The 72,089-nt window shown below is 35.7% G+C and overlaps 6 protein-coding genes and 2 long non-coding RNA genes across 8 annotated transcripts; 3 read left to right on the forward strand and 5 right to left on the reverse strand.

Moving 5' to 3' along the window:
* Window positions 1–9,187: 9,187 nt before the first annotated feature.
* Window positions 9,188–9,783, reverse strand: LOC108208640 (uncharacterized). Its single transcript, XR_001804361.2, has 3 exons — window positions 9,669–9,783; window positions 9,394–9,531; window positions 9,188–9,266 (listed from the first exon to the last, which is right to left on the reverse strand). It is a non-coding gene; the product is annotated as an uncharacterized LOC108208640 (long non-coding RNA).
* A 115-nt stretch (window positions 9,784–9,898) lies between these two features.
* On the reverse strand, window positions 9,899–10,985 carry LOC135150126 (uncharacterized). Its single transcript, XR_010288434.1, has 3 exons — window positions 10,758–10,985; window positions 10,485–10,529; window positions 9,899–9,988 (listed from the first exon to the last, which is right to left on the reverse strand). It is a non-coding gene; the product is annotated as an uncharacterized LOC135150126 (long non-coding RNA).
* Window positions 10,986–20,254: 9,269 nt separating this feature from the next.
* On the forward strand, window positions 20,255–22,296 carry LOC108201386 (uncharacterized). The gene is made up of 4 exons (XM_064086762.1): window positions 20,255–20,574; window positions 20,657–21,043; window positions 21,544–21,630; window positions 21,751–22,296. Exons 1-4 carry the CDS (start codon window positions 20,467–20,469, stop codon window positions 22,294–22,296), a joined length of 1,128 nt encoding a protein of 375 aa, XP_063942832.1. The 5' UTR covers window positions 20,255–20,466.
* Window positions 22,297–36,241: 13,945 nt separating this feature from the next.
* Window positions 36,242–39,273, forward strand: LOC108212538 (uncharacterized). Its single transcript, XM_064086275.1, has 9 exons — window positions 36,242–36,343; window positions 36,437–36,640; window positions 36,727–36,927; window positions 37,096–37,604; window positions 37,677–37,854; window positions 37,951–38,064; window positions 38,152–38,289; window positions 38,383–38,583; window positions 38,863–39,273. The coding sequence occupies exons 1-9, from the start codon at window positions 36,284–36,286 to the stop codon at window positions 39,139–39,141; spliced, it is 1,884 nt and encodes a 627-aa protein (XP_063942345.1). The 5' UTR covers window positions 36,242–36,283; the 3' UTR covers window positions 39,142–39,273.
* A 128-nt stretch (window positions 39,274–39,401) lies between these two features.
* Window positions 39,402–43,063, reverse strand: LOC108207212 (protein FAR1-RELATED SEQUENCE 5-like). Its single transcript, XM_064086976.1, has 4 exons — window positions 41,916–43,063; window positions 41,296–41,572; window positions 40,644–41,207; window positions 39,402–40,289 (listed from the first exon to the last, which is right to left on the reverse strand). Exons 1-4 carry the CDS (start codon window positions 42,926–42,928, stop codon window positions 39,681–39,683), a joined length of 2,463 nt encoding a protein of 820 aa, XP_063943046.1. The 5' UTR covers window positions 42,929–43,063; the 3' UTR covers window positions 39,402–39,680.
* A 14,445-nt stretch (window positions 43,064–57,508) lies between these two features.
* On the reverse strand, window positions 57,509–60,139 carry LOC108208331 (aquaporin NIP1-1). Its single transcript, XM_017378855.2, has 5 exons — window positions 59,949–60,139; window positions 59,639–59,860; window positions 59,072–59,269; window positions 58,768–58,829; window positions 57,509–57,970 (listed from the first exon to the last, which is right to left on the reverse strand). Exons 1-5 carry the CDS (start codon window positions 60,078–60,080, stop codon window positions 57,760–57,762), a joined length of 825 nt encoding a protein of 274 aa, XP_017234344.1. The 5' UTR covers window positions 60,081–60,139; the 3' UTR covers window positions 57,509–57,759.
* A 3,331-nt stretch (window positions 60,140–63,470) lies between these two features.
* LOC108207211 (14 kDa proline-rich protein DC2.15) lies at window positions 63,471–64,519 on the reverse strand. The gene is made up of 3 exons (XM_064086763.1): window positions 64,409–64,519; window positions 64,076–64,094; window positions 63,471–63,790 (listed from the first exon to the last, which is right to left on the reverse strand). The coding sequence occupies exons 1-3, from the start codon at window positions 64,517–64,519 to the stop codon at window positions 63,471–63,473; spliced, it is 450 nt and encodes a 149-aa protein (XP_063942833.1).
* A 1,072-nt stretch (window positions 64,520–65,591) lies between these two features.
* On the forward strand, window positions 65,592–66,573 carry LOC135150456 (uncharacterized). The gene is made up of 4 exons (XM_064086764.1): window positions 65,592–65,710; window positions 65,794–66,079; window positions 66,188–66,258; window positions 66,367–66,573. Exons 1-4 carry the CDS (start codon window positions 65,639–65,641, stop codon window positions 66,571–66,573), a joined length of 636 nt encoding a protein of 211 aa, XP_063942834.1. The 5' UTR covers window positions 65,592–65,638.
* The last annotated feature ends 5,516 nt before the right edge of the window (window positions 66,574–72,089 follow it).

A 72,089-nucleotide genomic window follows, 5' to 3' on the forward strand; every position in this document is an offset into this window, starting at 1 on the left:
CTATATCATCCGATAAAGCACGCAAGTGTTTTTCTCACAAGTCGGACGAATTGATGACTTCACAAAAGACTAATAGAGTGAATAAATAAATCACGAAGTTGTGGTCCGGTTGCATAGGCATTTGCATCCTCAAGAACAATATGTCATTCATTATCCGAATCCAGGAGACCTCTATGAAAACATGCTTCTATATAGGTGCGATGAACAATTCCCCCCACCTTCCTGATGTCATCAAAACTCTTGGGTCCTTGAACAATGTTTAATAACAACCGCATATAGAAACGCTCTCCAAAAGATGGGTTAACATATACCATTCGGCCACGACCTCAATATTTTGCTTTCTTCGAAACCATCGACGTGTGGATGAATCCCAATGGAATTTTGTTGTGAATTTTACAAATGTAAGGTCACGGCCAAGTTCATCATACCGATTTATCAACATCCATTGAATGAACATTGTCCTATCCGGGTCAATTCTCCGAACCACTTCGGGAAAAGTTTCATCATCACGAAATCTAACTTCCTGTTCATTTTCAAGGTGGAAGTATAATCACTGGACAAATGGTTCTCGATGATGTATTGGGAATTCATATAGGCGCCAACATGCCTCTGCTGCTGAAACATACCGGCATGACACATAGGTTTTCACCTCATCGCGCTCAATTGCGGTTGCTCGTGACGTGGAAGGCAATTATACTGGTGTGGGCTGATGGTCCTCTCTCTCTCTCTTGCACTATAGTGGCCATATCCGGACCTTTGCAAATGTACTCGAACAAATATTTGATAGCCAAAGAGCGATTGCACCATTCCACATTTATATGGCCCTGATATTTAACAAGGAGACCACGGTGGTAAGGGACCACATTCCTACCATAATAAACAACCTTCATGTTAGAATTAGATAAGTATATATTGTACTGGGTATATATTGGAATAAAGAAATCCCTTGTCACCTATTATCAAGAAAGACTTTGCCACACTTGACATTTTTTTGGTATCCCTTCTTCTATATTGGGCAGAACCATCCGCATCTATGACAATGTTATTAGTCAAAGATTTTGGGAAGTATTTTGAGCACCGTCCCTTGATCATACATGGGCATTTCGGGTTTGCAGATCCACACGACCCATGCATCATAAATTGTGATACCACTTTATAACCCACAGGGTCAGTCAGTCTATCTGGTATTTCAACCGATATCACTGAATCAATTTCGGCTGGATTTGTTATTTTGTCATCCTCTGCCAACCACAAAACTATACGTGCATGCGGGAGACAACGCTTCTGAAACTAAATTGTGTAGACCACTGGTTTAACCAAATGCAGTTAGAACATAATATAGCATATCATCATAGTATCATTGAGACACCATGGTTGATTGTGCATCGTAGATTTCAGACCATCGAAGTGATGCATTGAATTTAGCAAATCTTGTCATTTGTGTGTTAATATACTAATATCATTGTTATATACTTAAAAAAATTATAAATTTTTGAATTTCTGAATTTTATATGAAACTGATATGTATATATATATTTTTATATTTGAATGAAAGGTAAAATCATTTCATTCGTGCAATCTATATTACATTGTAATTGTAATAAGTTCCAGTGAATATTTCGATACCATTTGTTGAGAATGAATGATAAAGTATATTACAATTATCATATAAAAAATTATAGTTTTTGTGGATGTAAATAACTAACTGGAAAGTTAACTTAATAATAAAAGTTGTACCAGATATTCAATTACGGAAAAATACAACATAAAAATAAAAAATTACTTTTAATTTTCTTGAGCACACGTTCCTTACATAAAGGAATATATATATAAAGGCTTTTTTATTTCATGCGATTTAAGTTGTTTAATACATGCATAGTTTGTAATATAATAGGTTGCATGTCTTTATAATTAAAAATGTATGCACTACACATCACAAGTTTTGGATAGAGGTTAAATAATTACATCACAACTAAAAGATGTATAGCTTTAATATATATTTGTAGTAGTTATGTTTATTTTTAAGAAAATTATATCATAAATAATGCATGTACTATATATACTGGGAATATAGGTATGTGCTTTTTTGGTTCAGTGGACACGTTAATGTGGGTGATAAAACCTGAATGAGGGTACAATATCGTAAACAGTTTTGAATAAGTTATTAGCTTTCATAAAACTCAGGTGATAACAAGTCACTATATGCAATTGACAATTTGTTTCTCAATTATCAAAGGAAATTTTAGTTGAAGGTTAAAGTTACCTGCAAGGACACGTACCATGACATGATGTTTAGTGAAATCAGCCATCATAGCATCAAGTTTCAATTTAAAAATGCGGGTACTAATATCAGGGCACACAGAGGCGTCATGCGATGAAGACAGTTGAACTGCAGCTTCAATTTCATCCCATATAGGATTACATGTGAAAGTGATGAATAGGTCAGGATGACCATATTCTTTGCAAATGGCCAATGAATCCTGAAAGTTCTACTGCATGTATTTGTACCCTCCAATGAAGCTTGAAGGCAATATCACTCTTTTCCCTACATCAGTACCAATTGTGTCGCCACGCCTAAAGTTGTCAACTACATTGTTATAAAGATCTAATGTAATCAAAGATTGATTCCTGTGTACCCACAACAATCTACTTTGTTCCACAGAGCACCAAGCGTCAACCAGAAATTATAGATATAATCTTCCACTAAGTATAAATGCATGTCCCTCATCTGCTCGAAAATGTGTTCTAAAAGCATAATATTCACGCATACTAACAGTGTTGTTCCTCCGGTTATCAGAGCTTTCTACATTACGGTGTTTTATACCAGTTCGATAACCATCTCCACCGAACGAGAATAGAAGAGGATATTGCAAGGACATATAACAAGGATCCAACTCACTTATATGCTGCAATCCAAATGCTTTATTGTGAATAACTATGTCCCTCTTATTTGCAAAGTCGTTATCGACAGCAAGACCAGCGAATTCAAATGCATTTATAGCATGTATATTCTCGATTACATAATCATCCTGAGACTGACTATTATGAAAACGGCCATCTGTTGTGCGCCTCTCAAACAATTTGAAGTGTACAGGAACAACTTCCATACCAGCAAACCGTTGTCTTATTTGGCAGAATATTCCAACCAATGCATTGTTGTGATTGAGCATGTTATCGAGGGCTGCAACAATCAATCTATCAACCTCCTCCTTTTTTCCTGCGTAATTAATCCGATGCTCATTTGCCTCATATCCATCATACATGTATAACTGTGCAGATTTTGGAGTTTGTCTATCTGGTGGAACCAAAGATCCAATGTTGTGACACACTTGTCAAGTCACCCAAAAGACATATGGTCCTATGCCATTATTGACTGATTCATCCACCTTTCCACCAAATTAACAGAATGCAAACATGGTGTTATAGATGCGGCCTTTCTGAAAATATATTTTTGCCTCCATTTCATTTCCCGTGAGTAACTGGGTCAGTTCCAGAGGTGGCACACGTAAGAGGGGGCGTTGCATCTTGCCTTTACCACAACAAATCGAATACGACTTGGGCCCGGCACCTACATGTCTACTAGTGAATTCTTCGGCCCACACCTGGGCCTGGAAGGATCCACATGTTTGAGTTGGCATGCCTATGTTCAACACAACATTGATGTCATCTGTAGCAAACATGGAAAGCACAATAAACCATTCACTACTAGAAATTTATCAATAGACATCGGTACATAGACATCAGGTGTAGTTGCACCCGATGTTAAAGGACCTTTTAATATCGTCCAAAAATTAACTAATGTCTAAAGATTCCAAGACATGAGTATTTTTTGTAACCGATGTCTAATGACCTATCTTAGAAAAATGAAAAACAGGCGGCATTTCCCCCCGCCCCTTATTTCCATAACACAAGTGAAAATTTTCAATTGAAATATCCATCCGTCCCTAGCCAAAATTCCCCCCAATCAAAAAACATTCCCCTTTCTCTTGACAAAAAAATTGAACACCCACTTTATCTAACGAAACAAAATATTTTCTAACATTTTTCATACATAACATATTCCCTCTTCTCTCTCCCAAACATAAACCCTAACATCCAGTTACCCTCAAATTGACCAATTACTCTCAAATACACTCCAATTCAGCCTCAAATATGCGTGAATAGAAGTTGGGTTGCTCGATTTACTTGGTGTTCCGATCGATTTGGTTGTGTGTTTGGTCGATTTGCTCTATTTACATGCTTTCGAACTACCCCTGTTGCTCGGGATTCTATAGCTCAAGTTGTTCATCTCATATTGTTGGCAATCCTTCTACAAGAATGTATGTGTTCTTTGCTCGTATACTCTCTAATATCTGTTCTTTATTAGTGGATCTTATTTGTTGTGTATTTTTTAGTAGTCTATATGTAACACATCATTGTCTGTTTTGACCGAGGTTATTGTCAAGAAGCGTGGCTCAGATACCATGTATGTGGCCACTGTGCTTGCCGTTGGGACCGAGTGCGATACAGGTGAGAATGTTAACATAATTATGCTCAGTTTGTTTTAATATAGTATTTGGTTTATAGTTGCTGCGTTCTCGGGTTTTGGCTTGTTTTCGTATTTGTGTATGTTTCGATTTTGTGTCATTGAAAAGATTTTAGATCTGTGTGTCTGTGTGAACGAGAGGTTTTGTTATAGCCTATATATATGTTGAATAACTTTAGATCTTTATATGTAACACAAGCTAGCATGATTGTAATTGGAATCGATCTTGAGATCTTAATGTGCAAGTTCTTTACTATAATTGTTCTGTTAATCTTTTAGCAGAATGATTGATTATGTTCCGTGGGATATGAATTCTTGTGATTGAAGTTTAAAACAACCAGAGGAACTCAAACAACTTAATATTAACTCGTAAATGAGTGAGTGCAGATCCTAGATAATCGGGATTGAGCTCTGGTGTAAATTTGAATGAATGGGATGGAATGAAAACAATGACTGAAAGATTACATAATGGGGTACCAATTTCAATATTTCTCCTACCTTTCATCTCTTTTTAATATATATGTGTATATTGACAAGTGCTTCCTTCTTCCTCGAGTAAATTGGGTTAAATTTACATATAAATTCGATAGGTTGCATATCATTGATAAATGCTTCTCGCCAAAGACATTTGAGGAGATAATATATGTTCTTGTAAGTTAATTTGGAGCAAATACTATGAAAAGATCATCCAATGTCCCCTACTATTTTAAATGACCTTTGCCTCAATGTATCTGATTGGTTAAACTCTTATCCGTTCCTTTCATTTAATATGTTGTAAGTTGTTGTGTAGGAAAGCAATGGGCCTATGATTGGGTTCTGGTAGTCTTATTCATGGCCTAATTATGACTCTTGTTTTAGTTATACTGTTTTAAATAATATAGAGGAGAAAAAATGAAAAGAATAAAGTATTAAACATAAAGTGTATATATATATATATATATATATTCCGCATCAGAAAGAAACCATAATAGCATATTCAAAATCTCAAGGCATTTATTTGAAGTTCTAGATTATTAATGTGATTGTTGTTCCAGATCAGAGAAGGAAGGCTTGAAGGGTGTTGGTGAATGCCTTATTAGAGAGTATAGAATGGTTTGCTGTGTCATGAAAGGAGAAGTTAGCAGGGATTTCTTTGAGGTACATATCTATTTAAATGATGTAAGATTGTCTTATTGGACTATATATAAACCCACCTTATAATGCAGGGATGCAGGGCTTTACAGTTGGACAAGGATAAAGCTTCTCAAACTCTCTTGTAAGGTATTAAGCTCTCTTGTAAGGTATTAAGCTTTTAAGATGATACCATGCATTTACTAAGATATAAAGTAGTCATTTATAATTACCAAAAGATTAATAATTGTTGCATTGCAGATGAAACAATTTTTTGAGTCGATGCTTTTTTATATACTGTTTTTTCTTTCTTTGATAAGTTCTTTATACAACTTATAGTTGATTGTTTTCGAAGGTAATTAATTTAGAACTCTCAACTGGGGTACTAATGCTGTACATATATAAAAACGAAGAATTTATCAGAAGAGGAAGTCCTGCAGCACCTGTTGAGGCTAGTGTTTTCTCTTATACATGGGTATGATTATACACATGTCTACTAGTCTGAGTTTGTCGTTATTATATAGAATTCATTGTTTATCGACATTATGAGATCATTAGTCTCCTGTTATATTTTTAGGAAAATTGCCAAGTAGAAGCAGCATTGTCTGGGTTATACTACTGGGAAGAACTGGAATGTGCAAGATGGTTGGATGATGAACACATGCATATAGCAGTGCTTTGGACAACATTGCAGGCATAAGAATGTGGACTAGTCAAACTGAACATTGCTTTTTGTGGCTAGGTGGTTTTCCACTTTCAGATCTTATTAAGGTTTGTTTTTTAGCTCTGATAATGCATAATTAATGTAATAACATAAATCAACTCTTGTTATTTTACATTCTGCCGAGCAATTTAGCTTATGTGTACTCCGTCCTTAAAATAATGATATCCTTTTTCAAACCAAAGTTACTAATCAATTCCTTTTCAAGGTCCCGACTTCTCCAAGTAGTGCGCTTGAAGTTCCCGGTTACACGGTGATGCAACTTTTTAGTTGCTAATGTTGCGCTACATTCCAGTTTAGTTTGGAAAAGCAATTGTATGCTCTGTTTTTGGGTTTGTTTGGTGGAGGTTGGATTTTGTATGGATCGGTGAATATTTTGGTTGACAAAATTTGAAATTGTATGGATGCTATTTCGTTTAATGAAATTTAGTTTTGGTACTATCTCTTGGGATGTGTGCAATTTAGCATATTTATGGTCATTATTTTCATTTTTTATTATTAGTATTCACAGACATTACATCCCTTTTTCTTTTAAAAAAGGGATGTATATTTGTCCTCAAAGACAATGGTATAATTTGTAAAAACTGATGTGAGAAAGGGCCAAGAACAACATATTTTCACGTTAAAAGTGATGTCTAGTGACTATATAGCATCAGTTTATTAGTTAAAATCGATGTAATAATGAACATAGACAACGACCAGAAACCGATGTCTATTTACTATAACATAGACATCACCGACACCAACATCGGTTGCAATGATCAATAGACAACAGCCAAAAACCGATGTCTATTGACATATTTCTTGTAGTGATTACATACTCGAGAGGTATTTTCATTAGTTTGGATGCTCCTTTTTTATTGTGCATTCATGATGTCACCTTATAATTGTATGAATATCAGTTCCCATAAGAAAGCAAATCAGACAATTTTTGAAATCTAATATGAGCATTGCTATCTTAACGCCAAATTTTTGTTTCCTAATTTGTATGTTGAAAATGAACAGGCATACGTCTAATGAGATATGCATGACATGCATAAGTGTTTGTTGAAAAGTTAAGCGGAAGCGAAGACTCACTAAATTCTTTCTTCTTCTTGTTAATAGATACGCGCTGCCGCCGTGTTTCCCCTGAACCTGCACAAACGTTATCAAGTGTGGTTACCACATTGCACTACCAGAAAAAAGGCCTACGACATCGGTTTTTAGCCGATGTCTATCTAAAAACCGAGCGATGTCTTCGCATGTGATGTTAAAGGTACTCGTGCAAAGACATCGGTTAAAACCCGATGTCTAAACTGGGATTACACAGCGCTTTTGGGTGTACCTGATGTCTAATATCCCATTTTTGTTATAAAATTAACTACTTCAAGATCAATATTATGTGCATTAGGTGTAGTAAAACATATCATACACAAGTAGTTTACAGGCTTTAACATCGTGAGTTACAAAGAAAACGATGTCTTTCTGGGTTTTTTAAAATCGGTCTTTTTTTAATATGATGTTAAAAACTTAATAACACATCGGTTATCTTTCATTAGACTGTTGTAAATTCAAGGTTTTTAACATCAGTTTTTATGTACAAGCTAGTAATCGATGTCCGTTTTGAATTTAATTAAAAAGATCAGCCCTATTTTTGCATGAAACCCAAATATATACCAAATCAAAATGTACATTTCCAACAGTGATCCCAACAACAACCATATATATATATTTCCACTTCTCCAATTCCAAAAATCCAAACAACTTGATACCTAGCTACCAAATTCTATCATACCCAACCGCAATTACATCCAACCCAACCAAAGCATTTCAAACGCAATTTACAGTAATATTTACCCAACAACCAACTTAATAATTACAGTACTGTTCAATAGCCCAAACTGAGACAATAGAATTGTGTATCACATTTTGTCTTGGATGAAGTTGATGGCGTCCAAGCGAACCTCGTCGAGCTCTTCCTGAGTATAAGACTTGCGAGACTTGGACGCCCACGACAAATTAAAATAGAGAAGGGAAATTAAAAAAAAATCAAAACATGGAACATGGAACAAATAAGTACCAATCGGATGTACCTTAGTGCACGATCTGGAACATGTGTGCTATCTGGATGTGGGTGATGGAACTTACAGGTGACTCCAAATTTGCATTGTCCTGTTTTTAAGCAGTAAGAACACTCTTTCTCACCCCGTTACAACAACAGGAATTATAAGACAACTCAGCTTCCAGAAAGGGATGAGCTATAGATTCTTAAATGAAAAGCAGACCGGAAGCAGGGGATATCCGGAGACACTTATCGACACTGAGCTTGCAGATCGAACTTCGTGTCTAGGATGATGTTACATGCAGGAAGCACCAAACTTGCACATGCCCGTCCTCATATAATACTACAAGGTTAATATGAATATCATAGTCAAATAAAAGGAATTAGTTGAAAAAACTAATATATGAATGATGTGGGATCAAACCACAAAGTAGATATATAATATCATAATGCTTAATATATGTCCAAATATCTTAATTCATGTAGCTTACTTAGAGTACGACATAACTGACTTGAATTTATACATTAAGTATCGACTTATTTTAAAAAAATTAAAAAACAAATATTGCATGTGCTTTCTGACATAATTCTATACACAACTATTACAGCATGAGTAACAATTAAGAAAACACTTAACACTTACTGTGCGGCTTAATTATTTTCTTGATATACCTAAATTGTCAGGATTACCAAAACATATAATCAAGGACAAGATATAATATATTTTAGAAAAATATATTGAAAGTGAATTTTTCATTCAAAGCAATAACATACAGAAGTTCTCAAGTAGACACCTCATCAGGCAGAAGTACCAAACCTTCTGCCTTGCAGAACTCCACTATATCTCGTTGGTTTTCCTCAGCAAGTACCTAATATATATTAAATTAGAAAGTTAATTATAATACATCATCCCAATGCAGGTGGGCAAATACATCACCAAAGCAGGATATTTTTTGTAAAGTCTGTGTATTTCCTTCTAAGATTAGTTAGTCTTACCTGCCCAGTTGGGTTCCCTGGATTAATAACAACCAATGCCTTGATAGTGACTCCCTTAGACTATCCATCTTCTATCTGCCTTTTAAGTTCAGAAATCTCCAATCCCCAACCTGTTGCTTCATCAAGATAATAAGGCACCTAAAATACAGTATGAAGTCGAAGTAATTGGGATCAGATATCTGTTAAGCTTGGGCATGTCACAAGATGCATTTTAGTAGAGCAAACTCCTGTAAGTGTTATAGTGATTAAATTTGAAATAAGGAAAGAAAGCATACAAGAGTGCCACCATGGAGGGCTATTGAAGCATAGTACAAGGGGTATTAGGGAACTGGACAGAGGATTCCATCATTCTTTGATGATATCAATAATTCCATCATCCTATGGACCAGATAAAAAAGAAAGAAGCTATTAGCAATGTTATAGCTAGCATTGTCATCAGTAATTTCTAAAAATTTAAAATGACACGGAGGATATGTCAAACTAAAACTACTGCAGGACTTGCATCACCTGTGAATAAAAGATCATTTGGATGTGCAGGAAAACCGTCACGAGCTTCAATCCCAACAGCAATAGTATCACACAACCCCTTAATACCCTGTAGTATAAAACAAAAAAAAGGTTTAAGAATCAAAATTTGGAAAAAAAGAGAGAATAGTAAAATTAAATATTATATACAAATATAAGAATACCTATTTAATCAGTTTATCGATCTATACAGAATCGAGTGTGGTACCTGGCTTAACTACAAAATTTGTCCTTAATACTAAATTTCATGTCTCATGAGACAATTTATGAATAAAGACGAATCATTACAATCCAACTAGGACAATGGAAAACAAATACAAAAAAAGAAATGAATTAGCAAAACAAATAATGAAAAGCAGGGACTATCGTGTCTCAGTCCCATAAAAAGCCACATTAAAGTGTTTGATATAAAAATATATGGTCAATTTAGCTCCTACCAGCATATCATTCATATTTATCATATAATCTAAAGCAACCCACAAATTATACAAGCACCAGCCTGAGGAACATTCCTCGCCATGACCGTCAACAACCTCTTCAAGCCTGTTTAGAGTTAAAAAACAAACATCTTCAAACTCAGTGAAACCTCTTGAAGCTCCAAACTTCCATATCTGTTCAAAAATGAAAATCCCAGGTTAATAATGTGAACAAAGAAAGAACCCTAATTACAGAAAAAAAAAAAAAACCCAATCGATTGTAATAAACAAAGCCTGGTTGAGAAATTAGGGATTCTCAAAGCTGAAGTTTAATTAATTGAGAATTCATCCAATTTGGGGTTCATTTGGAACCCTAATTGAAATTGACCGAGTTATAGACATAGAGAGATGTGAGAGTGCCACCAGAGAAATGCGACGGTGAGAGACACGAGAGAGATGCGGCGGCGGCAAGAGGCAGAGGAGATGTCGAGGGAGGTGGGATTCACAGGTGAGATGTCGGGAGTGGGAGTGAGGTGAGATGTCGGGAGTAGTGCTTCATCCAATTTGGGGTTCAATTGGAACCCTAATTTGCAGTGAGAGATGTGAGATATGTGAGAGACACCAGAGATGCGGCGGATTGACGGAGTGAGGGAGGAGGGACATTGACTGTGTCGGGAGGGAGGAGGTATTTTGGTTAAGTGTCCGTAGGGAAAAGAGGGGCGGGTTTTGATTTTTGTTAAGTGAGGGAAATAAACTGGGCAAAAGTATATTAGCTGTTGTTTTTTAATTTTTCAAAAATATTATTTAACATCGGTTAGAAATTTAACCGATGTCTACCAAATATCTACATCGGTTATGCCTACGACCGATGTCTACTTCACAATTCTATTTTTTTAAAATAACTATTGACATTGGTTATTTTCTCAACCGATGTCTAAATTTCACAGTAACATCGTTTAAAAAATTACTGATGTGTTTAATGATGTTAACATCGGTCGTCTGATCAACCGATGTCTAAGCACCGATGTCGTAGGCAGTAATTCTAGTAGTGTTGGCATATAAAAGCATTCCGCTACGCTGATAATTAGAGCATGCATTGCATTTAGGATTGCTAGAACTGAAGTCCTTAATGGTTTGAAATGATAAACGAAAATGCCAAATTAAAAAGCATACTTGGATCAGGTTGTCCTCTAGCCGTATGATCAATGTCAGAATCTTGTTCCAAGCCTGAACCTTTAGTTGAGTTGTCCATTTGCAAATCCTGTTCTGGTGAAAGTCACCATTATGTAATACACAGAGCGTTATATTAGGGACAAAGCCTTTTTCATGGGCTTGCTACATGGCCTTTAATGTTAATTCTGTATAACTAGTTTATTAAGAATGCCTGATCTTAATGATAATATATAATTCAATGAGGCGATAATCGTTGGAGTTTGAAGGCCTGTTGTCAGAATATGTATTATAAAGAATGCAAAAATCAACCAACTAAATAACTACGCAGCTGAATTGACTGGATATTCGACACATGAAGAAAAGTTGGAATGACGTGATGAATGACCCAGAAAGATTATTTGCAGTATTTCTTGTCCATCCCCAGTCCCTGACAGATGCCCAGTCTAGTCAACACGGTGTAACTCACGTGTGGATTGGTGACCTCTAGTAATCAAATCTAGTAACCCAGCACCTTAAGGAAATTCTTCCATTAGCTTAATTTAAGAGACATATTTTAGGACTGCACGAAAGAATTCAAACAGATTTGTCTACTCTTTCATGCCAAGAAGTTAATCTACCCAATCTTATAATCTTATACTCATCGGGTACAATTCCCTTTTGTCATGCTATGTTTTTATAAAATCAACATTTGAATTTTTGACACACATATTCAGTTTTGAGCACATCAACCACACAGCTAAAATTTATCGTCTTTAAAATTTTATTCTTAGTGTGAAAATCTAGTAGCTGGCCCATTTCCTGCATGTACTGATTGATGATGAACAACTTTAAAATTAGGATTGTTGAACAGTTAGGTAGTACAATCACTTAAGTTTTTCTTTAGTATCAAACAACGTGAACTATTTGAAAATTGTCAAGGGACTCCGAGTAATTGTTTTACTACCTTAACAGGAGGAGAAAAGTTAAGAAGAGGCAACAACCACCTAATAATCTTTAGGGTCATTGAAGGAAGGTGAAAGGCAAATGTTTAGCCTATTTGTAATTAAAGTGGTATCAACTCAACTATGATAAGAGAGCTAAGTAAATAGCAAGTACTATTGAAGGAATCCGTACGAAGAACATCAAATGATTTATTAAAATCATATGTCTGAAGAATTTCAGGATACTGTTGCACACCACTGAAAGAAGTTCATTAATATGTTCAAGCCTCAGTGTACAAATAATCTTTTGTAGCACGTCCAGAAGTCCAGAAGGTATAAAGTTTTAATACTTTATTTATTCAGAAGATTCCATACTATTTCTACTTATGAAGAAGAAATACGAAGACAAAGACTCGATGGACAAGCCACGTCTCAAATGTTTATTTGATAAAGAATATTTGATTCAGCTAAATACAGATGAACCAGACAGTACATTTGTGTGTCAGCTACTCAGATTAAATATTCTACATCAACTATAGGTGGTCGTTCAATCAAGACAAAGAATCATATCGTTTAAAGGAAGTCAGAAGACCTGCTGCTGAAGAAAATGCACTATATAATTATTCAGTTAATTATTTCACATCTCAAAATAATTATATGAGTTATATAATTTATTTATTAAATTGATTCACACTCGAATTAATTTAATTTATGAATTTATATAATTAATATAATTAAGTGGATAATTATTGAATTAATTATATAAAGAAAATCCATTGTTTTATTGTTTTTAGGCACGACATGACAATCAATTAGATTGTCATACTGCACCCTGATTTACGCATACTGGCAGAAGGCATGACAATCCTTCTGATTGTCATACCGACTGATCTAGGCATGACAATCACATATTGTCATACCGAAATCAGTAGGTATGACAATGTATAAGATTGTCATGCCGCACTAACTTGGTGGCCAAGCACTGGGCATGTCATACCGAATTTGAGATGGTATGACAATCCTTTAGATTGTCATACCTTCCCATTTGTGGCATGACAATGGCTTAGATTGTCATACCTTCCCATGTAATTGTCATAGCACTTCCTAGGATTGTCATAGCTACGTTTGTCATACTAGTTCAAGTGATTTGCCTATAAATAGGCCTTCACCTCTTCATTTGTAAAGTGTTCAAAGCCTTGTAAACTTTCAAGTTGTTAGTAACTTGCTATTCGTTAAATCCACAGTTTTCTGTGCTTTGATCTCTCGGTTGTTTTAATCACTAAGTTAGAATACATCCTGGTCGAATTTATTCTGCGAACTTTAGTGGACATTAAAACTGAACCGTATTAAATATATAACGACTTAAAACATTGTTATATTAATTAATTAAAATCTGATTAACAGATTATATTCAAATCAGATTATTCCGCCGCGATTATTTTGTGACGATTGTATTCAACCCCCCCTTTCTACAATCGTATCCGGGCCTAACAGAAGGATTCAAGCACCGACGATGGCAAAGATATCTCAGAACCTTCCAGAGAGGTAAATCTATCATACCGGAAAACAATACATTTGGGAGGCCAAGATTATGCAAGAGCAATCTTGCAAAATAAATGAAAAGTCACCAGAAGATTGCATATTGTTCTTAGTATAATTTCTGTTCACAAAAGGGTATATAAAATGAATATGTTGACGATCAGTTTTAGTCCCAACAAAAGCTCCAATACAACAAACACATTCAAATGTACTCGTGGTGTAGAAATTAAGCGAAATACTTGATGAAAATATAAACAAAAATGCACTCATACAACTAATTGAAACCTGCAAAATATTAAACACTATGTAGTTGCCTTACAATCAAATTCAGACAAACCAACAGGACAGAATGTGTGATTTCTAACCATCACCCTGCCACATGCACAGGTGTTTTTTAATGAACACCCCGCTTACATTATAAAGTAGACTGCAGACATAACACAGTACCTCACAGTTAACAATCCTATTCATATGTTTAGTAAAAGAAACAAAATAATAATATACCAAAAAACAAACATATTTATCAAGGCACCAACACAAGCTTTTTCGCATCAATTCCGATTACACGGTGCAAAAAGCGAGAATAAAGCTAATGTCTAACCACTCATTCGTAATAAAAAAACAGGAAAAAAATATGAAATGGCAGCAAGACATTAGTGTGAGCAATATAAGCTTAACCCACGAATCAGGGCATTAAGTCACTCGCCTTCAGAATCAGCCATAATACAAGTTAAACAGTGCGACAACAGAGATTAAAAATCATATTTGACCACTCATCTACAATTAAGGAGCACCCAAACATACGAAGCTGCAGCAAGGCATTAGTTTATGAAATATAACCTCATCCCACGAATTAGTAGAGGGCATAAACTCACAAACCTTCATAATCAACCATGTTGATGGAATGAAACAAGGATACACCCGCTCTAGGATCTGAGATAGAGGGAGCGCGCTTGGAGAGTCATCGGACTGGAGTGGGGACCTGGACAAAGGGTAGACGACCAGCCGAATTCAAATCACAAATCGATCACATGAACGCAAATGAAATCTTTAATTGCATCTAGAATTGAAACGATGATCTGAATTGAGGGAATGAGGAGGCTTGGATGCCGGATAGAGCGGAGACACTCCAAAGGAAGCAGTGGTGAAGCCGTGGTTGCATAAGCTTGCCAATAAAATTAAAATGCGTTCGAAGGCCGGTAAGAGACCCTTGATTGTGAATTTGGCTCGGAGTGAGGTAAGGTTACTTAGGATTTGGCCTTTGACTTGGAATGAGGTAAGTTATTTTATGATTTTGCTTCGAAATCAGGTAATTTATTTGCTCAGGAGCGGGGTTTGACACGAACCTGTTAACCTATTATATATATATGGGTCGAGTTCTAGGGAGACTCTTCGTATTGAGAGACCTGAGAGACTCCATCTAGACCATCTGTTAGTTAGTATTTTTATACTATCTTGAATACATCTCACAATGGCAATACGGTAATTATTCGTATTAATGGAGGCAATATTTTATATTTCAAATCTCTCTTAGCTGTGTATTTATGGAAGCTATTAATATGCTTTTATGTAGCGATTTAATGATCTTGTCAGATTCGGAAAGAATATTTTGTGCATTTATGTATAGATTGAATAATCTTCTTATATTTGGAAATGAGATATTGTGCTCTTATTTTTGAGATTGAATTATCTTTTCAGATTTGGAAAGAATATATTTACTCAATATTATAGCTTGGATCACTTTATATAGCAAACATGATAATATTAAAAATTAGTAGAACACTTGCCAGAATAATATTAAAAGCACTCATATAAATTTCTTAAAGAACACTCATATAAATTTGTATTTGTACTAGAAGATTATGTTATTTTAATAATATTCTACAATACAAAATATATGATTAGCTGCGACGGAACACTTATTCTTTAAATCTGGTGAAGCACAAGGGGGAAAGACAGGGTTTTGGGACCCAGATACTAAGCAGTTTCGGTGTGCTTCTGCGGCTTTTATGAGCAAGGTAATGTAATTTTTTATCTAATTTTTCATAGATCACAGAACAGATGATTAAATTTATATACTATTGGCAGCGGGGGGAATTTAAAGAGTTGTAATGCTTGGTTGTCCGGAGTCATTTCAATCACCACAGGAACAGCAAGAGAATGAGAGGCATCAAAAGATCAAAAACTTAAAAAAGGGAGATGTGCTAATTTTCAAGGCTGGATTTTCTTTTCATATCTTTGTTTTCAATGTCTTAAGTGTTCCATTCAACTTAGTAGAGTGCTGGATGATTTTGAAATATTACTCGGCACATTGGATGATTCAAATATTATCGAAGACAGTTGTTATATAATATATATGAATGAGGGCACTCCTTCTGCTGAAGCTAACTACCGTCCACGGAGCTGCATAAGGCTTTGTTCTAAGAGTTTGATAAAAAAAATTGTAGAATCGCTTCAGATAACTAATACAGAATTGAAGAATCATTTGTGTGTGGCCGCAATATGCAAACAAGATATTTTCAAGAACACCTTAAGGAATCTTCTAATCAAATCTTGCCATCTTCAACCACCTTAATAAAACAAGATAAATTAGTAGTGTAATATAAAAAGGTATTAATTAGTGAGTAAAATATACTATAACGGTAACGAACGAATGAGATTTTCTACTTTAAATCAATAAATACAGGATATTTTGCGGATACTACAAGTAGAACCTTATTGATATTATTATAATTTTTATTTTAATATTAAAAAAAATTATTCTTATCAGTGACATGAACACGTTATAAAATTTTCATATAAATAAAAACGTTAAATCTTTAATAGAAACTTTTAAAAACTCTTTTCACCTTCCCGAAAACTCCAGATAAATTTTCTCACATTTTTAATAATAATAAATTTATGAAACATTAGTTTGAATCTCTATTGAAATATTTATTTATTTATATTTTTTAACATCAATATCTAAAATTTTATAAAAATATTGACAACTTTTAATTGATGGTAAAAGACATTGTTGATTTTATTATGTATTGAAAATTATTAAAACTAGGAATTAAACTTAAATTAAACAAAAAAATTTAATTCACAACACTGCCTTCAAGAACACATTAAGGAATCTCTCAGTAATATCTTCCCACCTTTCAACCACTTTTCTATTTTATTAAAAATAATACAAGAGATTTAATCATGAAATTTTCATCATGTGTTCAAGGAACACCTTGAAAAATCTTGTAAAATTAAATTAAAAATTTGATATGAAAAAAGTATAAATTAGTAAATAAAATATGGTAATAAATACAAGAGGTTTTGCAAATATTACTAGTAGAACTTTGTTGGTATCATTGTAATTTTAATTTTTTTAAATAATAATATTTAATTGTTCGTATTACCTTCACGAACAATTTATAGAATCTTTTGTATAAATATTTATGAGCAAAACAAATGTTGCTAGATCTCTTATTAGAACCTTAGTATTTGAGAACTTCATAATAATTTCCATATTAATCACCTTAAAGAATCTCCTTAATGTAATTTTTTAAAAAAACACGTATTTTTATTATATGACTACGTAACATCTTAAAGAATCCCAAAAAAAAAACATTTTATAATAAGATTCGTTTAAGTGTTTCACTCACCTTATGAGAATATTTTATAATTGTGACTACTTCACATAATAAAATTTAATAATGTGGATTTAAAATTTAAGATTCTCTTAGGTGTTTCGCTATGTATCTTTATTATAACAAATAAAAGAAGGACAATTAAATTAAAATATCAATATTTTATATTTTATATAATTTTTGTACGATACAATATATATTATGGTATATTTTAGATAAATTTAACTTGCATATTACATTATTAATCGTTTTGATATAAAATTTATGTATTTTTCCGATCAATATTATTATTTTTCAGTTTTATACTTTTTTTATATTTCTTTACATTTTCACTTATCTTATAAAAGACTTATTTTGGTGTTCTACCGTAAAAATTCATTTAAATATTATAGTATAAGCCTTAAAAAAATTATAGTACAATATTCAATTATGGGTCTACTTATGAACTCAACAGAGAACATTAATCGGAACACTAATACTCTCTCTCGTGTAACTTACAGAGACATATTTTGGATTTAATGACCACCTTAAGAACATGATCACTTAATTGAACAATTTAACTTAGTCATGTCGCATCAACTTATTAGAAAATGGAAGTGAAACAATTATAAGGTAAGTAATCAATGACATTAATGAAGATATAAACTTTGTTAAGAAAATGATATATCCAAAATCTAAACCACTTAAAGATGGTAACATATGTTATGCAGACAAGATTTATTGCAATCTTGTTATATATGGTAATAGAAGATTTGTGTTTAATGTGTATGTAGAAATTGTATTATTTTCTTTCCACATACTATCCTTATACTGTAAATCATGTATTAACTACCAAATACTTGTTCATATTCATGACCACAAGATTGAATAATAATATCCAACGGTTAGATATATGGTCTCTCGGGTCTCTCCCTGAGCACCGGTCTCTTTTGAACCTCCCCCTATATATATATATAGAGTAATACTCCAATAGAAACCAAATTAAAATAGAAACTAGAAACCACAGGCCCAGCCCACTTTTTAACACTCCCAGCCCACTAAAATGATCCAGCCCGCTTATACAAAACCCACTTGCACAGTTAAAAACGATACACACCGATACGATACACACGATACACACGTTTCGCGCACAACGGTCCATCACCTCCACTACTCCACTGTTCATCATCGCGCTGCTGCACCAAGCTTCAGGTACGTCTCTAATGGCGGTTTCTTCGACTTTTTCCCTCTTTTTTGTTCTAATTAGGTATATTACAGCTTCTACGAAGAAATTCGAGGCGATTTTTGGATCTCGGAACCGCAGCTCAAGCACCGCGCAAAATCACTTCAACATTTGTTTGAATAGGTACTTTTCTGTAGTTTAGTAGTATTTATAGTTAGTTAATCATCTTAATCAACTCGTATTTTTAGTGTATGTCGGTTTTTTTGAATTTTAAGGGTTTTGTTGTATATTATTGTGAAAACTGACTTCAATCTACTAATGTTCTTTCATAACAGCTGTTAATTAGCTTATTTCACTCTGAAAGCTACTAAAATATGGCTAGAACTAGAGGAGGTATGTTAAATTAGGGTTTTATCACTGTTTTTTTTAATTATTTGTGATTTCAAGCATTTACTTGTCTGAATATGTTGATTTATTGAATAATATGTTGATGAATATGTTGCTGATTTGTTTAATTAATGAATATGAATATGTTGTTGATGAATAAGATGTTGATTTAGTGCATATTACTCATGTTAATGCATATTACTAATCTCAGTTTGTAGAGTACGTAGAGTACTGATCTTAGTGTGTAGTGTGTAGAGTACGTAGAGTACTTAGTGCATATTAATCAACTTAGTGTAGAGTACTTAGTACACAACCAGGCTGAGACATATGATTTTATAACATATCTTGATGTTAATCTAGATCACTTATCCAAAAGCCTAATTGACAGATTTTATAACACTAAGTTGAATCATGATTAAGCTCCCAAAGTAGAAACAAATGCCGTGGAAAAGTACTCTTTATCTTAGCTAATAAACTCAGATTTAGTATTGAAAAGATGCTTAGCAATTAATAACTGACAGATATTAAAGCAAATATTTAACTGGTATCCCTCTGCCATGTTCAAACTCCAAGTTGATTTATGATGAATCAGGCATTGATTCAGCACCAATGTCAAGCAGCTTAATATGATTATTTAAGACATGGCTAGCTAATTTTATGAATTAAGTAATTAACATTAAGTATTACTAATCAATTCTTATTAGTGAAGACTGACTAATAATAATTGATTTGAGAATTGCAGACCTTCTTATTAGTGAAGACTAACATGTATAACCGAAATATTTCTTTAATAAAACTCTTGTAGCAGAGCTAAGTGCTAAGTGTTTCTAATCACATAATTTTTTAAGCCTAAATAACAGAACAAGTTAGAATCTATTTTCTTCTCTTGGTAACCTCAATTGAATTTTAATTATAGTATATATCGAATGTCTGTATATTTGTGTGTTTTGTTTGTGAGATATCTATCTTTTTAAAGTAGACTAGTAGCTTAAAATCTTGATTCGTTTTAAAGGATTAGATAGGTGAATATCACTATCACTAAAATATATTAACTATATCACCTAACTATATTAAGTATATCACTAAAGTATATTAAGTATATCACTAAAGTATATCAACTAAGATCACTAAAATACAACTGCTTAGTATAAATTTGGGAATATACTTCTTGTTAAATAGTATATTTTACATGTATTTGCAAGTTTTATGATTTTGCAGGTTACATAGTTCAATGCAGAAGAAGTACAAGACTTCGTGCACATAGTTTGTCAAAGTTTACAAACACTGCAGATACTCCTGTAGATTTAGAATCCGAAGATCAAGCAAACATGAATACCAACACCATAGGAGACAAAAGACCACTTGCAAAAGTCTATCGGCGTCCAGATAACAAAGTCATAAAGGCTACTGCTGGAAGAAATATCAAAACTCTTGTTGTATGTGATCAACTACATTATTTCTTAGTTGTATTATTGATTTTTAAATTAATCTAAATCATTATTTTGTATGATTTCATAGGGAAATAAACTTGTTGATGAAGTAGAAGGGGATGAACATAATTGTAATAATCTGGTGGATGAACAAGATGGAGATCAAGATAATGACAAACAAAGTGAGGAAGATATGCAAGAAGGTGAAGAAGACAGTGCACAAGAAGATAGTGCAGAAGACATGGAGCAAGACGATAGTGCACAAGAAGGTGAAGAAGGTGATGACGATAGTGCGCAAGAAGGTGAAGAAGGTGATGAAGATAGTGCAGAAGAAGAAGATGATGAACAAGACGATGTACTAAACGAAAGTGAGGAAGAAAATGAGGATGAACAAGAAGAGGATGAAACAGAAAATCAAGCTCAAGTCAACAATGCACAACCAAAGATTAAAATAACAAAATACAAAAGGAAAAAGGTACACTTTCTTCACTTTCTTCATTATTAATTATATAGTATATATATCGAATGTGCTTAAATTCGATTTTAAAGCATCGACGTTTATATAGTCTTTAATTATAGTATATATCGAATGTCTGTATATTTGTGTGTGTTGTTTGTGAGATATCTATCTGTTTAAAGTAGACTAGTAGCTTAAAATCTTGATTCGTTTTAAAGGATTAGATAGGTGAATATCACTATCACTAAAATATATTAACTATATCACTAAACTATATTAAGTATATCACTAAAGTATATTAAGTATATCACTAAAGTATATCAACTAAGATCACTAAAATACAACTGCTTAGTATAAATTTGTGAATATACTTCTTGTTAAATAGTATATTTTACATGTATTTGCAAGTTTTATGATTTTGCAGGTTCCATAGTTTTATAAATTTGTGAATATACAACTGCTTAGTATAAATTTGTGAATATACAACTGCTTAGTATATTGTTTTATGTTCTTAACAGGAAGCTGCATTTGAAACTCATATACCAAGAAAAAGGATTGCTGGAACATTATATCCACTATTGAAGTTCATGAACAAGGATGTTAAGGTATTTTTTATTTATTTCGTTACTTAGAATTAGAAATTTGAGCACAATATTTTAGTGATGCCCTGCACTGTCGTTTCTTGTGGTTTTTACAACACTAATTATTTCCTCTTATTTCATTAGAAAGCAGAAGGGGCTAAACATATAAATAAGAAAAAAGACGAGGTCAAGATAAGGATATCTCCAAGGCATTTTAGTAAGATGGTAGGTGAACTAACAAAAGAGCAGAGGGACTGGGTTACAAGAGCTGGTTTTGCACTCTTACTGGATTTTGAGCTTGACATTTTGCCAACCAAAATCGCCTACAATGTACTCCAAATCTTTGATCACCACTCAATCTCACTGAAGCTGAAGGATGGAGATATTAATATTACAAGTGAAGATGTTTATGATGTGTTAGGCCTGCCAAATGGAGGACATCCTATTATTCTGGCATCACCTGGAAAGTACAGTCAAAGAATCAAAGATTGGCATGCACAATTCACTTTATCTGATCAAATAACAACACAGATGATTGTTCAAGTGATGAAAAACCAAGAAGTTAATGATAACTTCAAATTAAACTTCCTTCTTGTTATGTCAAATGTGCTTATTGGCACAAAAGGAGCTTCTTATGTGGACAAACAACTGCTGCAACTTGATGATAACCTTGACAATCTGAAAAAGTGAAAGGCATATGTTAAGCCTATTTGTATTTAAGAGTATCAACTCAACTCTGATAAGAAAGAAAGTAAATTAGCAAGCACTATTGAAGGAATCCGTACGAAGAACGTCAAGTGATTTGTTAAAATCATATGTCTGAAGAATTTCAGGATGCTGCTGCACACCACTGGAAGAAGTTCATTAATATGTTCAAGCCTCAGTGTACAAATAATATTTTGTAGCACGTCCAGAAGTCCAGAAGGTATAAAGTTTTAATACTTTATTTATTCAAAAGATTCCAAACTATTTCTACTTATGAAGAAGAACTACGAAGACAAAGACTCGACGAACAAGCCACTTCTCAAATGTTTAATTGATAAGGAGTATTTGATTCAGCTAGATACAGATGAACCAGACAGTACATTTGTGTGTCAGCTACTCAGATTAAATATTCAGCATCAACTATAGGTGGTCGTTCATTCAAGACAAGAATCAGATCTTTTAAAGGATGTCAGAAGACCTGCTGCTGAAGGCTGTGCTCAATATAATTATTCTTTTAATTTATTCACATCTCAAATTAATTATATAAGTTATGTAATTTATTTATTAAATTGATTCACACTTGAATTAATTTAATTTATGAATTTATATGATTAATATAATTAAGTGAATAATTATTGAATTAATTATATTAAAGAAAATCTATTTAAAACTGATTTTGGGCACGGTATGACAAGCATATAGATTGTCATACCGCACCTGGTTTGTCATACCGTGTCTGTGGCATGACATAAGTTCAATTGTCATACCGAATTGTGTAGCATGACAATGTTACACTTTGTCATACCGAATTTGAATTGGCATGACATTACCATGCATTGTCATACCGAATTCAATCAGTATGACATTGCTATGAATTGTCATACCGAATTCATGCTGTATGACATTACTAAACATTGTCATACCACTCCATGACTTAACCTGCAAGTCATATGTCATGCTATGGATTGTCATACCGAAAATTGCAGCATGACAATGTCCTGCTATGTCATACCGATTTCTATTTCAGCATGACATGAGCTCACATTGTCATACTGATTTCATTTGTAGCATGACATTAGCTCACATTGTCATACTGATCTTTGTAGCATGGTCATACCAACTTTGTCATACAAGTTCAAGGTGTTGCCTATAAATATGGCTTCAACCTCTTCATTTGTTGTTGTTCATTGCCTTGTAAACTTTCAAGTTGTTTGTAACTTGCTATTCGTTAAATCCACAGTTTCCTGTGCTTTGATCATTCGGTTGTTTTAATCACTAAACTAGAATACATCCTGTCGAATTTATTCTACGAATTTTAGTGGACATTAAAACGAACCTTATTAATTATATAACGACTTAAAACATTGTTATATTAATTAATTAAAATCTGATTAACAAGTTTATTTCAAATCAGATTATTCCGCCGCGATTTTTAGTGACGATTGTATTCAACCCCCCCCTTCTACAATCGTTTCAGGACCTAACAATTGGCATCAGAGCGGTTGATACCATTTTTCCGTATCAGATCCTATACACACTCTGTAACGTCCAAATATTTTTTATTCGAATTAATTTTATTCCAAAAATTAATTTTGATTAAAAAAAATTTTCTTTCAAAAATCTAAATCTCTCCAAACACTATTCACTTTAAATCTCTAAAAAATGAGTACGCAAAAGATCAGTAGCATTAAAATCCCACCGTTCAGCCAGGAACACTTTGGCCTATGGAAAAGGCACATGTTCCTATTCCTCCGCACTGCAAACAGAAAATACATCGGGATTTTGGACAAAGGTGTTACTACTCCGATGAAGGTCATATTAGCACACGAAGAGGATGGTGTGTTGATACCTCATCAGGTCATTCCGAAAGAACTTTCTGAGTACACAGACGAAGAGAGTGATCAGATGAACTTAGATGATGCTCTTCAACTAATCTTGGTTGAATCTCTAAATCCAGTGATGTACAATGCTGTTGTAAATTGTACGAACGCCAAGCAAATCTGGGATACATTAGAGATTATCAATGAAGGCTCAGAAGAAGTTAGGGAAAACAAGAAAGAGATACTGATGGCTCAGTATGAACAGTTTGGTTCTCATCCCGGTGAAGGGATTTCAGAAGTATTTATCAGACTTAATAATTTGATAAATAATTTAAATCTGAATGGGAAATTCTACGACAAGAAAGAGGTCAACATGAAGTTTCTCTTAACCCTTCCTGAACATCTGGAACACAGAATCACTGCCATCAGGGAAAGCAGAGATCTGAATGAGATTTCTCTGGAAAGACTCTACGGAGTTTTGAAAACTTATGAACTGGAGCAAGTTCAGAGTAAACAGAGATATGGCTGGGGTAAAACACAGAACCATTCAAGAGCTCTAGTTGTTGAGTCACCTGTACTGGAAGAAAAGAAGAAGGATGTTGTTGTTCCTTCTAAGACTACTCAGGAATTTGTTGTACCTGAGATGGGTCAGACTGCTTCTACCAGTGGTGACGAAGAGTTCTATACAATGGAAGAGCTTGAGCAGTTAGAAGATCAATCTCTATCACTGTTTGCCAAGAAGTTTGGAAACATGAGATTCCGGAAGAACCCTTCCTATAAATACAAACCTACTGTTAGTAAGTTTCAGAAGGGAGGCTATTCATCTTCTACAAGCAAAGGAGGATACAAGACTGGGATGGTGGATAGAAGCAAGTTCAAATGCTTCAATTGTGGTGAACCTGGACACTTTGCAACTGAATGCAAACAGCCCAAGGTTCAAGGAAAAAGAAAAGATTCGTATGATGAGCTGAAGCAGAAGTATGATGCCTTAGTAAGAAAGCATCATGGTACTTCTGGAAGTCAAAGCTTCAAGAGCAAATCATATCTAGCAGAAGGGAAAAGCTGGGATGATACAGATAGTGATGAAGAAGAGCAGATTGGGAATGTTGCTCTCATGGCTGATGCTGGATCATCTTCACCTCCTCCTGCTGGAAGCTTTCAGGTAGATCCTACATGCCCTAAACTGTTTATGCAATTAGGACTTGAAAGAGATGATGCTATTAAAAAATTGAAAGCTGCTAATCTTAAAATTGATACTTTAGTCTTAGAAATTCATGCTTATAAAATGAATGAGATGAAAGTATTAAAACCAAAAATAGAACAATTGACTATGGACTTAGGATTACAATGTGCTAAAGTCAAAGTTCTAGAGAAAGGTGAGATTGCTTTAAGACTTCAGCTAGACGAAGAGAAAGTGAAATGTAAAGCCTTTAAGGATGCCTCCTTGATAGTCAAAGAACTTAATGATAAACAAGAGATCAAGAGAACTGTTGGAATAGGCTTTGACTATAACAAATCTGTAGGTAAGGCTAGTAACATTACTCCTTTTAAGAAGAGTGCTGAAGAGAGAGGGATTCCTTTTGTTTTGAAAGATTCCCTTAAACCTTTGTTTAAAACCTCAGAAGCTGAACCTCTTTTAGAGACTCCTGTTGTCATTAGATATGAACTAAAACAGGAAGACCTTAAAATGAAAGAGAGTAATGAGATGAGAGATGAGATTTTGACAAACCTGAAACCAATTAAAGTGAAAGGCAATGTTAGGTTGCCTAAAGCTGGTTTAGGTGTCAACTCTGAGAGAACTAAATTCAACAAGCCCAATAATTTTGTTAATAGTAAGAACAAGAACAATAGGTGTCATTCTACTGAGAACTTTAAAACTGTTAACGATAGTAGAGTAGAATCTGTTGATGTTCCTATTATTGTGACTGATATTCCTGTTGCTCCTACATTTGATTCATGTCATAAATTCTGTGGTGTTGATAACTGTATGCTCTGTGCTTTCAATACTATGTCTGCTTATTTTAAAAATTTGCATGCTAAAAATGAAAACACGACACCTAGACAACACACAAACCACAAGCATGCTAGATCAAAGACTGCTAGTCCTCCTCGAGTTAGGAAGGAAACTTATGTTCCAAAGCCTAAAACCAAGGGTTATAAGGCTTTTGTTAAGGAAGTAAGTTCAGTCAAAAGTGAGCCAAATATCAGCCCAAGAGGCTCTGTTGTATTACCTAATAGAAATCAGTTCTTTAAGACTGCCGGACCCAATCAAGTGTGGGTCCCAAAGACTGTCTAATCAAGTTGTCTTTTGCAGGGTGCCAGTGGAGTTGTTCGTGTTACCTGGGTGCTTGACAGTGGAGCGTCAATGCACATGACTGGCAATAAATCCCTGCTGGAGGACATAAGAGAAGGAGCTGGCCCTACAGTCAGTTTTGCTGATAATAGCAAAGGTCGTACTGTGGGATATGGCAAGTACAAAATTGGAAGGATCATCATAGAAGATATTGCTATAGTTGAAGGACTTCAACATAATCTCCTGAGTGTCAGTCAGTTTTGTGACAAAGGATATTATGTTCATTTTGAAAAGGAGATATGTATCATCAAACATATCAAGGATAAGCGTCCTTCACTATGTGGCATAAGGAAAGGCAATATATTCGTAGCTGATTTATCTTCAGGACCAGGAAACGAAGTTCACTGTTTCTACGCCAAAGCGTCTGCTGAAGATAGTTGGTTATGGCATAAGAAGCTCTCACATCTCAACTTCAAAACCATGAACTCTCTAGTCAAGAGAGATCTAGTGAGAGGGTTGCCTTCCCTGGAATTCTCAACTGATGATCTTTGTGAAGCTTGTCAGAAAGGAAAAGCGAAGAGAGCATCTCACAAAGGCAAAACCATCAATACCATTACAGATCCACTTCATTTGTTGCATATGGATCTGTTTGGCCCTGTAAATGTTGCATCTATTGATGGAGGAAGATATGCCTTGGTTATTGTGGATGACTTCTCAAAATTTACTTGGGTTTACTTCCTGGCTTCTAAGGATGAAACCCCGTTGACAGTGATTGATCATATAAAGTTAGTTGAATTGGATAAAGGTGTGCCAGTCAAAGCTGTAAGGTCAGACAATGGCACAGAGTTCAAGAATCAAACTCTAATTAACTTTTACTCTGAAAAAGGAATTAGAAGGCAGTATTCAGCACCAAGGACTCCTCAGCAGAATGGAGTCGTCGAAAGAAAGAATCGTACACTGATCGAAGCTGCAAGGACTATGATTGCTGAAGCAAAGCTTCCTCTGTACTTTTGGGCTGAAGCTGTGTCTACTACCTGCTATACCCAGAATAGAACTTTGATCAACAAGGATCATATGAAAACTCCATTTCATCTGTATAACAACAAGAAGCCTTATGTCAAACATCTTCATGTCTTTGGAGCCAAGTGTTATGTTCTCAAGGATGGTGAAGAGAACTTGAACAAGTTTGAGCCAAAGGCATCTGAAGCAATTTTTGTTGGTTATACAAACAATGCTTATAGAGTTTTTGTAATTGATACTCTGTCAGTGAAAGTTAGTGTCAATGTAACATTTGATGACACTAAACTACCAAGTTTACAATCTGCTGATCCATCTGAATCTCTGAGGTTTGACAACTATCCAGATTCTGATTCAGATGATGATGTGCCACCTGAGGTTGCAACAGGTGATGACAACAATGATAATGATCCAGGCAATGGTGGAGGAAATGGCAATAATGCTGGAGATTCCTCTAATGCTAGTGGTGGATCATCAAGTCAACCTGGCAACAGCTCAGGGGGAGCTGGTGAATCAACTAGTCATACACATCAGCCTAATGATGATACTGCTGAATCATCAAGGACACAACTTCCAAGGGAAAGGATTTGGAGCAGAGATCATCCCTTTGATCTGATTATTGGTGATCCTGATGTTGGTGTAAGGACTAGAAGTGCTACGACAAATGAATGTCTATTCTCTGGTTTTCTTTCACAATTAGAACCAAAGAAAATAGACGAAGCACTTGCTGATCCTGATTGGGTTCTTGCCATGCAAGAAGAACTCAATCAATTTGAGAGACAAGAAGTCTGGGCCCTAGTTCCAAGACCAAAAGGAAAGTCTACAATTGGATCTAGATGGGTCTTCCGTAACAAGTTAGATGGTGATGGCATTGTTGTGAGAAACAAAGCCAGACTGGTTGCAAAAGGTTATTCTCAAGAAGAAGGAATTGATTATGATGAAACCTATGCTCCAGTTGCTCGTCTTGAAGCCATCAGAATATTTCTTGCATTTGCTGCACACTCCAACTTCCGAGTTTATCAGATGGATGTGAAAAGTGCATTTCTGAATGGAAAGCTGGAAGAAGAAGTATATCTGGAACAGCCCCCTGGCTTTGAAAATCCAGAATTTGCTGATTTTGTGTACTTCCTATTCAAAGCTGTCTATGGGCTTAAGCAATCACCAAGGACATGGTATGACACCCTCTCTGAATTTTTAATTGAAAATAAATTTACTAGAGGTGTCATAGACAAAACTCTCTTTTACAAATTGCATGATAATGATATGATATTTGTTCAAATATATGTTGATGATATTATATTTGGTTCCACTAACGATAACTTGTGCAAGAGATTTGCTAAGTTAATGCAGAGTAATTATGAGATGAGCATGATGGGTGAACTATCCTACTTCCTTGGTCTTCAAGTAAGCCAAAAGGAAGATGGGATATTCATTTGCCAGTCAAAGTATGTCAGAGATCTTCTAAGGAAGTACAATCTAGAAGACTCTTCTCCGGCAAAGACACCCATGGCCACTGCCACAAAGCTTGACCAGGATAAATCTGGTAAGAAAGTTGATATTACAAGCTTTCGAGGTATGATTGGCTCATTACTTTATCTTACTGCAAGTAGACCAGATATCATGTTTGCAACATGTTTATGTGCTAGGTTTCAAGCTGATCCTAAGGAATCACATCTTATAGCCGTCAAAAGAATCTTTAGATATCTTAAGGGTACACCTGGTTTAGGTATTTGGTACCCTAAGAATACTGGTTTTGACTTAACCGGCTATACAGATTCTGATTATGCAGGTTGCAGGATTGATAGAAAGAGTACGTCTGGAAGCTGTCAATTTCTAGGACGTCGATTGGTTTCCTGGTACAGCAAGAAGCAACACTCTGTGTCCACTTCTACTGCTGAAGCTGAGTACATTGCGGCTGGCAGTTGCTGTGCTCAGATTCTTTGGATCAGAAATCAATTAAATGATTATGGTATTTCTGTCGACAAAATTCCTATATTTTGTGACAACACCAGTGCCATAGCCATTTCAAACAATCCAGTGCAACACTCCAGGACCAAGCACATAGATATCAGGTATCATTTCATTCGAGAACATGTCATGAATGGTACTGTGGTGTTACATTTCGTACCCACAGCTGATCAGATTGCAGACATCTTCACTAAACCACTTGATGAATCCACTTTCTCTAAGTTGGTTTGTGAGCTAGGGATGTTAAATATGCCATGATTCTCTGTGTATATTTTATATATATTTGTTTTATATATATTATTATATTTTTGTGAATTTTCTGTGTAATTATATATATTTTATTAGATTTTATATAATTGTTTGTAAATTATCTGATAATTTTCTGTGTAATTATGCATGTACATATATGTCTCTGTAATTTTCTAAGTGCTGCACACTCCCCTGTATTATTTGTCATGCATTTAGATAATTATTTGTGTCTATTTTGTATTTTTCAAAATTAATTAAGCATAAATATTAGTTTTTAAGTTAATTCATTTTTATGAATTAAAGTTAAATTCATAAATATTTATATTTAATTAAAGTTGAATTTTGCAAAATATTTGTGTAATTTATAATATATTATATGTAGTAGATTTTTGATTTTATGTGTAACAAGTTTTATTTCAAAAGAAAATCAAAAATCATAATAGTTGTATATATATTTCTGTTTTTAAGTTTATTTAACTCGGCATGACAATTTAAAAGATTGTCATACCGAGTCTGTATTCCGAGTTTAGTTTATTCGGTATGACAATCGTAATTTGTCATACAAGTTTCATTGAAACCTCGGTATGACAAACGAAGCAATTGTCATACCAAGTTCTGACTCCACCTACCACAGTCGTTTTAAAACTCGGTATGACAATTGAAGCCATTGTCATACCGACTTTTAAAACCCGTATGACATCTTTATACATTGTCATACTAGTCGTTTTAAAACTCGGTATGACAATTGAAGCGATTGTCATACCGACTTTTACAACCCGTATGACATACTTAAACATTGTCATACAACTGTACACTTCATCTTCACCAATCGCCTCACACACTTTTCTCCGATCGGTTTTCAAGTTTTAACCTCAAAACTTGTTGTTTACTGTTTTACAAGTGTAAAAACTTGCTGGTTACTCACTTAAATCACGATTTAAGTCGAATTGCTGCCGGATTTTTGAGTTTTTGAAACCTTCTTCGACCGAGTCACTGAGTTTGCCCGAGTTGCCCCGTTTCTGACCGAGTTTGATCGATTTTGTACCGATTCCGTGACCCTGTGACCGTGCATTATCAGTATTAATCGATTTACACTTGTTTGGATTCGACTGAGTTTGAAACCCTAACATTGAGTTCGATTTTTGGGGGTTTTTGATATAAATAAGGGCTTGTTTGGCTGATTAAAGGATTTTAGGACTTTGTGGAATTTAATTGGGCTATTTTCAATTTAATTAATTTTTAATTCGAGTTTAATCAATTAATTCGAATTATTAATTAATTTGTTAATTGTTATTTAATTATTAATTGAAATTTGCGAGATATTTGAGAATTAACCTTTTATTTGAAAAATTCTCGCTTAATTCAATTCTTAATTATAAAAATGGCCGGCCAATTTGTAATCGGGGAGACTAACTACAATGGGTACTTAGACCCTGATATCAGTTTAGTGAGATTCCGACCGTGGGTGAGATTCCTGAATAGTCAAAGTTTAGTCAGCACGGCGATCACCGCTCATGCTGATTTACAGATTCGACCACTCCAGGACTTTTACTCTTCTGCCATCAACACTACATTGCTGGAGAGCTTCCGAGTCTCGGGAAATATTGGTGCTGGACGAAGTATCACTATCTCTGTGGATGATGTAAATAGGATTCTTGGATTTCCACGCGACAACTTTGCTGAGATTCCTACAGATGCTGAGATTGTCCAATTCTTTCAGACCATTCACTATCAAGGAGAGATTCATCTACCGAGAATGCTGAAAGGGAATCTTAAACCAGAGTGGGACTTGTTCTTCGACACGCTGGCAAAAGTCTTTTCACCTACCACTCGAAGCAACTACAACATCATATCTTCCCTTCTTCAGATCATTGGGTTCTGTATTGTTTACAATCGACGAATCAACTTTGGCAAGTTGCTTCTTCAGTCAATTTTAAAGAAGTTGGGACCACTCAGCAGCCGATCAGTTGCACAGAATCCCAAAGTGATATGCTTTTTCCCTCGGTTCTTAATGCTCTTTCTGAATGATAAGATGACAGACGCGGAGAAGAACTCTTATTTCAATTCTCCAATTGCACCAACTCCCCGTGTCTGTACAAAACTGATGAAATCTCTGACCAACAAGAGAAAGCATGAAAATGTACCCCTGGTCGTAACTCCATACTTGTTGGAACAGTTCAATGCTCAACCTCAACTGCATCAGTTTCAAGTGGCACAGCAACAGCAACAGCAACAACCTCAACCACAACCAGAACACCAACAACCTGAACCCCACCAATCACCTCATCAATCTCCACATCAGTCACCACACCAATCACCACATCATTCCCCTCTGCATCAAACTCACACAGTTGAAGACGAACGTCAGGAATACAACTTCTTCGAAACCCAACTGTCTTCATCTGAACCACTACCACAACAACAACACACCCACTTTTACCCTCAAACACAATCAACCTCACAACCACTACCTGCTGACTCTACCTCAAATCCAGAGTTGCAGTCCTTTCGTCAGGACCTACAGGTAGCTCAGGTACTTTCTAACTTATCATCTAATTTTAATGTTGATACGTCAGATTATGGTTGTGATTTTGTTTGTGACCTTGATTTTGTTTTCCAGCCTACCAGCAATGAACCTGACAACACACAGGTTCATAACCTAGCTGAAGATTCTCTTCAACAAATATTCGTTTCTCCAAACACATCAACCAACACTTCAATGCAACCTGTTCGTAAAGTTGCGAGGAAACGGAGTTCGAGTAGTTTATTGAATCAACCCGCAGCTCTGTCTTCCATAAAGAAGCCAAGGTTGGAAGCCCTGGAGACATCTGCAGCCTCATCCTTGCCTTCCCAAAAAGGCTTGGACTTGGAACAGGCAATGAAACAGTCTCTGGACTCATTCTCTCAACAGAATGATGCCATTGAAGTTGACCGTCCTGCCACGGTACCCTGTACAGAGTCAAGCACTGCGCTAGCACTCACGCTAGTGCAAGACCAAACAGATACACAGGTTACTATGTTTACTGATTGCACAGATTTTCAAAATCCAATAAATATGTATGAAAACTTTACTGATCGCACTTTCTTTGATGATCAGGAGGAACTTGGCAGCTTGCAAGTAAATCTGCCCTCGCAGGCATTCGGAGGACAATTTGTTCCTCCACTACCTTTGAACCCATCTCAGGGGACATTGGTAGTTTACACAGGTACAGCTGGAAGAGTAAATACTATGAGTGAAGAAAGGCAAACACCGAGCGATACACATGCACGTGAGGCTAGTGAAACAGCTTTGAGTGTACGTGAGGTGAGTGCACACACTAACCCGGCTCTGTTTGAGGAACAAATGTCTAAGCTTAGAGCTGAATTAGCCCGAATGATTGCTGAAAATGAGAGGCTAAAGGGTGCACAGTTGGTGACCCTAGAGAAGAAAGCTGATGAAAGGCCATCCAGTTCTTCCAGGGATGAGCTTAAAGGAGAAATTCATGGGTTGACTGTCGAGATGAGATCTAATCATGCACTGTATATGTCAAAGTTTGATGATATCGACAGGAAACTGGATCAACTCCTCAGGAACTCAAAGTCAGATGCTGATACCTCCAGAGAGGATCCCTCAACTAAGGGGGAGAATAGAAGAGATAGAGGAGGAGATGGAGACAAAGGTGACAGGGGCAATAGTTCGAATCAAAGTAACAAAGGGAATACTTCTGAATCTGCTCCTGACAATTCTGGAAAGTCTAAAGGCAAAGAGCCGGCACATCAATCTGAGAATGTCTTTAATTCTGATAACTATGATGATTTTCCACAAGACATGGATGATGATGACGTCTTCGATGCTACCTACCGTCAAGCAGAGGAAGAAGGCAAATTTGAGGAGAGCTATCTGTTTCAGGATGAAGAACCTGTTGACCCTGAACATGAAGAGAATGTCCGGAAGTTTAAAGCTGAGAATGAAGCTAGGAAGCGTAAGCTTCGTGATTACCAGAAACTTCTAGAGGACAAGTTGATAACTGAAGAGCAAATCAAGATAGAGAAGCAGAAAATCTATGATGCTGCGTGCAAACAGAAAAATCTTGATATAAGGAGGAAAGAAGGAAAAAGCTGGGACATTGCAAGAAGAATCTTTAATGGACCTCAAAGGGAGCCTTTCGACGACAACAAGTTCTTATCTCTGATCTATGATCTTAGAGAGGTAAACCCTGACGAGGATGTCTTTATGCATGCCTTTGCTTTGGAATTGAATTATGTGACAGTGGGGGTCAACAACTTGCTAGAGCAATGGGAGCTAATTGTCTATACACAGAGGAATGGTTCTTACAGACTATCTGTCGAATCTCTGAAATCATTCTCTGTATCTGAGCTCTGGGTACTTCGAAACAAGGTTAGGCGAAGCTCCAACCTGAATGAACTTCTTCGTGACAAACTGCTGGAACAAGCTGTATTCAACAGTCCTCAGGTTGTCAGGAATCCTTACTGTGTTAAGTTCGTTCACAAGGAGATCTTCAGCACTGTCTATCTCAACGAAGATGCCTTGTCAAAGTATCCAGCTAAACAACTTGCTCTTGCCTCCACTCTTTTAAGAACCAAGGGCTTTGCTTCTAAAGCTAAGTCTGATGCTGATGATGTGATTCTTGCTTATTGCACTCGAAAGAATGTTGCTCAGTACTTTCGAAAGATGAAACATGTTACAAAATCTCAGCCATCAGACTTCCGCGAAGACCCTGTGGATTTGGAAGTGCTACATCAACTGGCTCTGGCAAAGGAACGAAAGAAGCGTGGTGAATCCACTACATCTGAAGTGCCAACCAGAGAAGAACCGTCAACTCCTGTTCTTCACAGTTCAGATATCGAAGAAGGAGAAGTTGATCTTTAGATTTGTTAAGGAATTTGTAATATATGTTCAGTAAGAACATCCTTATGTAATCTAATGTACTTGTTTGAATTCTGGTGAATGTCTAATGAAATACCAGAAACTTTTTGCTATTTACAATTCATGTTTAATCCTTTGTCTTATCAGTTAGTTGAGTTATCCTCTCGATAATTTGCATGTTATGTTAACAAACAAATAGGGGGAGATTGAAAGGCATATGTTAAGCCTATTTGTATTTAAGAGTATCAACTCAACTCTGATAAGAAAGAAAGTAAATTAGCAAGCACTATTGAAGGAATCCGTACGAAGAACGTCAAGTGATTTGTTAAAATCATATGTCTGAAGAATTTCAGGATGCTGCTGCACACCACTGGAAGAAGTTCATTAATATGTTCAAGCCTCAGTGTACAAATAATATTTTGTAGCACGTCCAGAAGTCCAGAAGGTATAAAGTTTTAATACTTTATTTATTCAAAAGATTCCAAACTATTTCTACTTATGAAGAAGAACTACGAAGACAAAGACTCGACGAACAAGCCACTTCTCAAATGTTTAATTGATAAGGAGTATTTGATTCAGCTAGATACAGATGAACCAGACAGTACATTTGTGTGTCAGCTACTCAGATTAAATATTCAGCATCAACTATAGGTGGTCGTTCATTCAAGACAAGAATCAGATCTTTTAAAGGATGTCAGAAGACCTGCTGCTGAAGGCTGTGCTCAATATAATTATTCTTTTAATTTATTCACATCTCAAATTAATTATATAAGTTATGTAATTTATTTATTAAATTGATTCACACTTGAATTAATTTAATTTATGAATTTATATGATTAATATAATTAAGTGAATAATTATTGAATTAATTATATTAAAGAAAATCTATTTAAAACTGATTTTGGGCACGGTATGACAAGCATATAGATTGTCATACCGCACCTGGTTTGTCATACCGTGTCTGTGGCATGACATAAGTTCAATTGTCATACCGAATTGTGTAGCATGACAATGTTACACTTTGTCATACCGAATTTGAATTGGCATGACATTACCATGCATTGTCATACCGAATTCAATCAGTATGACATTGCTATGAATTGTCATACCGAATTCATGCTGTATGACATTACTAAACATTGTCATACCACTCCATGACTTAACCTGCAAGTCATATGTCATGCTATGGATTGTCATACCGAAAATTGCAGCATGACAATGTCCTGCTATGTCATACCGATTTCTATTTCAGCATGACATGAGCTCACATTGTCATACTGATTTCATTTGTAGCATGACATTAGCTCACATTGTCATACTGATCTTTGTAGCATGGTCATACCAACTTTGTCATACAAGTTCAAGGTGTTGCCTATAAATATGGCTTCAACCTCTTCATTTGTTGTTGTTCATTGCCTTGTAAACTTTCAAGTTGTTTGTAACTTGCTATTCGTTAAATCCACAGTTTCCTGTGCTTTGATCATTCGGTTGTTTTAATCACTAAACTAGAATACATCCTGTCGAATTTATTCTACGAATTTTAGTGGACATTAAAACGAACCTTATTAATTATATAACGACTTAAAACATTGTTATATTAATTAATTAAAATCTGATTAACAAGTTTATTTCAAATCAGATTATTCCGCCGCGATTTTTAGTGACGATTGTATTCAACCCCCCCCTTCTACAATCGTTTCAGGACCTAACAAAAAGTATAACTGGGCAGATTTCCTCCTAGGCTACCTTGTAATTGGAATGGAGAGTTGGAACAGAACAACAACAACATTTTTTCGAGGATCACTAATCTTTCTCACTGTAAGACAACAATCTAAATCTTTTTTTTTCTCGTCTGTATATTCTAATAGAATATAAAATCTAATTAATAGTTTTACTTGTTTCACTTTGTAGTTGTTATATGTCGACCGTGTGAGGTACAAAGGAATGAACCTGGTTGATAGACAATTTCCTTCCTACAATGGTTGGACTCTAGAAATGTTGAGACAAAGACAAGAAATTGAGGTGATTGACGGAGCTTTTGGAGTTGGATCAATCCAACCAAGTTTAAAAGAATATCTACAAAAAATTGATCCTTCTGAACCTCCAAAGACAAAGGTATGATCCTGTTTGTATATGGAATACGTAGTCAAAAACCTATCTTATTCTTTTTATATAAAAATGTGTTTCATCCTTAATTGTAGGTAAATGATAATGAAAATGGAGCCTGGGATACGTGGCAGTATTGGTCAGAGGTGGATAGAATTGAAAAAGATTACCTGAAGAGAAAGGAGTCAACATCACAACAACATCATGAATCAACTCAGTGCCAAAGTCCACAAAATACACAGTATTACACTCCTCCAACAGAGGCAGCTGATGGAAATGTTGAACAAACTGAAGAGGTACATTATATATGAATTAGTAACATACTACTATAATTCATGCAAATTATCACTAAAAACTACTATATATATCACTAGAGTATATTAGATAGATCACCTATTAAAATATTATAATACTACCATATATATCACTATATTTCAATTCTAAATTTTGCATTGACTTCTCAGGATGTACTTCATGATTTACGTAAAAGGGCAGAGGAACTTGTGGACATAAAGTCCAAATTTGATGAAGATTTAGTGAAAGCAAGGGAAAAGTTTCCCGATAATAAAAACTTTGCTATTATCGGTGAAATGCTGAAAGAATATCTCATTCCTAACCAGGAAACTGGTGATGATTTGGGTGATGAATTATCACCTGAAATAGTCGCCAGCCTAGAAGTTGTTGAACAAATGGACAGAACCGACATTGAGATCCTTGCTGAGCAACAGAAAGATGATGAGAGATATGTCCCTTCTTTTTCCCTTGGCCTGGATGACATAGAAAAAGAAAGCAATCAAAATTTGGTCACGCCAGAGCCAGAACCACAAGAGAGAGAAAAAAGCAAGCGGACAAAGAAAGTAGGTCCATATCAAAAATCACCTTATGTCAACAGGGTGATTGATATCAAGGAAAGAATGAACAATGAAGACTTTGGATATTGGGTCTTCTTGTTAAAGAAAAAGGGCGAGCTATTGTAAGTATTTTGCCCTTTCTGTTATATACATTTCTTTATCTGCCTAATACTAATTAATATATATAATTACAGGGATGATTTGTTTAGATGGGAGGAAGTTAGATGTATCAAGGAACACTTGTTGACGCTGAAACCAAAAACAAGTGTATACTACTCTGTGATTGATACATGGGCAACAATCCTAAATGACAGTGAAAAGTACAAGGCAGATGGGTCACCACTAAGACTTTTCTGCACAATAGGAGATTTGGTAATATATATTGCCTTCGTATATATATTCTAATTAATTTCTTTCAGTTATTTCATAACTACATACAACAGAATCTAATATATTTATATCAACCAGATTTTCAGCATTGATCCAGAAAAGAAAGTCACCGAAACTTATGATTCGTTTGCCAGGGGGATGGACAAGATTCTTCAAACTTTTTCCATCAAAAAAGTGGAAGACGTGGAAATGGTAAATGTCATTTCTTAACTAATTTTGACATAGATCTCAACATTTCTCAAATATCTTTAACTAAAATATCTCTTAATATGATTACAGGTGTGCTTTCCTATTAATAAATATGAGCATTATTATTTGGTATGCTATGGTATCAAAACCATGGGATACTTTATAATTGACAATATTAAACGTGAAGCACAGCCTAAGATGTACTATAGCAGAGTTTTGGAGGTTTTGGTAATATATTTTTTTATCCTTCATTCCACTATTATGTATATAAACATGCACTGTTTTAAGTCCACTATACTAATATTTTCTTCTCTTTTACAGCATTCTCACTTTTGCAATTATATAAGTAGGAATGAAAATCCAAATTTGGGATCAAGAGTGCGGAAAATGAAGCCTCGTTTTGTGAAAATGCCATGGCAGACTACTGACAATTCCACAGATTGTGGTATCTTCCTCATGCGCCATATGGAAACCTTCAAAGGAGATGTCAAAAACTGGAACACTGACTTAACAGAAGAAGGGGTAAGATTAGTTTAATATTTTACATACTTATATACTGCTTTACATTTTAGTGATATAGTTGACATACTTTAGTGATATACTTAATATAGTTTAGTGATATAGTTAATATGTTTTAGTGATATAGTTAATATGTTTTAGTGAAATTAATTAAAGTGTATATAGCTTTGTAATTCAAATGTGTATGCAGCATGCCCTTAATTTCTTTTCAAATTGCTCTGTTTATTAGGCTTAAAAATTTATGTGATAACAAACACTAATAAACAAATTATCATATTGCAGCCAACACAGGATAAACAAATAACTAGGCTGAGGTTCAAGTACAACACAGCAATCCTATCTTCACACCTGAATGAACTCAAAGAGCCTATCACCACAGAAGCTGTAGGCTTGTACAACACAGCAGAAAAGCATAATATCATCAATGTCGTCCTGGCTGGAAAAGTTGCAGAGAAGTTTCCAGCAAAAAAATCTGGCAAGAGAGTGAAATTCGCCGTGAACTTAATAAGTTCTTTCCACGAAGTAGAACGGTCTTCTCAAGAAGGACCAACTCCTTCTTAGATTTAGTCATTGTTTAAGTGCACTGTTTGAGAATATTAGAAACTGATTTACAAGAATTATTAGATGGCTGAATTATGTTGAGACTAAAAATTGATTTACTGGATTGTTTTTGTATGGATATGGTTATTTTAGTGTTACCATCTCAAAATGCAATGGTAAATATTTGGCTTTTTTACTTTTGTTATTGTTTCATTTTAGTTTTATGATTTTTCATTGTTTTCGTTACACAGTAAAGCAGGATATCACTAAAAAACCACACATATCACTAAAACTTGGGATGTATACTACTAAATTACACTGATAACACCACTAAATTACATTACCTATATCACTAAAAACCAACTCATTTTCACTCCAAAACTTGACAAATTCAGTTTATATATTCAATATAAACTGACAATGTATCAGTACTAATGTGATTTATAAAGACAATTTATAAACAATCAAAATGTACTCAGAAAACATAAAATCAAAATGTACTTAACACTTTATAAAGACAAGTGCACAAGGTCTTTTAAAATTGAAAATTAAAATCATATTCACAACATATTCGAAACTACAGCTCCTCCATCCTTCTTTTTCTTCGGACAAGTTCTCGAATCATGAGTGGTTGCCGAACATTCTTTACATCTTCGAACTCTTTTATTTGCTTTTGTCATTGCTTTCTCTCTATCACTCACAAGACGCTTGAAATAATTTCCCTTGTTCCTGGAAACAGTTGGTGCAAGAATGGTAACCTCTTCAACCGGCTGTTCACCTACCATAGCTGCCATATGATCCTTTTTAGTAAAATCAACAGAATCTCCATCATACTTTTCAAAATCACTACTTATCTGCTTAATGATTTTGTGAACATAGTCAAGCTTATCCATTTCAACTCCAGCTTTGCTAAGAATCTGACGAAAATCAAACCATAAGTTTGTCAACTTCAACGACACTTGCTCCATTTTAAAATAATCCGAACACACAACATTAGATTCCAATGAAGTGCCACTTTCTGCAACTTTCATCCAACGATTAAGCACGAGACTCCTTGGAAATTTTGTGACACCAATCTGCTTTAAGCCACAGAAAGCATGCCTACAAACAATTCCACACATAACAAATTGTTTGCACGAACATACGGCATGTGATTTGCTAACAGTAACCTGCAAAATGAATCATAAATCACCATTCAAATCACCATTTTGAACCATTACCAATATGAGATATGCTTCAAAAATAAAATGACATAAATACCAAATTTCGGCAGGTGGTCCAGTACATTTACTTCCAATCCAGATCACTACTAATGACTACTTGCAATACAAAACAACTACTAATGCCACTACAATTTATCAGAATGCAAAATATTTTAATAATGCATTACTAAAATTATATTATGCATATTTTCAAATATTTTATATTTACTTTCTGTTCCACAGTAACAATTACTACTGTAAAAAAAATATATATCAAAATTAGAATATATAAAATACTACTATAAAGGGGAAAACACATACCTTAAAAAGTTTATCTTTAACTTTGACATCCTTTATTTCAAAATGAGTTACCCCATCAACTTCTTCACTCATTCTCTTGATTTGCATATCCAAGCAAGATGCCAAAATTTCTTCTTGAACTTTGTAAAAAATGGAACGTGTAAATAGCTCAGCTGCATCATCTTCAATGAACCATCTTGATAAAATGTTTGGTTTGCTTGAGTTAGACTCATGGTCTAAACGTTCCGTTTCATTCCGCTGCCTATGCATTGCACTCTCAAAACGTATCCAAAACTCACATAAAGTATCACCTTGCTTGTGAAACTGTGAAAAGAAAAAATTTTCACTTTCGGACCTTGAAGTTGTCCTCATCAAGCCAAACATAGGACTGTCCCTGAAATAGGCAGGAATCCACGACTTTCTTATGTCATACATATCTGATAACCATTTGTTATCTTCCAACTTAAACTCTCCTATAACCGCTTTCCATCCACTTTCAAACTCATCAATTTCCAAATTCGATGACCATATGTAAGTTTTCATTTTCTCCATAAAGTCTGTTTCCTTACACAAACGATTCCCAAGCTGCAATATTATGGAAAATTACATAAATATATGACAGTAAATTTCAGATGCTAGGAACCAAATTTCTAAAAAACAACTAAAAAACTACCTTAATAGGGAATTTCTGCATTATATGCCACATACATAGGCGATGCTTGCTAGCAACCAAATCATTATCACCACAAAATGAAGCCGGCACAGATACCTTCATTGCAGGGCACTGATCAGTTATAAACACCACTGGATTGCGTCCCATGGCCTTGACAAAATGTTTAAAGGCCCAATTATAATGAGCAACATCTTCTTTTGATAACAAACAAGCAGCAAATGTGACACATCTATCATGTTTGTCAACACCAGTGAAAGGCGCAAAAATCATATTATACCTGAACATAGATAAAACAGATTAAAAACCACATAAACTAACATATACCACTAAAATACACTGCAGACATCACTAAAATATATTGAGATTATCACTAAAATATACTGAGATTATCACTAAGGTACTGCAAATATAACTCCAGTATACCATTGTTTACTGCACCTTGAGCCTTGTTAAAAAGATTAATTAAAAAAATTACAAATATACATACTTTACTTCATAGTTCCAGACAAGGTATTGTAGTATAATATAAACCATTATCGACATTCTAACAACATTACATAAAAAGAAAACTAATAATTCTATTACTAAAAGAAAACAATTTGAAATGTAAAATAACTTACTTGTTAGTATCAAAAGTGGCATCAAATGACACAGCATCGCCGTATATTTCAAAGTTCCTCCTACCTGTTGGATCAGCCCAGAAAAGCATAGTCAAATGCCCGTCACCATCAAGCTCATAAGCAAAATAAAATGATTTTGATGTCTCCTGTAATACTTTAAACTTGTCAATCAGCATCTGTCCATCCCTTTCACCGACAAATTCTTTTAAATCCCTATTAAAATTCCTGAAATCACGTAATGTTGCCCCAACATTACTATATCCACCTGTCATCTCTTTGACCAAGCTAAATGCCTTGCTGCAGCCGATATTTACCTTCGCAGCATCAAAAACAAAACTTCGCAAACTAACTGTCATCTCTCTACTAGACCTCAGAAACTGTCTACCACTTTCACTAGCAAGCGGATGGTTGTGAAGTTCAACAAAATTGAAAATATAATATCTGTTCTGGCTCCTAATTTTCATGACCACTTTTGCTTTACATCCACACCTCCGTGACACAGTACGTCTTTGCCTAATTCCTTCAGAATGACTTCCATCAACAAAACCTTCCTTACTACACACAAAATGTTTCAAAATTATGGTACCATCAGCATCTCTCTTCTCCGTTGTTTTTCGTACATCAAAACCCCCTAGCCTCCCATACTCTCTGTAAAAGTTGTACGCCTTATCTAAGCTATCAAATGACTGATTTTGAAACGGTACTTGACTTCCATCAACAGAACTAGGCATAAAATACTTCATACCACCAGGAGAGACAATGCAATTCGTCACTGATTTTTCGCTTTCTGTTGAAGAAACAGGAATACTAACACAAACATTAGACGAATCACCGCAACTTGAACCTGAAATACAACAGACATACTCAAAAATTATATAAATAATACTATAATACTCTAACAGGATCATACTATAACTGCCTACTGCATCACATTGAAAATAATAAACAAACACTACTAATATACTGCAGCACCTACACACTAACTCAGTCATCAAAAACTTGCAATCATACATTAAAAATCAACAATACAGCAACTACATATCTAAAATCTATCCAAAACACATACACTAAAAAACACACAATTCCAATACAACTAAATTATATTAGCTATATGACTAAAAATCATATATAAACACAATTACTATAACTAACAATCATCAATCCAGCAACTACATGTCTAAACTCTAACTAAAACACAAGCACTAAAATATACACAATTCGAATACAACTAAATTATATTAGACATATCACTAAATAGAAACTACAAGAATATGAGCATGCCTAAACTACAAAAGCAATATGAGCATGAAAACACTGTAATCTGATATAATCATCAAATTATATCAAAAAACAAAAACAGTGAACAACAAACTTTACCTTGATTATCACTAATCTTCGTTAAGTCTGATATAATCATCTTCAGCAATTCGAATCTCCTTCAACCACACTTTCTCGAGCTCGAATTATAGACACAAAGCAACAAAGAGAGAGAGCTCCAGAATAACAGAGACAGAGAGCTTCAATCAAACGTCAAAAACAGACAAAAGCCAGCTCGAGTTAGAGAGTCGAAGCTCGAGTTAGAGACACAGAGCAATAGAGACAGAGAGATATCGAAGCTCGAGTACAGAAAAGACAGTAATCGAAGACAATGGCATCGCTAAAGTACAGTTTAGAGAGAGAAAGCTGCTAGGCGCTGAAATCATGGAGCGAAGAGAGAGAAACGGATATCAGTTATGATATTCAATTAAACAAAATCTTTGTTTTTTATATTTTACATATTTTATTATTTGAATGGCTATGATTGAAAGTAAATTATATTAGATAGATGGTCAAGATTAGTTCTAAGTTTTTATTTTAAAATTGGTTTCTATTTGATCCTTGGCCTATATATATATATATATATATATATATATATATATATATATATATATATATATATATATATATATATATATATATATATATATAGACTAGCTTATAACCCGTGCCATGCACGGGTGATTTATAATATTTGTAATTTAATCGTCTATATTTAAAATTTAATAAAAAGGTTTATTAGAACACATTATATATTAAGGAGACCCGTAGAATAATACCGACCGGCTGATAAACCTTGATCGGTCAATAAAATTATTAACATTTCAGTTTTAATATAATAATAATAATGATATCTATACTATACAATTAAAGCCGAACATTAATGATATTACTTTGAAAGTGATAACATGCAGTAATTAAAAATAACATTAATGTATTTAGTTGAAATATATCATCGGTTGTATATTAATAATTATATATAAAAAAAAATTATATGTATGTTGCATGTGTTATTTTTAGAAAATCAGTTTTTAGTTATGAATGTGAAAAAGATAATGTGTTGGAGTTAAAAAAGGGAAGTTGCTATGTTGTCTATAGTTAGAAAATTGAGTTTTTTTAGCTAGAAAATATAAAAAAGATAATAGTTTAGTTAAGAAGGATAATTGATCATATAATTTGGCTCAAGTACCGAGCGACCAAACTTTTAATGTTTCGGCTTTAATAGTGTAGTATAGATGATATCTTAAGATAATGATAAATGTATTAACAAGAGCTGAAGAAGCCGCACTACGAAAAAAATTACTAGACAGGGGCCCGTTTGGATAAATTTAAAAAAAGTGCTTTTTGTTTAAAGTAAAGAAGTGCACAAGAAGTGAGAAGTAAATTAAGACTTATAGGTGATTAAGTGGGTGTTTTGCCCGGGATTTTAAGTCCAGCTTCTGGATTTATAAGTTAGAAGTACTTATTCATACCGTTTGTGTAAAAGGTCAAGAAGTACTTATAAAAATCTAAGAATACTAGCTTTTGTTTCATGACTTCTGCTTTTTTTTCCAAACACTTTAATCACTTATAAGTATTAACTTGTTCCTAACTTTTTACACAAACGGGCTAAGAAAACTAGAAGTCCCGAAACAGTTTTTTATAAACGGTTTTTTTATAGTGTGCCCATGGGCATATGCTAAGCGCGGAATTTTTTGTATTTAGATCATTTTGATTGGCTCCTACTTCTTAATAATGGTGGACCCCCCCTAAATACACCACTCACACCAATCAAAATGATCTAAATGCAAAAATTTCCGCGCTTAGCATCTGCCCATGGCACACACTAGACAAACCCTTTTATAAATGCCTCTGACTTTTTACACAAATGGTTCAAAAATACTATAAGTCGGCTTCTTATTAAAAAAACGGGTTAATTATCTAGTTGGTCACTAAAATGGGCTTAATATATCAAATTGGTCACTAAACTGAAAACAGTATCAAAATGGTCACTAAAGTCACGATAAATATCAAACAAGTACCTTGAAATATGAGTTCAAACAGTAAAAATATTATTTATATAGTTTTACACATTATTTTTAAATGTTACAAAACCAACTAAAAGGTTATGATTTCTAGTATCTATGATATTATATTTAGATTTTATCACGTTTATTTATTATTTATTTTTTATTATATAAATATTTTCTTTGTTTTAATTAAGAATAAATAATAAATAAAATCGATAAAATTTAAATAAATTATCATAAATATTAGAAGTCATAACTTTTTAGTTGGTTGTGTTAACTTTCAAGAATGATGTGTAAAACTCTATAAATATTTTTATTGTTTTAACTTATATTTCGAGGTACTTATTTGATATTTATAGTGACTTCAGTGACTACCTTGATATGGTTCTCAGTTCAATGACCAACTTGATATTTATGGTGACTTCACTTAGAACTGTTTGTTTGCTTGGTTTTCTTTTTCTGCAACTTGAATTGAATTTTTTGAAGCCAACGAATCACCTACCTAATTTTCAAATGTGGCCAACATGCTCCGGAATTGTCGAGCTTCTTGGGTCTTAGAGAATTAAATTTTCTTTTGACAAATACGAAAACATGTTACCAAGGTCCCGTGGGCGCTTGGCCGGCTTAAAAGTCCGGTTTTTTCATTTATAAATTATAAACACTTATTCATATTGTTTGTTTGAATGTTAAAATGTATTTGTAAAAAATTGAGAATACTAGCTGTTATTTCATGCCTTTTACTTTTTTCACAAACACTTTAATCATTTATAAGTTATAATTTTTTTAACTTCTACTTCACTCTGTTATTTTAAGTAAGAAATATTTATTTTAAGATCGCCTAAACGGCCCCCCGATGTTTGTTTAAGTTTCGGTGTATTTTGAATATTAGTCATAGGTAAAAACTCCCGCTCTCCAGATTTTTTACGTTATTTCTTGGCACGCATTTTGTGGCTCTTATAAATTATAGTTTTATAGTATTTTTCCAAAAAAGTTTTTTTGAAAAATTATTTGATGTTTAAACTTTTATTCAAATACTAATAATTTAAAAAAATATTATGAAATTATACTTTATATAAATCCTAAAATAGGTTTAAACAATTAACATCAGCTACGGGGAGTATTTATCATTGATAAGAAAGAAAGGGAACCAGAATAGTCGACTGGACCATCTGTCATCGCTATCATGCAATCTAGATTATTATGGTCAGAGTAATTACCCACGAGGCCACGAGTCGAATCATTTTAGAAGTGCAGAGCACCTAGGCTACGTCATTACAAAATCATTGTAATGGTCGTGATCTCTTAAACGTTGTCCAATCATGAATGTTTGAATGTTAAAATCTATTCTAAACTACTTTTATTATAGACTTAATTACCAAAAAAACTATATAACTATCGTGTTTTTTTCAATTTAACCATAATAGTATATTTGTTGCAGGATAATGCAAGTAACTTTAAAAAACTTTATTTTAAAAACCCAATCTCACTAGTTTATAACCATGATTAAGTTAAAATTAAGATGGTGCCACATATATTATCAAGTTATTAATTAAATTTTTTGGTACATGGATTTTATTAATACTTTTACTACTCCCTCTGTCCCTCTCATTTCTTTACGGTTACTATTTTGGGATGTCCCTCTCATTTCTTTACGTTATTATAAATAGTAAGTTTTTTCCCATCATTACACCCACTATCTTCCCCCACTATCTCATATTTAACAATAAAAACTACTATTACCCCCACTACTTTCCTACACTATCTCAAATCTATTATTAAATATTGATAGGTCACACCACTTTACCCACTTTTCATCATATTTTACTCATTTTTTATATATTGTCTTGGTCTCCATGTCCCCCTCCAATGTAAACAATTGAGGGGGACGGAGGGAGTATCTCATTAACGGTCAAAACTCTAATTCACAATCAACACAAACACAGAGCGTACTAAAACTTATGTTCGAAGACGACGATATTAGTGTGAATTTTTGAAACCACCGTCTATCAGGTATATCGATTATTTTTCATGCGATTTATATTAATTTATATCGAATTGATAATTGTATCTAAGAAAAAATAGATTTTTTCGCCACCAAATTTATTGTGTATTTAAAAACTTAGCACTAAACTATAATTTTTTTGTCACTGATGTTAGGTTTGAATTTTTTTTGTCACTGATGTTAGATTCAGATCTGATTATTAACACTATATTATTCTTTTTAGCACTATTAAATATTGTGGTAGTTTGCAATATTTTGGTGATTTGATAACGAGAGTTTGACACGCATTTTAATACTTCTAAAAAATTTAGTTTCATAAATTATTTTATTATTTTTTCTAAATAAAAATTTATCATTTGAATATTTATACACGAAAAGAAAATGTAAATATAGCTGACTTTTTACGTATGTATAATAAATTATGTAAAATTTTTTGAATAAATTAAAAAAATTGATGTCTCGTGCTGCATGTGACATTCATGTCAGTTATGAATTAACCATGGTTAGAGATTCATTAAAATTGGGTTATGTCAAATTGATTTTGTATTACTTAGTTGCATTATTCTGCAACAAAAACAGTTTTATGGTTAAAATGAAAAAATCACATAAGTTTAATAGTTTTTTTGGTAATTAAGTCTTTATTATATATTGTACTCCCTCCGTCCCGGTCATTTCTATACAGTTTCCTCTTTGGAATGTCCCATCATTTCTATACATTTCTAAAATAGCAACTTTTAATAATGTAAAACACTATTACACCAACTACTTTCTTCCACTATCTTCATTTTATAATAATATAAACACTATTACACCCACTACTTTTTTCCACTATCACAAATCTATAATTAAATACAAACTAGCCTTTAACCCGTGCGAAGCACGGGGCGTGTATAGAATTCGTAATTTATTAATTATAATATAAATTTTAACATCATCTTATTAGTATTTTAGTATTAATGAATTAGATTTTAACCAGATTATATTTACCAACTGATTACATTTTTTGGACGACTACGAATTATACAAATATCGGTTTATTATAATATAGTATATAAATAATATATAAATTATATTTAAAAGAATAATGATGGGGTTTTTTTATCTTGTATTACATCACAAGTGTTTGTAATTTGAACGGTAGAAAACTCTTTAATATTGTAAGAGTAAGAGAAGTCTACATGTGACCGATAACTACATAGAGGAAATGACCAAACCAAAATTTTGTACGACTACAAATTAAACCTATGTTGCCTTATTATATTATAGTATAGATGGGTCCCGCCACTTTACTCACTTTTCATCTAACTTTACTCATTTTTTATCCTTTTTCTTGGTCTCCGTGTCCACACCAAATGTATACAACCAGTTGGGACTGAGGGAGTAATATTTTGACTGTGTTGGACTCAAGATTTGATTATTGGATTTTTATTATGGAGCATGTACATTTCATGATCGAAAACATTTTGTTATGAAAAAATATATTTATATTGGTTAAAAAATTTATATTAATATAATATTTTTTATATATATATAATATTTGTTGGTCGGACTTGATATTAAAAATTTGGTCGGTTAAAATATAAATATTAGAAAATAGGGAAAATAGATTTTTTTCGCCACTCAACTTATTGTTTGTTTAGAAATCTGCCACCGAATTATAAATTTTTTCTTTTTCGTCACTAATGTTAGGTTCGGATATTTTTTAGTCACTAACCTTAGGTCCGGATTTGATTATTAACATTATGTTATTTTTTTAGTATTATTAAAATATAGTGATAATCTGCAATATATTATGAAGATATGATATATGTCTATATTTTTGTATATAGAACTTCATATGTCCCTGATATGGGTCTGAAATTGGCCCTAAAAATTATTGGGTTATTTTGAGCCCTGGTTTGATTATAGGCCAAAATATAAGGCCCGGATTCTGGGTTTATCACCCAAAATTCGTGGCTAGCAGATTGAGGTTATAAAAAGCCCGTTGGGCATCCATGTTTGAGAAACATGGGCTGCCCAAACTCAAGGCACGAGCCCCCAGCCCGGTTAGGGCCCAGAACTCGAATCCTAGTCCTACTAGGAGTCTGACTGACGAGTCCAAGACTCCAAGAGTCCTACAAGAACTCTGAATTTCGTGGATAACTATCTAGAGTCCTAGATAACCTCCAGTAGCTCAAGATAAGGATCAGAGATCAGTCATATCCTATCTCTGACTCAAATACCTATTTCTACTAGGACTCTAACACCAGGGATCCTACTTCTAATCAGTCTCTAACCCTGAGACATCTATATAAAGGGCTCTACCCCTCCAAAATAGAACTACGTTTTTTGACTTGATTCTTCACCCCGCTGAAGATACGTAGGCACCTCGTGAGGACCCGTCTGAGTTCCGACTCGCGAGATCAGTCAAAAAGCACGAAGCTCACCCCTCGATTTTTGATCCATAACATTTGGCGCCGTCTGTGGGACGAAGACAACAACCATGGTGTCCACCAGATTACGCTCAGAAATTCATGCACCTTCAAACGGAGACAACACCGCAACCCAGGATCCACCCTTGTCTCAGGTCACCGCTGGAACCTCAAATCCCATCACCACCACACCACCAGTCACGTTGACCCTTGCTAGCAGTGGCACAACCACCGCTGCTCAAACCTCGATTCCTATGATTTTTGGCACGCTGCCCCCTCTGACTAATGTTGTGGCCACAGCCACTGATCATGGGACTCATTACTCTACCGTTGTGACAACCACAAGAGGACCAACAGATGAGTATGTAGTTTATACGGACGACTCTTCTGAAGATTCAGAGAGGGACTACGATATTCCCCCACGAAGGAGGAGAGACGGAAACCAGAGCCGAGGCTCCCAGCACAACACCAGGCCGAATAACCCCGAGTCCCGTCGACCCACGGACCAGGAGTACGAAGCCAGGATTCGAGCTTATGAACAGGAGATAGCTCAGTTGAGAAGAGACAGGGCGGCACACCAGACCAGGCAACCACCGCCCGAACCTCGACAAAGGACTGAAAACCCTCAGAACTCAGGTATGAATAGAATTCACTTGTTGGCTGCAGGTGATCCAGAGAACCCGATCCCCCCATTCACCGAGGAAATCATGGCAGCAAGGATTTCTCGAAAGTTCAAATTGCCCACTATTAAGGCATATGATGGAACGGGTGACCCCGCGAATCATGTACGAACCTTCATGAATGCATTGCTGTTGCAACCAGTCACGGAGGCCATCAAGTGTCGAGCCTTCCCCCAAACCTTGAGCGGGATGGCTCAGCACTGGTATAGTCGACTACCCCCTAACTCTATATCCTCGTTCGGAGATTTGAGCCGAGCTTTCATAGGCCAGTTTATTGGGAGTAAGACCCACGCTAAGAGTTCAGCCTCGTTGATGAACCTTCACCAAGGCAGGAACGAATCCCTTCGAGACTATATGAATAGGTTCACCAAGGAGGCGCTCAAAGTCCCGGATTTGGACCAAAAGGTAGCGATGATCGCCCTTCAACAAGGAACCACGGATGATAATTTCCGCCGCTCACTAGCCAAGAGGGCCCCTGACAACATGAATGAGCTCCAAGAGAGAGCCGGGAAGTATATTAAGGCGGAGGAAAGCATGAGAAAATCCCAGAATAACCAGGGACCAACCACGGACTCTAAGAAGCGTGGGAACGATACTGAATATGATGCTGATAACAAGTATTTGAAAAGGGAAGATGGTGAAAAGTCACCTACCAAGAAGCAATCAGGACCGAGGTTCACTGAGTATGCAAGGCTGAATGCCCCCAGGAGTCAGATTCTGATGGAAATTGAGAAAGAGGGAGGAGTTCGATGGCCGAAGCCAATTAGGACTGACCCCGAAAAGAGAAACAAGGACTTGTATTGCAGGTTTCATAAGGATACGGGACATAAGACCGATGATTGTCGGCAGTTGAAGGATGAGATTGAGTTTTTGATCCGGAAAGGCAAGTTGTCCAGGTATACTAGGGATGCAGATAGGAATCCCCGTGACAATGATAGTCGCGATAGGGACAATGATGATCATGATAGGAGAACCGAGCCTCGAGGGCCCGTGATCAATATGATCTCTGGAGGACCGACTGCAGCAGGCTTGTCTAGTAACTCACGAAAAGCTTATGCTCGTGAAGTGATGTGTATCATTGGAGAACCCCCGAAGAGGGCCAAGACCGAGATTGCATTAACCTTTGATGATTCTGATCTAGAAGGGGTGAAGTTCCCCCATGACGACCCGTTGGTCATAACTCCCGTTATTGGAAACTCATCTATTAAGAGGGTTCTTGTTGATAATGGAGCTTCTGTAGACATCCTCTTCTATGATGCTTATCAAAAGATGGGGTATGCTGATTCACAGTTGACACCGTCCAACATGCCGATCTATGGTTTCAACGGAGTAGAATCCAAGATTGAAGGAATGATCCAATTACCAGTAACCATGGGAGCAGAGCCACGACAGGCCACTTATATGTTGAACTTTATGGTCATTAAGGCCTCATCAACCTACAACGCTATCCTAGGAAGGACAGGGATGCATGCTTTTAAAGCCATAGCATCCACATATCACTTGAAAATCAAGTTCCCCACAAGAAACGGGGTAGGAGAAGAAAAAGGAGACCAGAAGATGGCCAGGAGTTGTTATGTTGCAGCCTTGAAACCCGGGGGAGTCGGGGGGCAGGTTTTATCAATTAAGGAATTGGTTCCCATCTCCTTGTTCCGAGGTAAACCAGAAAAGGTTATGGCGTTTGATCTTGAGAATGCAAGAGCCACGTATTGGCGCTTAGCTAATAAGATGTTTAAGCATCTAAATGAGAAGACCGTGGAGGTCTATGTCAATGATATGCTAGTGAAGAGCTTGAAGAAAGCTGATCACCTTGAGCGCCTGAGAGAGGCTTTCAGAGTCCTGAGGACAAATAAGATCGAAGTCTTGACTGACCAACCCCTTAGGATGATAATGCATAGCCCGAAGGCTAGTGGAAGATTGATTAAGTGGGCAGTAGAGCTTGAAAATTTCGACATTCGATACAAGCCACGGGTGGCAATCAAAGCTCAAGCTCTGGCTGACTTCCTAGTTAAATGCACCATTGACAACCAGGAAGTCGGGGGGCAGGAGAGTAGGGTAGAGGAACCCAAAGAAGAGGAGAAACTTAATGAGCTTTTTGACGAAGTTTCAAAAACAAATGGTGCAGGGCTTGTGCTCCAAACCCCTGATGGGTTCGTCATTGAGCTTTCTACAAAGCAAGATTTCCCGGCCACAAATAACGAGGCTGAATGTGAAGCCTTATTGGCGTGCCTTGGACTAGCTAGAACTCTGAGAATCAAGAACTTAAAAGTCTGGGGAGACTCAAGACTCGAAGTCTTTCAGTTAGCTTATGGAGCCAAAGCAGTGGTGTCACTAGTCGCGACTCGTACAACTTTCAGACCCTGGATGGAGCCAAGGTTCCACGAAGTTGGCACGCCACCAACATGAAGATTTATTATGTTTGATTGTCTTAGTAAGTAGATAACCATTGAATAAGGTCTGATAGACCATTGTCATTTAGTTTTAAACTTTGTTGATTTTAGTTATTTATCTCTTCTACTATAGTTTCAATAAAATTTCTCGAGGATTGTTCCATATCTAATGTTTCAATGTTTTCCTTGAGTATTTGTTTATCTACAACGAATTAATCAACTCGAAACAGGGGTTCTATGGTCTTTCTGTGGCCCTCAGCTTGATCCTTCCAAGCTTTAGCCTGAGAAAGCCTAATACAACCCCATTATAGAATAAGCCTAGAAATGGCCCCTAAAACACATGCCATGGCTCAGTCTTAGTTAAGAAATTGGCCTATGATATGCCTAAGGGATTATTGTTTGACTTAACAAATAAAAAACTAGTCTCGATTAGACAATAAGCTAACTAGACACAGCGAGTCTCGGCTTTAAAAGCCTTCTAAACTCCTAAATCAACCTGAACTGGGTCTATCATAATCAAACATGATTACGCTCGAGAGCGCCCTATGAGCGCCTTGGGAGCGCCCTATGAGCGCCCCAGGAGCGCCAAGAACGCCCGAGGAGTGCCTGATAACACTCACCATGGTCAACCTGGGCTCCCAACACGCCCTAAATCGACCTGGGTGAGGTCGACAATCAACATGGTGTTGAAAAACACCCAACGCTCGAGAGCGCCCTAGAAGCGCCTTGGGAGCGCTCTATGAGCGCCCCAGGAGCGCCTAGAACAACCAAGGAGCGCTTGAGGACCCAACGCCCTAAGTGCGCCTTGCAAGCGCCCTAAGTGCGCCTGATGACCTGGGTGAGCTCCACAATCAACTTAGGTGCCAAAAGGCGTGCAACGTCCAAGTGCGCCCGAGAGCGCCCGAGAAGCGCCCTGGAAGCGTCCTATGAGCGCCCTAGGAGCCCCAATAGCGCCCGAGGTGCGCCTGAGGACCTCACCAGCGTCGACCTGGGCGCCAAGGATGCCCTAAATCGACCTGGGTGAGGTCGACAATTAACTTGGGTGTTAAAAAACCCACAACGCCTGAGAGCGCCCAAGAAGCGCCCTGGAAGCGCCCTATGAGCGCCCCAGGATCGCCAAGAGCGCCCGAGGTGCGCCTGAGGACCTCACCAGCGTCGACCTTGGCGCCAAGGATGCCCTAAATCGACCTGGGTGAGGTCGACAATTAACTTGGGTGTTAAAAAACCCCTAACGCCCGAGAGCGCCCGAGAAGCGCCCTGTGAGCGCCCTATGAGCGCCCCAGAATCGCCAAGAGCGCCCGAGGTGCGCCTGAGGACCTCACCACCGTCGACTTGGGCACCCAAAACGCCCTAAATCGACCTGGGTGAGGTCGACAATCGATTTGGGTGTTAAAAAACCCACAACGCCTGAGAGCGCCGAAGAAGCGCCCTGGAAGCGCCCTATGAGCGCCCCAGGATCGCCAAGAGCGCCCGAGGTGCGCTTGAGGACCTCACCACCGTCGACCTGGGCACCTAAAATGCCCTAAATCGACCTGGGCGAGGTCGACAATCGACTTAGGTGTTAAAAAACACCTAACGCCCGAGAGCGCCCAAGAAGCGCCCTGGGAGCGCCCTATGAGCGCCCCAGGAGCGCCAAGAGCGCCCGAGGTGCACCTGAGGACCTCACCACCGTCGACTTGGGCACCCAAAACGCCCTAAATCGACCTGGGTGAGGTCGACAATCGATTTTGGTGTTAAAAAACCCCTAACGCCCGAGAGCGCCCGAGAAGCGCCCTTTAAGCGCCCTATGAGCGCCCCAGAATCGCCAAGAGCGCCCGAGGTGCGCCTGAGGACCTCACCAGCGTCGACCTGGGCACCAAGGATGCCCTAAATCGACCTGGGTGAGGTCGACAATTAACTTGGGTGTCAAAAAACACCTAACGCCCGAGCGCGCCCGAGAAGCGCCCTGTGAGCGCCCTATGAGCGCCCCAGGAGCGCCAAGAGCGCCCGAGGTGCGCCTGAGGACCTCACCAGCGTCGACCTGGGCGCCAAGGATGCCCTAAATTGACCTGGGTGAGGTCGACAATTAACTTGGGTGTCAAAAAACACCTAACGCCCGAGAGCGCCCAAGAAACGCCCTGTGAGCGCCCTATTAGCGCCCCAGGAGCGCCAAGAGCGCCCGAGGTGCGCCTGAGGACCTCACCAGCGTCGACCTGGGCGCCAAGGATGCCCTAAATCGACCTAGGTGAGGTCGACAATTAACTTGGGTGTTAAAAAACCCCCAACGCCCGATAGCGCCCGCGAAGCGCCCTGGGAGCGCCCTATGAGCGCCCCAGGAGCGCCAAGAGCGCCCGAGGTGCACCTGAGGACCTCACCACCGTCGACTTGGGCACCCAAAACGCCCTAAATCGACCTGGGTGAGGTCGACAATCGATTTGGGTGTTAAAAAACTCACAACGCCTGAGAGCGCCCAAGAAGCGCCCTGGAAGCGCCCTATGAGCGCCCCAGGATCGCCAAGAGCGCCCGAGGTGCGCTTGAGGACCTCACCACCGTCGACCTGGGCACCTAAAATGCCCTAAATCGACCTGGGTGAGGTCGACAATCGACTTAGGTGTTAAAAAACACCTAACGCCCGAGAGCGCCCAAGAAGCGCCCTGGGAGCGCCCTATGAGCGCCCCAGGAGCGCCAAAGCGCCCGAGGTGCGCCTGAGGACCTCACCAGCGTCGACCTGGGCACCAAGGATGCCCTAAATCGACCTGGGTGAGGTCGACAACTGACTTGGGTGACAAAAAACACCTAACGCCCGTGAGCGCCCATAAGCGCCCAAGGTGCGCCCACGGTGCGCGCGAGCGTCGACCTGGGCGCCCATGAGCGCCCATGAGCGCCTGAGCTGCGCGCCAGCATCGACCTGGGCGTCCAATCCGCCCTAAATCGACCTGGGCGAGGTCGAGCGCCCCTGAGCGCCCGAGGTGCGCCCGAGCTGCGCGCCAGCGTCGACTTGGACGCCCTGAGCGCCCTAAATCGACCTGGGCGAGGTCGAGCGCCCCGGAGCGCCCGAGTTGCGCTCCAGCGTCGACCTGGACGCCCTGAGCGCCCTAAATCGACCTGGGCGAGGTCGAGCGCCCCGGAGCGCCCGAGTTGCGCGCCAGCGTCGACCTGGACGCCCTGAGCGCCCTAAATCGACCTGGGCGAGGTCTAGCGCCCTGGAAGCGCCCGGAAAACGCTCAAAAAGCGCCCCAGAACACTTGATGTACCCCCAAAATGCCTCGGATCGACTAAGGGAAGTCCAGAATCGGCCTAGATGGCTGACCTTACTCAGAATAGGCTCGAGAAGTGATTGAAAATGCTCTAAAACTTTAGAAAAGTTTCTACGAAACTTATCCAAAGTTGGGGGGCAAATGATATGGGTCTGAAATTGGCCCTAAAAATTATTGGGTTATTTTGAGCCCTGGTTTGATTATAGGCCAAAATATAAGGCCCGGATTCTGGGTTTATCACCCAAAATTCGTGGCTAGCAGATTGAGGTTATAAAAAGCCCGTTGGGAATCCATGTTTGAGAAACATGGGCTGCCCAAACTCAAGGCACGAGCCCCCAGCCCGGTTAGGGCCCAGAACTCGAATCCTAGTCCTACTAGGAGTCTGACTGACGAGTCCAAGACTCCAAGAGTCCTACAAGAACTCTGAATTTCGTGGATAACTATCTAGAGTCCTAGATAACCTCCAGTAGCTCAAGATAAGGATCAGAGATCAGTCCTATCCTATCTCTGACTCAAATACCTATTTCTACTAGGACTCTAACACCAGGGATCCTACTTCTAATCAGTCTCTAACCCTGAGACATCTATATAAAGGGCTCTACCCCTCCAAAATAGAACTACGTTTTTTGACTTGATTCTTCACCCCGCTGAAGATACGTAGGCACCTCGTGAGGACCCGTCTGAGTTCCGACTCGCGAGATCAGTCAAAAAGCACGAAGCTCACCCCTCGATTTTTGATCCATAACAGTCCCGTAGAGAGTTCACCTTGTAAGACGAGAGTTTGACATGTATTTTAAGACTCCTAAAAGATTTAGTTTCGTAAATTATTTTAATTTTTCTTAAATAAAAGTTATGATTGTCTATTGTATATATTATATATAATTTTATAAAAATCAAGGTTAAATGTCATCTACAATTAATTATACTATTGTACAAAAATAAGGACGAATAGTACTATAAAAAAGTAGACAATATACAATTAATCCGGATTTTACCGCCCATTTATGTTATTATTACTCCCTCCGTCTCCTGATTTTTCATAGTTCTTTTCCACTGCTTGGCACATATTTTAAGGTTCCTAATTCTTATAAAACATATTCCATAATTTATTTTTGAAATTTTTTTTTGTGTATAAAAATTCAAATGTTAAATTTTTATTCAGAAAAAAATTAAAATAATTTATGAAACTAAATCTTTTAGTAGTCTTAAAATACGTGTCGAATTCTCGTGCTCCAAGGTAAACTACATAAGGCACATATGGAGTACTACATATAAAGATATATACATACATTAGATCACTATAATATTGTGGACTACCATTATGTTTCAATAATGCTAAAAAGAATAATATAATGTTAATAATCAAATCCGAACCTAAAGTTAGTGACAAGAAAAAATCCGAACTTAACGTTAGTGACAAAAAGGAAAAAATTTATAGTTCGGTGGCAAATTTCTAAACAAACAATAAGTTGGGTGGCGAAAAAATCTATTTTCCCTAGAAAATAATATATTGCGAATTAAAGAGGCAAATATCCCAAATCACGACCGACCAATTTTTAATATTTTTACTAAAATATAACATAGATAAGAATGACTCTTAATTGGTTCATGCAATCAAATTACCAGTCCCATTCTGAAATTTCAGAAATATAGTATAAAAAGATAGACTACTTGTTTCCTATACAATGTAAACACCAGCAATTAATTTTGCATTCGTGAATAGAAATACGATCTTACGACAGTTTCAAACATAGGCAATTATTTCAACCGAAAATTAGCATCTTGTAAGTGACAGGGTAATATTAATTGCTGTATGATCTCTTGAGAAAAGAGGCCGTCTTTGCTATTTCACTGAGTGGCCTTTTAGTGTATCTCATGATATTATAGACCCAAGCCCCAGCTATAGCCCCCAAAATAGGGCCCAAGATGTATATCCAAATACTCTCAAACCGGCTCGACACGAATACTGGGCCTAAACTCCTTGCTGGATTCATCGATGCTCCAGATACAGGCCTATTGAAAATATTGTAAAATTTTCATTCTCAACAAATATACATCCTTCCTTTTCAAATTATACGCGTATCGTAAAAAACGGAATAATAATTAATTAATCGGTAAAAGTGCTGAATGAGAGAATAATCGGATTAAAATTCAGATATTTTATGACATTATAATAATGTTTGATATATTCATCTGATTTATTATATAACATATTATTTAAGAAAGAATATAGTAATTAATCGGATTTTTAAAAATCAAATCTAGAAGGCACCTTGCATGGGATTAGGCAACCGAGTTAGCGATTTTAGAACAATTAATTCGTATTTCAACTATTTTCTAATAAATTAAACAAATTTTGATTGAAACTTACATACAATATATGTTTAAAATAATGTACACAATTTATATTTCAGATTTCTAAAATTATATAAAAATAATTTATAAAATTTAGTCAAATAGGGGTAATTTGAAAAGGAAAAAAATATTCAAAATTGGATACGTAATTTAAAAAAGAAGGAAATCTAGTTTGTTCGGTAATTTAAAATTTCTTTTATATATAATTTCTTTGTTCCGCTCATATTTTTATATTTTTTTTGAATTACTAGACACCCATTATACTATACATATAAAATATAGTTTCATAATTTTTTTTTAAATTTTTTCTTTTTTTATAAAAGTTAAGATAGTAAATTTTTATCTAAAAAATTCAAAATAATCTATCAAACTAAATTTTATAAGGATAATAGAATATTTGCGGATCCCTAATATAAAAAGGTCTATTTTGTTGACTAAACTCGTAAACAACATACCCTGCAATCATCACATTCAACAACACAGTAGCTCCAATAGCAAGCCCAGCAAGTTCACCAACCTGCATTATATTTACAAAACATACAAAAAAAACACATACAAGTATGATTAAAAATCTAAAATACTGGCTCTGTCAAGACAGATGTGATTACAAGCTACTTGGCATGTCCTTGTCTTAGAACCTACGAATTTACTCCATTTACGGACCAATTAAACATATAATATATTGATCAAAAAAAAAAAGCATAATGAATGCAAAATTAGCATTTAGTGAGCAAGCTTATGAGCGAGAAAGAGGCTTACTGCTCGGTTATCAGTGGCTACAGCAGAGATAACAAACATGAGGTAAAATGTGATAATAAACTCCAGCACAAGAGATTGCAGGTTCGTCCCTGATGGAAGTGTTCCCGGAAATTTGTCTTCCGTTCCCTGGAATAATAATCGAAGTGTGCCGCTGGCTAACGTTCCCCCCAGAATTTGTGCCGCTATATATGCCGGAACCTGGACCCAAAAAAATGTTCACCATTCATTATTTGGAGGGTAATGGAATCTTTAAGTACTAAATACGAGATTCACCAGAAGTAAAAATGAGGCGTCAAAATAATAATATCCTTCATGTTGAAATATAACAGGAGCCTTCCTCTAACACCTTAAGATTTTACATAAATTGATTCTCAACATTTGTATCAGAGCTCTCATTTGGTAGATCTCTGAAGTTCGACCCCAAAGATAAATCGGATTTCGAGTGAGATAGAGTGTTGAAATTAGCATTCTTCTAGAACCTTAAGATTTTAGGTGGATCGTTCTCGAACACTTCACTCGCACTTGAAGATAAACAAGCAAACTAAAAGATTTATGTAGTAGATGTACCTCTTTCCATGGGAATCTGTTGACCGAGGCAAATGCAAGGGTGACAGCAGGGTTAATATGAGCTCCAGAAATATGTCCAATTGAGTAAACCATCACCGTCACAGCCAGTCCCCATACTATAGCCACTCCCGGAAGTGTTACCACCCCCTTCCCCAAATTAACCGTCACCGCGCAATCCCCCACAAATATAAGAAAAAATGTTCCCACAAACTCCGCAATCACCTGCACATTTTCATGTTCTAGCATTAGTCATTTACATTCATAATGCATGATCTCACCAAAAAATAATTCAGACAAAATTATCAACTACCTTCTGTATAAAAGGCAGTGTGACGAAGCAGTCGTCGTCAGGGTGATCATCACTGAGTTTATGCATATCGGCATCACTAATCGAAACAGCAACAACTCCATGGCTACTGCTACTGTGTGTGATATCTGCCATGCCTCCTATATGTATAAGTTTCTTCAATATGTTTTATACAAAGAGCAGAGTAGCTTCTAAAATGCTCCTATTTATCGACATCTCGGAACCAATTATTAAATGTGGTTACACAAAAATTAAAAGAAAAAGACAATGTATAATGGTGACAATTAACATGAGCCTTAGCATCTTACTTTGTTTTTCTCGTAGGCTTCTATAATCTATACCATTGCCTTATAAATGACGTTTAGTCTTTTTGTACTTAAGCTAAAAACTCATTAGACTGTTAAACTTATCACTAAATCAAACTAATTTCTGATTTTCGGAACGTTAATCTAGACTTGTTTACTGGAAGTAAGTGTAGACTCCTTTTAACTTGGTATGGCACGAAATGTTGAAAAGTGTGATGTTCTGATTCGAAACATTAGAATCTAGTATAAGTAGCATTTATAGAGGCTCTTCCAACGACCCATCTTAAACGCAGAGAAGATATTGTACAAAATTCTAGCACCATCTGTCTGCAAAATACAGATTACAACAAATTGGAAGACTATTTAATGCTTCAAGATAAGTTTGATTCATTCGTGTTTTATCTTCGTAACTGAGTTCGATTCCAAATCAATCCCTAAAATGAAGAAACAGGGCCGTTCCATACTTTTTGAGGGCCCAAGAGCGAAATTAAAAAATAGGTCCTATTTTTAAAAAAATTGGGAATATATTAAGAATATATATTATATTAATGTGGTTATATAGTTAATTAATGTGTGCTTTATACACATATGATCAGTGAGTTAGTGTGTATTGGAGGTAAAAAACAAAAAGACCAAACAGATACTTGATAATATTTACGTGTGAGTGCATGTGCATTAGTCAGGAGGGCGCAGTCATGACATGGGGTTAAAATAGAAAAGTTTGATAGAAAATTGAAGTTACCAATATATACTACTAACAAATATAAAAATTATATAATTTTTGGGCTCTTAAAATTTTGGGACCCTGGGCGGTCGACCTGGATGCTCTCCCTCTGGGCCGAGCCTGCGAAGAAAATATGTGTACATGCTATTCGAATCTGACTTATTAATGGACTGGTGCGTTAATCTAATCTAACCAACTCTCGGAAGCTTGCTGCGAAAAAAGGATTTCAGTAGCAGCCGTGGAGATAACTAGAAAATATCTTGGAAATAGTAAAAACAAAAGCCGCAAACATCTTATCTTTGTTTCCGGACCTCGAACGAGTTACGGACAAAATTTGAAGAGGTAAAATCTTTTTTATTAAAATTTGACAAATACTCTTTCATTTATTAAAACTACCTGATTTGGTTTAAAAGAAAAAAACTACTTTTGAAAATACTTGATTGATTATATTTTGTTATGATTTTACTAATTTATTTGATTTTATTAGTTGTTTGGTATATCCATCCTTCTTAGTTTTTAAGTTAGTATTTTCTCCCAATTAACTTTATTTAAATAATTTTATATTTATAACTCTATCGGTCTCATCAATATCAATATCTTTACGTCTTTCTTCGAATAAACTTACAATTTACCCTTTCAATTTTAATAGTAACCACATTTTTTGATTTTTCTTATCATTATTGTCCTACTCTTAGAGCAAGTCCAATAGGTTATCTAAACTTGCTTCTGAATTTATATTTAGATAATGTACTAAAAATAAGCCCTCCAACACTCTCCTAGTGGTTACTTAAATCACTAACACAACCTCAAATCTCCAAGTCATTACCTATTTATAAGTAACCTCTAGCCATTACTTATTTAATATTTATGAATAAATTAATCATCTCTCTCTTTCTTTTCTGGCATTTTCCCTCCTTTTCCTATTCTCTCTCAAATTTATTATTAAAATAATTTTAGAATAACAAATATAGGGATTGCTATTGAAATTGACGCTAAAGTAGATTACCTAAATATTAAGACTCACTATGATTCATTATTTTATATTATTAATAAGTAACGAGATACGTAACCTATCAGACTTGCTCTTAGTATAGGACGAAATGTAATTTTTATAGCGTGAATAAATTATAGCTGATCTGCTATACAAGCGAAAAGAACTTTAACGGACACACTGTTTTTCCCAGTCGCCGAACACCGCTCCCAACTTCCACTCGATCTAACACAATCCTAACAACATAGATGACATCTAAGTACATGGTTTTGTTTGTATATGATCACAAGAAAGCATATACACGCATCATTGCTGTTATGCTCGATTTAGTAGAGACTAGTGAAGACTTCTAAGTTCTAAGTATATACTCTTGTTTTGTAGCCGAGAACAGAGAAGCTTAATAAACTTTAATATATTCTTGCCGCAATGCTATTAATGACTCGTTATTTACTATTTAATAAAAAATAGAAGGAACTTTAAACCAAAAAAGAGATATAAAATTATAAAAGGTTTGTCTAGTGTGTGTCTATGATGACATGCTAAGCACCAAAATTTATAATTTTGGTGAATTTTGATTGGTGTGGTTGGTGAATTTGCAGAAGGGTTCATCATTATAAAGAAGCATGAGCCAATGAAAATCCACCAAACTTATAAAATTTGGTGCTTAGTGTGTGCTCATGGGCACACACTAGAAAAACTGAATTATAAATACAACATTTTAGTACAGTTGGTAACTGTATTTCACAAAAAAATCTCCGAGCAGACATGGCAACTATTCCGTGTCATGTACTTTCCTGTGTGTATTTTTTTGTTTGGTTATTTAAAGGTGAAATCTGTACCCAACCTGTTTATAATTCTTATACCCAGTCTTAAATTTATATCCATTGCGAAACGTGTCGTCTGCTTTTTATGTACATTTTAAAATATTATATTATAATGCGAAGCCTGTCCAAACACCAGACAGAAAATAACTGCAACGGTTTGATCATCACTCCACAGCAATGCATATATCAATCAATTAAAGGAGAGTTGATTTAGTTGAGCGAAGTGCCGAGAGCAAAGATCGATTTAAGTTTAGGAGCCTTGGGAGTGCCGCCTGAGATTTTACTTTATATTTATTTATTTATTTTATGTGTATCTCATGTCGTGTCATATATATCCGAGTGGTAAACACAAAATCGACGCTATATCTCGTTCATATATCTGGTGTATTTTTCGTGTCGTGTACTCAATATGCAAACAAAAGCACTAAATTTTTGTGTCGCTTTAAAAATTGTCGGGTCTGTTCCTAAAAGTGAGGTTGACATATAAACAATGATCTATTGTACTTAAACTAATGAAAATGTTAGAAATAAATGAGCGATCCGTTCTATTAATCGAGATTTTTTTTACATATTGGAACGAGTAAACGCAACAAAATGTTCTGCAAATCAAAATTTTGCGAAAGAAGTTTTAGCAGTAGCAGTGCAAATAAATTTATCCAGCTAATGAATTAATGAAACTACTTAAGTTTCACATCTGAAGCCCTGGGGAAGTTGCTTGTCGCAATAGTTAATCAACATAACCAAGGAAACAGGAAGGTCAAGTTTAGCACCAAAAGCATTGGCTTTAATGGCAGTGCAAAAACAAACTGCAACCTCAATATCAACAAGCCCTTCAATGAGTTTGCAGCATGGCTTCCCTACTGGAGTAACTAATCCGCCTACGGGCCGGACTGGTATGCCGAGCACATTAGCACAAACAACGCTCAGTTTCAGTGCATTTTTTGGACAAGCTGCCGGTGCTGGTGGTGGTAGTCGCAATGGAATATTAGCTGCACTACTACCTTGCAATATGATGAACAAAGATATGTTGAAAAATACGAAAACTTGTGAAATGCGATTCGAATTGTACATTTTTTGTAGCTGTAACAAAAATAGGCCTGTCTGTACTAGAGATTGTTATGGAAATGGAATGTCTTCTGCTTTTTATAGATGGAAAAACTGCAAAAAATAAATAAAATATTTTCACTTGGCCTTATATACTATATTAGTTTCAAATCTGGAGTGGTACCTGCCATTGTGAGGTATTATTTAAAGGAACAACTTATTCAAAATTGTTGGGCTCATACCATTTGCCCAGTTGCTCATCTGGAAAAAAGAACAAAATAATATGAGAATGAGATAAGAATTCTACTTGCTCCGTTCCTTTTTTTTTTTTTTTTTATTCAAAGTGATTTTTCCACGAATTTTAAGATTTCTATAAAATATACTCCCTTCGTCCCATCAAGTTGTTTACGTTATTTTTTGACACGCATTTTAAAACTCCTATAAAATATACTTACATTATATATATATATAGAGTCTTACTCCACTACAAACCATCTTATTCTACAAACTAAAAACTCAGCTGCGATATCACTAAATTCTGAATACAATATCACTAAAATTTTAAACAACCCCACCTCCACCTCCATCTTCTCTAACTCCACCTCCATCTTCCCCAACTCCACCTCCACTTCGGGCAACTCCATGTCCTCCGCTCTCTCCACGATTGCCACCGCCTGCGGCCCCATTCACGTCATCCAAGCCTCAGTCCGCCTCCACCACCAACTTCCACCCAACCTTCACCTCTTCCACCACCTTCATCTCGACCTCTGCCGCCACCGCCACCACCACCTTCACCTCCGCGCGCTATCTCGTTCTCTACTTCTGCCATACCTCCACCTCGACCCCCACTTCCACCTCCGGCATCTCAACCCCACTCCCGCATCCTCCATGTTCACCGCTTCCATCTCCACCACCGCCATCATCACTAGAATCAACGAACAAGAACAGATCTAGAGGTTTGCATCAAGTTCTGAAGATTTTAACGAATATCACTAATTTCTACAGCGAATATCACTAATTTCTAAAGCGAATATCACTAAAATGTACAGCTGATATCACTAACTCGTACACCAGAATAGCTACGATTTCTGTATGTATATCAATAGCAGGTGGCAGGTGTGGCAGTCTGGCAGAGGTGGTGATGATGATGGTGAATCGGAAACAGTGACATGGGTGGAAGTGTCGGCAGAGATGTTGTAGCAGGGGTGGAGGAAGAGGAGAGAGACGAAGTGGGTTTGATGGAAGAGATAAGGTGGAGTTGTTGGGTTGTATAAAAAGAAAGGTTTTTAGTTTTTATTTTAAGATTAGTTTGTATTTGATCATGAGCCTATATATATATATATACTAGTATTTTTTGCCCGCTACGCATGGTTCCCGTTTTTATTTTTTTCTATTAATTTAATTTATTAAAAAAACGTAAAAGCAAATATGAATAAACAAATTGTTTTTTAATAAAGATGTTACAAAGGCAATTGTTTATGAAAATAAACATCTTAAAAACAAAGGCTAAAAAATATTGATTATAGTTGTTGGGGGTTGTCCTAACACTAAATGCCTCTTGGGCAGTAAAAAAGTTATTTGTGACCGTTACACGTTAAAACTTTCAATGCTGTGCACAATTTTTCAAAGGGCTTTTATTGGGCCCATGAAAAGACAGTCCAACTGTGTGTATTTTTTTGAGGAAGTTGTTTTCTAAACGAAGGACAAACATCTGCTCAATCTCGTAGTTTTTAATAAAGATTCAGTCGGTTTTTATGCGTAGCTGAGTGATAGTGTAACCTCTTCGACTCTGTTATCTCTTCCAAATGGCATCCTCTTTGTATGTTCCTCAGTTCGTGAAGCACCTTGACTGTATAGATTGTTCTGTTGATGAAATGGTATGTATTTCCTATTATTTTATATAGTTCTTCCCATGGCCTATATGTTTTGCAAAATATGATTTTGTACATCTTGTTGGCAGCCCATCCCCTCAAGCTTTTCAAGCAGATTTGGTCATCGGGTTAGTGATTCAGTCAAGCTCAAGTTTCGTAACGGTTATAAGATTCGTGTGACCTTCGACCGGGATGGGAGTGAGTTCTTAGGCATGCATGACGTTTTTGTCGATTTCGGGTTATTTGGCGGGGAAGTGCTTATTTTTCAATTATGTAGAAGGGATTGTTTCAAAGTTTATATCATTGGTGTTGATTGTTGTGAAATCGAGTACCCGGCTATTGTTCACTCTGCTCAGAAATGTACTCCTAAAACTGGTAATTTTTTTTTGTCGATTTTCGTTGACTTGGAGTGGAAGTGCTAATTTTCCAAATATTTAGGTTGTCTGTTATTTGTGAATGTACTCAAATATTTATATTTTGTAGTGTGTGTTAGGCCTGATGGTTGGAGGTTTGTAAAACATCTCAATCTTGCTAACGGTTTCGGTGATGCAGTGGTTAGTTTGTGTTGTTTATTCATTTTCACAGAGTATAGGTGGTAGATTGTTTTACTATTTTATGGTTAGTTTTTTCATTGTGTCCTAAGTGTTATGTTTTAATAATAGGTTCCACCACAGTCTTTTCTTGGCAAGTTTGCTGCTACGTTGCCTACTCGTTTTAAATACTTCGTTAACAATGGTGCTGAGTTTAGAGGCCACTACAATAGGGAGGATGGCATATTGACTGGTTTAAGTTCAATTCCTGAATACCTACGTTTGGAGGATTTGAATTTCTTTGATTTGGTAGTTTGCAGTGGGAAACCGGGATTCTGAATACAGGGTGTATGAGGAGAAAAGCAAGTCTGTGATGAAACACTGTTACTTGGAGGGGTAGGAACAAAGTCAGGAGAGTAGATTGTGTCCACTTGACGAATTCCTTGAGTACCTGATCACCAAGTTATCATAAATTGGTAAATACATTTACAATAATATCAATTTCAGAGGGGTGGTGATTTAAAATTAAAAGAGTAAAGATTGCTCACAATTCGGAGATTGTTCCACTGTTCTCTTCTTACCGGATAACTTCAAACCTTTACCCTTGTTCTTTAATTCTGATTGAAAATGGAGAGGAGTTCTGGAACTTCCGCTTAACAGGGTGTTTGGACATATCGGAGACAGAACAGACCTTCTCATACTCAATGTATTATCACCTAGAAAACAAAAAACTATAAGGACTGATTCTTTGTAAAGAAAAAGAGCAGCTTGCATTCCTGTCACTGACTTACATGGTTTAGATTTGCTAGAGGACAGTGATGTTAATCTAGACGGGAACATATTCTCTTTCATGGATCCAAAATCAATTGTCCCTGTATAAATGGAGAATAAATTCCAACTAATCCTTACTCAAATAGTTTTGTCGATGAAGAATGTAATTGGCAAAATTATACTACTAAAGGGAAACAAAAACAGAAAATTTATTCATGTCCATACAAAAGGATAATTGTCCACTTTTCATTTACATGCCCATACAAACAAATCTTGACCAAAAATCAGTTACATATCCGTACAATCTGCAACTACTAATAACCGCAACTACTAATATCCATACACACTGCAACTACTAATGGCAAACGAAAAATAATAAATAAAATTCAAAGATCTGCATACAAACTATTAAAATAAATTACCATGTATATTGGAAGAATCAACATGAGGAGTGTCTTTCAACAAACTGCAACTACTATATTCTTCATCAACTGCAGGAAAACATCAAGAATATTTATTCATGTACTATCTTAAAACACACGTTTTTTAAAACAGCAAATGGTTGGATAATATTACCCATCTTCTTAAAGTACTCCTCTGTGAAATCACTGCCCAACACAACTTTGGATTTCCGAGGACTTCTATTCTCTTTCATCATTTGAAGCCCATAACTGACTGAATAACATTAATGAAACAAACTCAAAGCCTTTCACTATTAATGGCGAAAAAAAAAAAACTACATTGATGAATAAAAGACAAAAAAATTAAACTTGTGGAGAAAGTACAGATCATTCAATACTCACAAACATTAGAAAGTAGGGATTCTTTTCTTCGTTTCTTCTCACTACCTCCACAATCATCAACAACATCTTCCATCGATATTAACTATCACAAAACGGACGTCTGAGTTGTGTATAGAGCTATTGTTCTAGAGTACAATGAATCAAAGCCAAAAAAAATCGAAGCATACGGGAAATCAAGAAACGCGGGAAAAAAAAAAGACTCACCAATTAAAAGCTCCAGCCAGTACTCCAATATTTCAGCTGTGTTAAGAAATGAAACCTCTCTTGCATCTAAACTTGATAAGGATTTTGGGATTAACAAATTAATCAATCTCAAGGTGAAAAGGACGGTATTTTGAAATTAAGGGTTGAAGGAGAGGACACGTACGTGGGTAAGCTTACTTTTTCCAGATATTAAGGAGCTCCAGTTGTTTTCACCGAAATAGAAAGCCTTTAGCTGTAGGTTCGGTTTGATAATGTCCGAAGATGGACACCTGTTTTGGATGAACACGTGCGGGCAATGTATTGTACGTACGAAGTTCGGATTTTATACACCATTATCAGTAAATACGGTCAAAAGTAGGAGGACATAAGCGTAAAAACACGCTTAAAATGGATTCAGGCAATATACATTAAAGGGATACATATATATATATATATATATATATATATATATATATATATATATATATATATTTTTTTTTAAAATTCCTGAAAAAAAGTTTTAAGTTTAAACTTTTATTAAAAAAAGAAAAAAAATTTAAAAATACGTTATAGAACTATACCTTACGAGAACCTCAAAATGCATGCAAACAGTGTACGAAATCTTCCGGGCAGGACGAAGGGAGTAACTCAGTGTACATATATATATAGGCTCATGATCAAATAGAAACCACCCTTAAAATAAAAACCAAAAATCAGTTCAGTTTAGTGATATTCACAGTACAATTTAGTGATATTCTTTTTAGGATTTAGTGATCTGTGTTGCAAGAATTAGTGAAAACTTGCAGAAACAGCCCAAAATCTTCAGATCTGTTCCAGAAACTGCTCAGAATCTCCAGATATGTTCTAGTTGCCGATTCATGTGGTGGTTGGAGTGATGGAGATAGTGGAGGTGAAGGTGGAGATGGAGGAAGGACGAGTTTAACGGAGGTCGGGGCGACCATAATCGTTGTGTGGGTGGAGAGCGCGAGCTTGAAGCAGGAGTGGCGGCTCCGCTGTGTTTTGAATTAAAACTGAGTTGGGGAAAGATGTATGAATGGGGGCTGAAGGAGGGAGCGGGCGGCATAGAGGGGGAGGTGGTGATGACGGAGGTGGAGATGGGGCAGTGGCGGAGGTGGAGATGGGGTTGGTGAAGATGGAGGTGGAGATGAGGTTGTTAAAGAAATTAGTTAGAATTTAGGGATATTTCAGCTTGGTTTTTAATTTGTAGAATATGAGGGGTTTGTAGTAGAGTAGTACTCTCTCTCTCTATATATATAGAGTCCTGCTCCAATACAAACCAAATTAGCCTAAAAACTAAAAATTAATTTCTGGTCAATTTTTTATCACTATTTTTAATTACAAAAATCACTAATTTGTACATAACATATCACTAATTTATATATAGCATATCTCGCGAATATAAATATAAATACACACGGCGCATCTGCAACGTATATGACCATCATCTTCAACCGAACCGTAATAATGGAACTCTTACCACCATTACCAGACGTTTCTATGACTTGCCCTCATTGTCTACCATCACCAATAGTCACATACACTTTCCATCATAACTTACCAAAACTAACGACTACTTACCACCATGATACAAGTTTTCATGCGGCAACCTACCGTTAAGAACCTTCCTCCGACTGAAATTGACCATCTATAATTGATTATCAATAGTTTAGGTAAGTAAATTTTCTCAATTTTGATAATAAAAATCGTTATTTGTATATTGTATAAAAACAGTGATTAGTGTAGTATAAATTAGTGATATCCATAGTTAGAAAATAGTGATAGGAAAACTGGTTTTTAGTTTGTATTTAAGAATCGGTTTATATTTGATCATTTGCCTATATATATATATTTCATTGTGTCCCTGACAATGTGTATAGATATACTCAGATTACGCAGGTATTCTTCTTTGACTGTCATGTGATATGTTGTATTCACATGCCTGATCAGACGTTGTTAGCCTCTGATGATTCTACATTAGTGTGCTAACAGAAATCTTACAAAGATGCGAACAAAGAACATGCATGCAGTACCAAAACACAAATGAGTGCAAAGCATGATGAAAATTAAACAATCGTGCCGTCTATTTAACAATTTATTCCACTAATGAAACCATATACTCCTTTCGTCTCTTTTTAGTTGTCACATTTGATTTTTGACTAGTCAAATTGACCAAAATCTGACTGAATTTTATTAATTGATAAAATAAAAAAATTATGTCACCAAAAGAACTTTTAATCTACTTTAATATGTAATTTTCAGTTTTTTAAAATAATGTAAGAGTGACTTATAATATTTGGTAAAAAATTAATCAATTTGACCAAGAAAAATAGAAATGTGACAAATAAAAAGGGACAAACAGAATATTAAAAGAGAACAAGGACAAAAAGAGGAAAAAAATGGCTGAGTTAAGATATAATTACAAAGGAAAATGCTAGATGCACAGAATTGGGTACAAAAACTTTTGATTGAAATGGGCCCCCTGTATGTGTCAACTTTTGATTGAAATGGGCCCCCTGTATATGCATTAATAGTACCAATTAAAAGTTCCCACCTCACTTGCCACCTCATTTTGTGCAAAATTCTGTACCCAATTTTATGCAATTATTACAATCTCACTAATTAATGAATTATGTTAATAATAAATATTAATATTGATTACAGTCATCACCTCTCATTGATATCTCATTTATAAAAATATTATTATAACTATTTCATTTGCATACAAATTTTACTAATTACTTTCACATAAATATCTATGTAAATTGATCTTATATCCCCTAATTAATTTCTCATTTAAACTCTATAACGATCATTATCAATTTAAAATTTCATAGATATCATTATCTTTAAATTTTAAAATCACGATTATTAAATAATATCAAGGGTACCAAAAAAATCTTAAAATTATTCCAAAATATATTTGAGAGAATTTAATTAGGTTTTAATTTTGTTGTGCATACAAGATCCATTAATATTTATAAATGTATAACCAATCATTTGAAATCGTTTTAACTTAAACCATTTCAGTTTTGTAAATAATTAATTAATTGACGGAACTAAAATCGAATTATTTCAGTTCGGTATTTGGTTAACCGAAACAAATGCCCACAACCCCGTGTGCGTAAGTGTAAGTGATACTTAAAAAAAGACCATTTACAAAAGAGAGAACAAGAGACCCCATATATATATACCGTTGATTTTTAAATAATCTTGTGATTTTGAGACTGCAGATTAAAATTATTTAACTTAGAAAGCGTATTGAGATTGAGTACTTGTACTTGAGAAGTACTAAGATCAGAATCAGATGTATCAAAAATTAACTTAAATTATTAATGATGAAATATATGAATAATTTTCTATCTAATTTCTATATATTTTTATCTTATTAACTATTTTATGTTTTTTTGCTATACGAATAATTTTACTTATTTGAATACTACTGCTTGTTTCTTAAATATATCGAACGTATGTTTGAACTACATAGTTCACATGCTCTTTTAAGGTTGATTAACTTTTTGCAGCTAAAGTTGAATTATTTTATTACAAATTATTCACTTTTTCCAATTCTATTTTGTACTGGTAGTGTTTTCAAATATACTCGAAAATATTCAAATCAAAGATAAATATCAAAATTATGAATAAACATCACTTAAATTGGTTGAATATTAGTAAGAACACATATAATTATGAAAGGACATCTTCGATAAAAAATTATTTTGATATTTGCATAACTTACATAAAATTTAAATTCACTTAGAATCCTCTCCAATAGGACATCTTTATTTAACTGATCCCGTCAAAAGTCAAATGGTCAAACTAGCTCAAAAAGAATCTCCAGAATTATATTTATATTATATAAATATAAATAATACTCCTTGTTTACAAAAAGATTTTCAATATTTTTCTAAGGAGTATTCAAAGTTTTTACACCGCAATTTATCGGACGAGAAATATCGATTAATGGTATCTTCTTGTTTCACAATTGCAAAAGCAAAATGCAAAAGAAGCTTGAAGAAGGAATATACATCCATTATATTCTTTAGAATACTCTTTTGACATTTATTTGAAAAGACAAAA

Source organism: Daucus carota, chromosome 2 (assembly GCF_001625215.2).
Source record: "Daucus carota subsp. sativus chromosome 2, DH1 v3.0, whole genome shotgun sequence".
Lineage (NCBI taxonomy): Eukaryota > Viridiplantae > Streptophyta > Magnoliopsida > Apiales > Apiaceae > Daucus > Daucus carota.

Excerpts from the sequence above, each read along its gene's own strand:
- LOC108201386 (XM_064086762.1), top strand. The coding sequence starts at position 20,467 with ATGAATACCAACACCATAGGAGACAAAAGACCACTTGCAAAAGTCTAT. Across the intron at positions 21,044-21,543 it reads CAAAATACAAAAGGAAAAAG|GAAGCTGCATTTGAAACTCA; the intron begins GTACACTTTCTT and ends TGTTCTTAACAG. Across the intron at positions 21,631-21,750 it reads TCATGAACAAGGATGTTAAG|AAAGCAGAAGGGGCTAAACA; the intron begins GTATTTTTTATT and ends TTATTTCATTAG.
- LOC108212538 (XM_064086275.1), top strand. The coding sequence starts at position 36,284 with ATGGAGAGTTGGAACAGAACAACAACAACATTTTTTCGAGGATCACTA. Across the intron at positions 36,641-36,726 it reads CTGAACCTCCAAAGACAAAG|GTAAATGATAATGAAAATGG; the intron begins GTATGATCCTGT and ends CCTTAATTGTAG. Across the intron at positions 38,290-38,382 it reads GCAGAGTTTTGGAGGTTTTG|CATTCTCACTTTTGCAATTA; the intron begins GTAATATATTTT and ends TCTCTTTTACAG.
- LOC108207212 (XM_064086976.1), bottom strand. The coding sequence starts at position 42,928 with ATGTATGATTGCAAGTTTTTGATGACTGAGTTAGTGTGTAGGTGCTGC. Across the intron at positions 41,208-41,295 it reads TGCAGAAATTCCCTATTAAG|CTTGGGAATCGTTTGTGTAA; the intron begins GTAGTTTTTTAG and ends ATAATATTGCAG. Across the intron at positions 40,290-40,643 it reads TTAAAGATAAACTTTTTAAG|GTTACTGTTAGCAAATCACA; the intron begins GTATGTGTTTTC and ends TTCATTTTGCAG.
- LOC108208331 (XM_017378855.2), bottom strand. The coding sequence starts at position 60,080 with ATGGCAGATATCACACACAGTAGCAGTAGCCATGGAGTTGTTGCTGTT. Across the intron at positions 59,861-59,948 it reads CACTGCCTTTTATACAGAAG|GTGATTGCGGAGTTTGTGGG; the intron begins GTAGTTGATAAT and ends GAAAATGTGCAG. Across the intron at positions 58,830-59,071 it reads TAGCCACTGATAACCGAGCA|GTTGGTGAACTTGCTGGGCT; the intron begins GTAAGCCTCTTT and ends AATATAATGCAG.
- LOC108207211 (XM_064086763.1), bottom strand. The coding sequence starts at position 64,519 with ATGGGGCCGCAGGCGGTGGCAATCGTGGAGAGAGCGGAGGACATGGAG.
- LOC135150456 (XM_064086764.1), top strand. The coding sequence starts at position 65,639 with ATGGCATCCTCTTTGTATGTTCCTCAGTTCGTGAAGCACCTTGACTGT. Across the intron at positions 65,711-65,793 it reads ATTGTTCTGTTGATGAAATG|CCCATCCCCTCAAGCTTTTC; the intron begins GTATGTATTTCC and ends TCTTGTTGGCAG. Across the intron at positions 66,259-66,366 it reads ACGGTTTCGGTGATGCAGTG|GTTCCACCACAGTCTTTTCT; the intron begins GTTAGTTTGTGT and ends TTTTAATAATAG.